The 64,641-nt window shown below is 37.6% G+C and overlaps 1 protein-coding gene across 1 annotated transcript; it reads left to right on the forward strand.

The window, feature by feature from the left end:
* Positions 1 to 17,498: 17,498 nt before the first annotated feature.
* Positions 17,499 to 43,542, forward strand: LOC140237977 (aspartate aminotransferase-like). The gene is made up of 12 exons (XM_072317907.1): positions 17,499 to 17,787; positions 25,305 to 25,442; positions 28,701 to 28,828; positions 30,332 to 30,395; positions 30,904 to 30,943; positions 34,265 to 34,355; positions 34,878 to 34,943; positions 35,706 to 35,819; positions 37,640 to 37,722; positions 39,713 to 39,866; positions 41,743 to 41,916; positions 42,793 to 43,542. The coding sequence occupies exons 1-12, from the start codon at positions 17,499 to 17,501 to the stop codon at positions 42,835 to 42,837; spliced, it is 1,386 nt and encodes a 461-aa protein (XP_072174008.1). The 3' UTR covers positions 42,838 to 43,542.
* Positions 43,543 to 64,641: the final 21,099 nt, after the last annotated feature.

Raw genomic sequence — 64,641 nt, forward strand, 5'->3', positions numbered from 1 at the left:
GAATTTTCTTAGTACAGTATGTTGTACAGTGTTCTTGGCCCAGATATGCTACATGAGGTCTAGATGAGCTGAATACTAAGTGGGTGTTGGGCAAAATTCCTAAAGGTCAAAGGTGACTAGATATTTAGCTAAAGCTGATATTTTTCCAGCTGTAACTTCAACAGAAATGTCTAGTCATAACAATTGATACAAAAAGGGGAAACTATATTCAGTTATTTCCATGAAATATTACTTGTGAAAGGTTAAAGGTTAGGTACTTCTGAAGAAATTTAAACGCATTAGATTTTTAGTCATTTCTTTAGCTTAAAATGCCCTGTGATGATGGACGAACATGACAGTGGAGATGGGTCAAAGTTCAAGGTCGAGGGTCGCTGTACTTCATGAACAATGTCATTCTTTTGTCATAATTTCAACTAAAAAGTCTCCAGCAGGAAAATTATTTGATAAAAAAGATAGAAATAAATTAATTACCAGTAGTTTGACTGTAAGTCGGAGATAAAAGTGTCAAAAGTCAATGCAAAAGGTCACCACAATAAAGTCCAAAAATTCCATGGCTAGGAGTTCCCATAGGTAAACAGTTTGTAGTCAAGATCAAAGATTAAGTCCAAGAATATTTGATGTTATGGATTAAAAAAAAGAGAAATTCAGTACCGTATTTCCTTTGTGCAGATAGGGTTAAAAGGTTGATCCTTGGTCAGTGGTCAAGATAAATTAATTTCATCGAAATGGAAGTTGTTTTGGCAAACATGATTTGCATGAGAAGTAGAGCCATCCCAGTTGACCCTGCAACAGTTCAAATGCTCTGGTTTGTTGTTATTGAAGTAATAAAAATAAAGACAATGTGTATACTTGCACATGTTTAACAAATCAACACAGGGACCTCTTTTGAAGCAACTATAGCCTGTTAGTGGGGTCCAAAACAAGATTTATACAAGATTTATTTTAACAGTTTGCTGTGTATACACACATATAGCTCTTATCCTAGCAAAACACACAGGCAAACACACACATTCAGATGCACAAGGGTGAGAGAGGTGTAAAGAAGATGGAATTTAGTAACAAACAATCTACTCAGTCATGGTTAACAGTTTCTTGAAGGTATGCTTTTTGAATAGTGCTCTGAAGCGAGGTTTGTTTGTACATGTACACTAAAATCTAGATACATAATATTGTGTGCTGTGTGCTGGCGTGAGTGTGTATGAACAGGGTACATGATTGTATAGTAGGAGATGGAGGGAAAATAATGTTAGCAATGTTATTGCAGTATTGCTTTTCCTTTTCTAGGCATGCTAAATGGGGCATTCTTTCAATTCCTTGGACTTTGATTTAATTGTACATCGATGTATACAATGTACATATCTTCAGATTTCTGCAAAAAATAAATGATGTCTAATTACATACAGCTGTAGTAAAAATATGCATTGAAAGGGTGAAAATTTATACTGACACATACTCCTATGATATCAAAAATCATGATGAGAATTTACATTTCAATTTCTAGTTGTAATTATGAATGATGATACATATAATTACTGATAATTAGAAAGACAACAGTGACATTGATGATTCCGATGATGATGCTTGTATTTGGCTTTTATCTCTGCGGTAAGCGGCCACCTTCCTTAATTCAAGTGCAGTCTCTTGATGAACTCAAAATATCAGTAGGGCGACTGATTATACATCTGCCATATATATGATATTATTTTCTCATAAATCTGTTGTACATCTTAAGTGTAAAACAACAATTTCACACACACACACACACACACACACAAACTATTCAATTTTTATATTCCAATAACAGTGTATACATTCCTTGAATTTTATTTCAGATAAATATATTACTTCAGAAAACAATTATTTTGAAACTTAAACAACCTCACTTGATCTTCTGTTTTTTGACAGATTTTACCCGTTTCTTATGTCTGAGCCATTCCAAAATAGATTTTAATCAAATGATCTTTGAATTCCTCTTAGAATGGTATGCCCTGTAGTCTGTACTATTTCATAAGTGCATGTTTCTTGGTATCTCGCAAAAAGTTACAAGCCCAATCCTCGTCTCCACCAATGCTATATCATCCCTTCAAAGTTTTAACTTCTCATCGCTCGCGGCTAGAGGTGGATTTTTTTTTAAAAGAAAGTGAAGAAGATGATGTCTTGTATTTCACCCGAGGATCGATGAAAAAATAATGTATCGTCCTATAGAGATCAATGTACGCGAGCGTGTCTTGCGCTATACGCAATAAGACGGGAGATGGCGCTATGTCAATTCTCGCTTTCTTTTCACTCAATCGACACCACCGAACTAGAAACCCATCGACACCAATCGGTTGGCGGCAGGCTCCGGCGGGCGATTTTTTTTTCCGTAACCCTAACGCGTCGAAATTGCCAATTGTGGCACTTGAGCAAAGACTATTAGAGTACTAGTTGGTTGCGATACTTGTGTTGCTTTCTTGTATACAGTACCATGGTCCTCTGCCAACCACAGAATCAGATTAGAATGTGAGAATGGCACGCCGCCTTGTGAACTGTCATAACAACGGCTTTGTGTGTGTGTGTGTGTGTGTGTGTGTGTGTGTGTGTGTGTGTGTTCTGTATATGTGCGTGTTTCCATTTCGCCATCGGCATCGCGTTCTGCTTTGCCGTCTGCTGGTATTCCTGTGGTTTTGTTCGCCGTCTGCTGACACTTTCCGTTTTGTCTCGCAAGACTTGCGTTGTTAATGATAATAATAAATATCATTTATAAAGCGCTTATTACAATGTTTCTAAGCGCTGAGCGTCTCGATGAAACATTAGAAAAGAGAAATTTAGTCATGGAGTACAAGATGCAAACTCGAAGTTTTCATCAATATCTTGCAAAAGTAAATTGGAAATCTAAGCTTGGAATGAATTATGATATAAGTATTATATAGGCCTATGTAGGCGTACAACTGCAGCAATTGCTATTGTTAACTTTGATCATGTTTATTAAGCCACGCAGAATCAGATTGAAGTGGGCATTATGTCTAATTGGGTAACATGAATACACTACTTGGTTAATTTGGGTTTATACTTCTCCAACCTCACGATGATTGTGCTTTAAAAAGAAATGATTCAGAAAGGCGTAGTATAGGCTCCTTTTTAGTTCAGGTTCATGTAGATCAAGATATGATTAAATTCTCATGCACTAACATCCAAGATGAAGATGGGGGGGGGGGGAAGAGAAGCTGGGGGAGAGTAATCATTGATTTCGATCGATAAAATCTCTATATTGATATATTAATTAAATCAGCTTTATAAAGGCATTTTGAAACAGCATTTATAAAGCAAACAGCAACTCATTTTCGTTTAAAATTCTAGTATCACGTACGGTTTGAATTGATCTATCAATATAAATATATAGGTCTATATTTTTGGATGTTCACTTTATCATTGCCAACCCTATAGTTCTCTTCATCAAGTGCCTCGTTACCTCTACCAAAACGACCATCAGTGAAGGAAACCCAAACCCAAAGAGAAATGTGGATTGAGTGAAAGCACATCAGTGACAGTTAAAGGAAAATCGCACAATATTGTAAAAGATGCAAAAGTTATGCATTTTTAACGTTTTGATGTTGGTACAACTGGATAAGGGGATACTTGAGTTCATGATATTATGTGTGGACAACAACATAAAGAAAATATAAAGAAAATCATAAAACATGTTTTCACTTTTCTTGCGTAATGAAAGAACATTTGACTATAAAAACCGCTTTCAGAAAGTAGGGGGAATGATTACTGCCTTTAACATAACTTATGTCAGTATCAGTTAAGTTGCTGGAATGTGTAATTTTCATGAAAAATGATTTCTTTGTAGAATTCTCTTCATGTTTTCTTTACATTGCTGTCCACACATGACGTCATGGACTCTAGTAGTCTCCTTATCCAGTGATTACAACACCAAAACTAGAAAAATGAATAATTTTTGCATCGGTTGTCGGATTTTCCTCAAACTTTTACTAATGTTGCTGCGTTCACTCAATCCATATTTCTCTTTTGGGTTTTGGTTTCCTTTAATATCAAGCAATCATCACGACCATCATTGCTTCAATTAGATTATAAAACTGAGGGATCGATCACAGAAAAGAGTTCTGTGGGATCGACCATAAACATCATTACTATCATTTCACAACTGGATATCATCTTATCATCATCATCATCACCATGATTGCTACTCGTATTACCATCGCATACATTATTTCCACAAGCAATTATATCCTCCACCATATTGCACTATCAATATTTTTTTTCATGTCACCAATCCATCAACAACTTCACGAAATCTCTTGCATATTTTCAGCTTCATCATTATCATCAGTCTAAAAAGCATTGCGACTATCAATATATCCTACTCGATCCCTCCCTTTAGTGCCCACATGGCCTACCACCCTTATTGTAAGTCGATTCAATGAAATGATGAAGATAATTCATGATTGAATATTAAAACACTGATTTGTTTGTTTGTTTGTTTGTAAGAACACTAACCGCATTCACACGTGTTAGCTGGTTACCGCGCGCGCTCCAAAACTCGAGTTCTTGTTATACTCGTAACTTTTTATGAAACTTCATGATCGATAATATTATAGAAACAATCAACTGGCATTAACTGGTATCAGATTCCCATGTGCAGGTGGGTTCATGAGTTTATGAGTAATAATACACATTTGTGGAAGCGACTTGAAATGATCGTTTTATAATGTGTTGTTATTTGGCACAAAATTAATTAATTTCATTTATTCTAATGGTGAAGGATAACCAAAAGAAAATTAATCTACACGATATTAGCCAAATTTAAGGTCTTTTCATTAAGCTGGAACATCAAGCATCTGTTCATAGAGTCACAGACGCTACTTACGCGTTTTTATGATATGCATTTATAGGAAACTGATATACGTTAAACGATGATAGCCATCATATTATGGTCACCTATATAGCTCCATACCAAGCCTGGACAAAAGTACGGAATCTATCAGCAATGTTGCAATGTGTGTGTGTGTGTGTGTGTGTGTGTGTGTGTTTTCTTTCCACCGAACACTCGAGGGCGGGCGCCTGAAAGTGCAATGATTGCACCTTCCATGCACTTTGTGTGTGTGAGTCTTTGTGTGTATGTGCGAGTGCGTGCAATGTGTGTTTGTGTGTTTATGTGTCAGAGCTACCAAGTCTCACGCATTCTGCGTGAGACTCAAGCATTTAGGGCCTGTCTCACGATCTCACGCAGGGCACCCATTTTTCTCACGCATCGGGTGAAGTCTGCAATTTGTGCCAAAAATAAGGAGTGCATAGCTCAAAGGATTCAAGTGATAGTTGCAATTGAAGGTATATTTCCCTTTTGTCTTTCAAAATTAGTAAAAAATAGTCACTTAAGTATGCACCAGATCTCATCATTAAGAGCTAAAAATTCAAAAAAGCTCCCTACCATGGGAGGGGTGACACCCTCCTCGTTTGCGCGCGCATGCGCGCGAGCGCCAAAACGCCGAGTCATGAAAATCTCACTCATAAAAGTTTTTTGAACTTGGCATCTCTGATGTGTTTGTGTGGGTGTGGTGTGCAGTATATCGTTTATCGTTACTGACTTGCAAAGTTTTGTGTATGCTAACGTAAAAAACGTATGATAATCAAGAGTTATTCTGAAAGAAATTGAAATCGAGGTCACAGCTGGTCGTTGTTCACGTCTGAAAAAGTAAACATTCTGGTCATAATCATTAAAGTGTCAGAAATTGTGCACTCTATTGTTAAAAAATGTTTGTTATTCAAACTTCAGCGTGTTTTATGAACACATATTTATATATTTCAAGATTGAGCCTGCTGTGACCTAGTTTAGTAACCATGTCATAAAGCATTACAAATTTTTCCCCTTAAACGTGATACAACAGTGCTAGCAACTATATATGAATAGGTGGTAGACGTAGATGTAAGGCTTAGGACATTTGCAGGAGTAGGGTAGGTTAGATTTTTATCATGATTGTACCTTGAGGTGCTCACAAGCGCTTTATTAGATCTTAAACTGAAATACTGATAAACCAACTGGCCACGACTTCAAAATGACGTCAAAATCACGTCCATTTCCCTTGTTCTTGAAGAAAAGGCGTCTTTCAGATGTATTCCTTGTTTTCTTTTCCAATATACGTTAAAAAGTCATGACGTTCTGACGTACATCTTGTTTTTAGAATTGTGATTTACACGTCATTAAGACGACTCTTATATGACCACCAATGACGTCTTTTGGACAACTTCCATTTGAGCAAAAATACGACATATTGACGTCAGTTTGAAACGTTTATATGACATCCAGTATCTTTGTTTATTTTCGTCTAAAAGATTTTTTTTGACGTCAGTCTAGTCTTTAAATTAGTAATTTACACGTCTTTATGACGTATTTGTATAACAACCCAGACGTCAGAAAGACGTCACAAATATGTCGTCTTTTAGACGTCATCCATTAGAGCAGAAATACGACTTTCTGGCATCAGTTTAAGACGTCTAAATGATGTCTGCTTTCTTTGCTTATTTACGTTAAACAAACGACAATTATTGCGCCTTTCTGAAGTCTAAATAATGACGTCATTTTTATATCTTCCATTTGAACAAAAAATCGTCTTATTGTTGACAGCTTCGACGTCTTTCTGACGACAGTAATGACGTGAAAATGTCGTCATTCTGACGACAGTATGTCGCATAGCAAACTGATATAACTCTATAAAACTCTATAATTAGTAGGCCTAACTATATGACGTTATAAAGATGTCGAAAAACTTACGTAAACATAACGTTAATATGTTGCTTATATATAATAACGTCATAAATACGTCGCAAAACAACGTAAATTTAACGTCATAATACGTCATTAATATGACGTGATAAATACGTTGCAAAACAAACTGATATAACTACAAAACTATAATTCGTAGGCCTAATTATATGACGTCATGAAGACGTCGCAAAACTGACGTGAACATAACGCTCACATGTCGTTAATATAACGTCATCAATAAGTCGCAAAACAACATAAATTTAACGTTATAATACGTCATTATTATGACGTGATAAATACGTTGCAAAACAAACTGATATAACTACAAAACTATAATTCGTAGGCCTAATTATATGACGTCATGAAGACGTCGCAAAATTGACGTGAACATAACGTTAATATGTTGCTAATGCAAAGTTATAGATACGTCGCAAAACAACGTAAATTTAAAGTTATGATATGTCATTAATATGACGTGATAAACACGTTGCAAAGCAAACTGATATAACTATAAAACTCTATAATTCGTAGGACTAATTATATGACGTCACGAAGACGTCGCAAACTGACGGTAACATAACGTTCACATGTCGCTAAAATAACGTCATATATACGTCCCAAAACAGTGTAGCCTAAATTTCACGTTATAATACGTCATTAATATGATGTGATAAATACGTTGCAAAGCAACGTAAATTTTACTTCACTTATGCGTCATAAATACGACGTGAATAATACGTCACAAAATTAGCTTGAATTTTACGTCTTCAGTTCGTCGCTAATATGACGTCATAAATACGTCTCAAAACTGAAGAAAATTTCACGTTAATACGTCGCTCATATGACGTCATAAATGCGTTCTAAATCAAAGTATATATTACGGTATTAAGACGTCATTTAGATAACGCTATGAATACGTTGCAAACGAACGTAGATTGCGTCATTAATACGTGTTTATGACGTAAAAATTACGTCGCAAAATTGACGTAAATTTTACGTCATCAATATGTCACCAATATTAGGTAATAAATATGTCGGAAAACTGACGTAACACATCAGGAGGTCCATAACATGACGTGATAAATTCGTTTCAAAGAGACGTTGAAATTACGTCATTTTCTGGTCATTTTAAGACTTGCGACAACTTTGACCATGTAGTTGCAACCAAATTGAGACGTCTTTTTCACCTCCGTCTGCTAGCTGGGATGTTCATAAAGTTTGTTCCATCCCTTTCTGCCAATTCAACCGCTCATATGACTATTAGTGCTATATGTTTTTCCTAACCAATTTCTGTGCATTTTCTGCACGCATCCTAATGCATCCAGGCTGTAGAAATCGACAACTTTTGCTGATCTAAGATACAACGTCAAACGTTGAAATAGATGAATTTACATGTCTGTGTTTGAAACCTAAAGTAAGGGGAAGTCCAAACTAAAGATAACTTCTTAAAAAAAAAAAAAAAAAAACCCTGGCAAGTAAGAAAATATTATTGGTTAAAGATTGAGGAAAACTTTCTTAAGAAAGGCATCATTCTAATTTTCAACAAATTATAATCGATCAAGAAAATCAGGCAAATTATGACGTTTCCAGCGACTTCCTATACAAAAGAATAGAAAAAAAGTACATGTATGCAAAATTTCATATTCTAACGTAAAGGCATCATTTCCTTTCGCATATGAAACAAAAACCCAGCATTGGTGCTTCTAAATAGTTCTTAAATGTGCGTTAGGGATAGAAACAACTAATGTAAATATTTGAACCTTTATCATCGATGTTATGTATTTTTAGATATACAAAATGTGTACAATAGTTATAATAAAAACGTTTCCAGATTAAACCGTCTACAGTCATGGTTTAGTGAGAAAAATAGTGATATCTCCTTATATTTCATGCTTTATTGAAAACGTTTTATATGGTGGGATGTTTTGTGATACAACGAAATGACCTACACATAATATGCATCAAAAGTGATATCTTGAACATTTTTTTAAATCACTGTTCTCAACGGTAAACAGGACCTTTAAAATACATGTTTGTATTCCATTTTAAATTCATCCTCTATAGTAATCACTCCAAATATTTTACAAATAACCTCTGTGACATCAGTTCTATTACTTCATCAAAACATCATGGAAAATATATTTCAAATAAATTTCTCAATGATTTCTTTACAAATTATCAAAATACTCTTCATAGATTAAATGACGAGCACATCAAAACACCACTTTTCTGCGGGGGAGGGGGGCAGAATGAATTTTTGAACATTGTGTAGGTGATTAATTCTTAGTGGAGTCAACATCTTGGTTTCGAACCAATGTTGGCTCAACCTTATACATGCACATAGTTGTGTCGTGCCACGCTGGACTTACCATTCATGTAAACGTCACATGGATCGATGTTGGCACAATGTTTCACTGAATACTGTCATTGCTTTTAACATCTTTAAACCGTAGATTTTTGATGTTATACAACATAATGCGATCCTATACACTAACCCTTCACAGACAGCTGTTAACGCCATCCTAACAGTTGACTAGCAAATTACTATATCATACAGCATCTTAGCTGTTGTAAAACAAAAGCAAAAGAACAATCGTATGGATGTAATTTATACGGTTTTGTCAAAAAACATAGACTTACATTTTTGTACGTTCACACACGTATACATATACACGCACACACACGCACATAAATAGCCTTCGAGATTTTTAATACCATCACTTATTTAGACGTAAAGATGTATTGATTTTATTGTTCAAAAGTTTTATAGTTATTATAAATCTGATACATGTTTACAAACTTGTGTATGTTAATGCACACCACACCCAACACAACGTTGATTTATACAGATTAATATTTCTTTAATGTTATATATTTCTGACAATGACATTGACATTGTATTGCTGTATTAGTGTATATCTCTTGCGTGTTTATCATGTGTATCCATGTTAAACGTGTGCTCTGTATATTGTATGTATCGATGTAACTTGTATGCATGCTAACAAAACAAATTTCCAGAAACGGACAATAAAATCGAATTGAATTGAATTGAAATGAAATTTCTTTTACCTCACGGCCTATGTACACATCATTATATCAAGCAGCACTATTATCCTACTCCTCCCCCCCCCCCCCACAAAAAAAAAAATAAAAAAAAAATCATTCGTGGCTTGTCAACGGAAATCACCTGACGCTCACTCCACTTTTGAGGCTGCCGCGTAAGGCAGCCCATAAATAATCTGAACACAAGTGATCGCTGTCAGTGAAAGTGACCAGTGATTTGTAACTTTGATTGAAAAAGGCACCCTCCCGTGTACCAGGGAGGTGAGAGTATTTTAGTCTCACCTCCCTGCTAATATACCAGCAAGGTGAGTCACCTCCCTGCTTATGTTGTACACGATATACCGAGTGCTGAGTTTTGTAAAATGATATACTTGCTAAACGGCTTGCTCATGTGAAACGTCTTCGAATAAAGCTCCAATTTACCATGTACGACTTGTGTCCTCACTTCTCATTTTCCCCTGGAACTTCGATTAATGGGAACGTGTTACTGTTGAGTGTATACTTGCAGTGCCAACAGAATAATACACCAAAAAACTTTAAAAAAAATTATATTCTTTATTAGAATTTCATCGATATCAGGCCCATGTTTACAATGAAATTAATTTGAACAAAAATAAGCAGCTGAATTCTTATCTCTTGTGCTTCTAAATCATATTTTTCTCACACACAGTATACAATATAGGCCTATAATCCTAATATATACAAATCATACCATGCATAGCGTGTTACTTGACATAGAATATTCTGCATGAATATCTCAGAAAAGGCTTTCAGATTACTTTGTAACTTCAAGAAAATCCATATCTGCCTTACGCACACACTTGTGCTACTGAATCACCTTCTTTTTTAAACACACACACACACACATACGCACACACACTACACACACACACACACACACGCACACACACACACACACACACACACACACACCTAGACACAAACCCGTTATGTTTGAAGGGCGTGCCACTCACATTCGAATCTGATTCTGTGTTAGCAGACGACCATGCCACTGTACATACTGTATAGCAGTACAGTATGCATAACGAAGTCCAAGCGCATGCGTACAAAACCAGCCAGTACACTGATAGTCTTTGCTCAAGTGACACAACAGGCAATTTCGACGCGTTAGGGTTACGGAAAAAAAAATCGCCTCCGGCGGCGCTGACGACCTATCCCCCTGCTGCAGCTACGATAGGCCTATCGAATAGACCCGTTTTTCGGCAAATTGACACTGAAATTCCTCATTACACAATGTCTCCTTGATTGTAGTCCATTTCAGCGTACTTATTCACGCGTTTTTCACATTCTTTTCTTCTTCTTTTTTTTTGTGCCATTCTCCGTCGTTTTTTTTTCCCCCTCTGCACATTCTGCACCTCCACGGTTGTCTTTCTATACGTATAACTTTATGTTTGTGCGCCCTCTATTCTTCTGATCAACACCCGTCAAAATCGCTGGGACGTTTGTTCCTTTGTCTCTCCTTCACTAGGAAGAGTTTGTTCGCAAAAACAGATAAGTCCATTTTTGAAGATTTTGAAGTACAGTCTCTGTCATAAAGTACAAAATAATACCTTTTAAATGATATTGGTCACTACATATAAAGGTATATTTTTTTTTAAGTCATGGTCAAAAGAAGCAAAAATTTTCTTATCATTCTCCTTATTTTTCTTGACCTTTAATCGCAAATATCTCCATATGGCAAATATGGACTTATCAGTTTTAGCGAACAAACTCTTCACTTTCAGATCTTGGAGTGCAAGACTAAAGTGATTCCATTGGATCCTGTTTACAAGTTGATTTTGATGATTATAGTGTAAACTCACACAAATGGATTGATAAAAAAGTTTCATTACAAAATCGCACATTAATCCAATACAGAAAAAAAAAGTTGCGTTAAACTGATGTGTCATCCAGATATTTTTTTAATGAAAACAACAATGACGTTGGTCTCAACAGTTGTGTAAAATAGATCAAGGAATTACACAATGGCCTCACAACCTATAGCTTCCACTTGTGTGCGCATGCACAATACCAACAGTAAACCATGTTACGGGCGGAAGACTTGAAAACAGAACAAAACAAAACAAGTGGTTGGTTTTGGAAAAAGGTGAGACTTTGAAACCAACAACAAAACTACATCCGGTGGATGAAACTTCTACCATTTCTTTCAGCAATTTCCTCTGGTAGAATCGATCTCTTAGCCAGGTACTCCCCTCCCCTTCTCCTCCTCAAACTTTTTGTCCTCCCTTCATCCTTCCCCTTAGTCTTTATCCTCCTTCTCCAGTTCTTCCTTTCTTATTCCCCTCCTCGTCCTTCTTACATCCTCCACTGTTCTCCTCCTCTCCCTCATTTTTCTCTTTCTTCTCCTCCTGTCCTTCCTCCTGCGCCTCGTCTTCTTCTCCTACTTCTATTGTTTTCCTACTCATGGTCTTCATCGTCACGTGTTTCTTCACGATCTTCAGTCTCTTCACCCTCCTGCTGTTTTCATCTGTCTGTGTCACACTTTCATCCTATGCAGATAGATAATAATGTATTACCGGACAGCATGGTAATTCCGGACACGCACAATGTCTGCGTATATACTATAGTGAACATTCAATATATACGCGGGACTTTAATGCGACACAAAAATGTTAAAGAAACGCCTGGAAATTCACATTTCAGCTCGGATTTTTTTTTAAGGCTATTTATCACAATCGCTTAAATTGTTTGAAATATTCATGCTAGACATTTTTACGTAAACTACAAAATTTGAGCCCCATTTGCCAATTTTCTCTTTGTCATCCGCTCGGTATGAATGTGTCAACGTTGAATCGTGGGTATGAATGTGATTCTGGTGCATGAATAAGATGTAAAAGGGGTCTAGGACAATTACCCCCTGGGCAATTACCCCGCACCCTTCCCCTGGCCCTAATCCTAATTTTAATCCTGAATCTAACCATAACCCAAACTCCTAACCCTAAACCTAACCCTAATCCTAATCTTTACTCTTACCTTACCACTAACCAGTATTTGGCCGGGGGGTAATTGCCCTCCGGGGGTAATTGCCCGGATACGTGTAAAAGGCGTCGATTACTCGACGACGAAAATCATGTCCAGTATAATGCGATTTGCACCGCGTTAAAAGATACCAGTCTTATATTGCTCGAAAGTTTATCCTCTTGAGTACGAAATTAAGAGCCACCAAAAAGAAGAAGAAGAAGAAGACGAAGAAGAAGAAGAAGAAGAAGAAGAAGAAGAAGAAGAAGAAGAAGAAGAAGAAGAAGAAAAAGAAAAAGAAAAGACGTCCGTTGATTCGATCCACTCACCTATTATCACCTTTTTATATCTCGTCTTTTTTCTAATGCTCAAATTTTGCAAAACAATTCATCATGACATGGTGCACTTTTGATAATGATCGGCGAACATTTTAGTTTTCGCCCGAGGTAAAGCAAAAGGAAAGTACTAGTATAATCGAGAAGCCAATCATATATTTCAAATGAATGCAATCAGATTTAACGTGCACATATTTGTTGGATAATTTTGCTGTTTATCTCGATACATTTTATTAAACAAACAATCAACTTAACATGGTATATAATGAGCAAACCAAGATAACTTGCAGTTTTAATTTGCACCAGCAAATCTGTGTAGGAATCATAGATTTAAATGACTATCAAGCTTCTAATATAGCCGCACATCACCTTTGCATTAACGCCGTTAGTTTATCCAGAGAAAGCCAACCAGATCCTACGAAACAAAAAAATGGTTCATCGTTTATATCAATTATGTGGGAGCAGCGGCGTCGATCAGTTTTCACGATTTTTTTTTTTTTTTTTTTTTTTTTGGGGGGGGGGAGCAAAAATTGGAGTTGGAATATCCTGTGCGAGGGAGCGGAGCGGCAGAGCGGGGGGCAGGGTACCCCCCTCCCACACCAGGGAGATTTTGCATTTTCAGACCTGAAATTCAGCCATCTGTTGCACACTTCTGGTGAAATTTTTGGATTTTCCTCCTTATCCAAAAAGTAAGAAAAAGAAATATTCACAGATACCTGGATGACTATAAAATTGCGGTATCTCAGCTCTTGCTCCGCGTGCGCGACATCATTGTGTAGTATATGCCTTTATGGTGAGGTATACATGGAAGTTGACAGAGGAGGGGTTGGACGGGGTAGCCCCCCCCCCCCCTCACATAACAGAGCTTTCGCATTTTTTGAATTGAAATAGAATGATCTGATGCACACTTTTGCAGAATATTCGGATATTATGGGAGACAAAATGACTTTTTTTGCTCACCTTGTCCTCTGGGTTGATGTCCCTGCATACGAGCGCGTTTGCATTTTAAGAATTCAATTGAAAATATCTCGTAAACACATTTTGATGGAATTTACAAAGTTGTCAATCCCCCGATACCTTTAGTATAAATATAGGAAAAGCAAGCAGGGAAAGGGTTCATTGAAAGGAGATATCCCCTCCCGCCCCTGGTCCCTGAAAGAACATAATTGTAGTTTGTTTGTCTTTTTAAAGTAAATGACAGACAATTGGTACACACTTCTGATGAAACAGTAGGAAATATGGTGAGTGCACTATGAAGTCTATGGGAAAATAACCGAACTGGGTAGGGAGTGATGGGACGGGGGACTCCATAGGTACGGTCTCCCCCTCCCACGCGAGAGAGATTTTGCATTTTCAGAGTATGTTGAAATTCAGCAATCTTGTGCACACTCTGAGTGAAATATTTTGACAGTTTTCTATCAAACACACACACACACACACACACACTCTCACACACACACACACACACACACACACACACACACACACACACACACTAAAACAAGAAAATCTTATCATCTCGGGAATTATGGGGGGGGGGGGGGGGCAAATGATGTTCGTTCCCCCCTCCCCCCCCCCCCCCCCCTATCATTGGGGTGGTAACTGGTAATAGTTCACTCGTGGTCAGCTGTTTACCGAACGGTACACACTACGAAAACAACTCGCTCGTCCCATACGATCCATGTACATTGTACTGTATTACTATTAGGCCCCATACTGTACTTAGCAATAAGGTCTATCATCTTGAACGACTTATATGTATCTTGTAATACTGGTGTGTTTCTTTTTTACTCGCTGAGAAATCTGTGTATTCCATATCTGTGCGGCAATCGTATGCCACACTCACCTGATACAGTATCACATCAGAAACGTTACTGCAGATCATAGCACTATTAAAACGTTAACTTCAGTTTATCCTCATAACGCTTTATGGCGTTGAATCTCAAGCTCGGACGGCAAACAGCTAGGCCCTATATTCCACATTATCCAGAGGTATGTTACTCTTTGCTTTTCCTGTTGTATGATGTTGGCCTTTGAAGAATGAGTATTCTCGCGGATCTCAAGAAAAGGGACTTATTTTGTATGAATTGAAATTGAACTCTGAAATAAGAGCAACAGATTTAGATGGTTTTTCTGAAAGAGTGCATATTTTACTCAATTAAGCAATGTGAGCTGATGAAGATGAAAGTAAATGTAACGTTACCAGTAAAACTAAAAGTGATATAACCATTATATATAATATGGAAGTAACCATTTGCCATAATTTATCAAACGTCTAGTGTGAAAGTACAGTACTGGTAATATTACAAAAGGCCTATAGAGACTCTTTAATTGCTATTAGGAAAGGGTTTAGCATATTTGATAACAAATAATATGTCATAATATCCAGTTATTTTTCCTCCAAGAACCTGTACTGGTAGATTATAGTCATACAAGTGACATTGCAATTTTTTTCCATCCAACTGTAGATCTAATTTTAGCTCTTTGCAATTTAAATGTTTATCAATATCAGTTTGTGTAAAGACTTCTACATTGCTTATTGTAGGCATTTGCAGCAATATGTTGGGCAAGCCTTGGACAAACATCCATGTTTCCAAGATTAGTCCTTCCTGTTATACGACATGAAATATTTAGTGTGAATATTTGTTGATAAATGTTCATCATGTTCTTTCATTGCAGGATGGAGATAGACCAGTACTAGTGTAGTATGGTACCGGTAGGTAAGCCACATCTCGCCACCATGCCCCATGGGCCATATCGCCATAGCAGGTATAAATTTGCTGCTTGCGCGCAAAGCAAGACAAAAGTGCGTGGTAAGATAGGCGCAATACGCAGAGAACATGCATTGGTTTGATTTGCCGTGAAGAAACAAGGTGGAAACAGGCATCAAATTGCTCAAATTTGTGATTTTCTGGAATTTTTGATTTGGCATTTAGCCAGTTTTCTTAAATGTTCACCTATTCCATGCCGTGGAAAGCGTCAATGCAATTAGAGTAGACGACAATATCTCTGTATAGGTGGAATCCAAAGCGAGTGTGCGAGATTTGGATCCGAACCTGTATTTTCAATGGTAGTGAGGTGAAAATCAGGTAAATTTTATTGTTTAGGGGTGGCGATATCTGGCGCACCAAAAATGAGCGAGAGAAAACTGACACCATGCGCGATTTGTGGCAATATCATAAAGGCGACCTCAAATTTTAATTTTGAGGACAGCATCGGAATCTGTAGAGTTTTTTTCCACAATATGAGTACATTTCTAGGCGATTTCCAGTCAGTTTTGATATTACAATCACTGGTTGAACGTTAGGGTGGCTACATGTGGTGTACCCTACCATACCTGGTACCTTAAATTGCTGTAGTGATTTCAGGAAAACAAAAATAACTCCACACACAGATCAGATGATCTCCTCAACCAATAGATAGGCCTAGGGTATAGGCCTGCTATAATTTTTCAGGTGGTCTTTTGGTGAAGGCACAAATAACCAATTTACTCAGTAGTAGAAGAAAACTTAATCAAACTTGAAAGCACTCGGTTAGCACAGACCTCAGCCAGCAACTCATTTCCACCCTTTACACACTTGCAATTTCCCAAAATAGAAGCATTTTGTTTAGGTCATTGTACGGCTCTTTGTTGCCCGAGCAGAGCACCGTGCTTAATTAGTGCGCATATTGTAAACCTCCGGTAGGCCTACACACAGCATGAACCCCAAGTTTGTTAACCTTATCTATGCCAAAAGATGAAAAATCCTTCACTTTTTCTGCAAGTTTCATTTTAATCCATGCCCAATTTTTTTAGTTAGTTTACATAACGGACAAACCAATGCTGTTGATCACTTAAAGGGATGGTACAGTATTGGCGGGGATGGGAATTGGGCTTTCAACTTTTTGCAAAATACCAAGAAAACACTTGTGATAAATCACAGAGCATACCATTTTAAGAGGAATTCAAAGTTTATTTGATGAAAATTGGGTTTGGAATAACTGAAACATCCAAAAACAAAGCGATAGTGCAAATAAAGTGTGGATCCCACACTTTACTAGAATCACTCTTTTTGAGATATCTCGGCCATTTCAAAACCAATTCTCATCAAATAAACGTTGAATTCCTCATAGAATTACATGCTCTTTCATATTTCATAAGAGGTTTCTCATTATCTCACCAAAAAATGTTAGAAACCTGAAATTAGGTCTCAACCAAAACTGTACGATCTCTTTAACCTCCTTCTTTGGCGAAGGTATTATAAGCAGGTCACATGAAATAAGTGTTCACATATTTTTTTTCAAATATGCATGTGTTTTTGTAGGTGCAAATAGGCGATATTTAGGAGGAAAAACCAAGAGGCATCAACACTATGGATGCAGTGAAATCACAACCAGGGCTGAAACCAGCCGACAGTGGGAAAACCAGCGTCACATCCCATGGTTGTCCGAGCCAGTCCGATACCAGCTTGGTCCGACCCCACCTGGCCAACTTCCGGACTGCCTCCAACCTCTTCTTCAACGAGGCCATCAACAAGATGAGGGCAGAGGGTCGCCAGGTCTACCACTTTGCCTTTGGCCAGTCGCCGTTCCCCGTCATGGAAGGCGCCAAGAAGGTGCTTCGAGAACACGCTGGAGAGAATGCCTATCTTCCAGTCCAAGGTAAAGCCAGTAAATTTACAGTGCACTCCCGTTATAACAAACACGGTTATTAAGAAATTCCGGTTACAACCAAGTAAAAATTCAGGCCTCAACATCATCTATTCTGTGTATCTTTTGTTCGATCATAACAAAATTTTGATATAATGAAAGAAAACTCCCGGTCCTGAGAACTTCGTTATAACGGGAGTTCACTGTACGTGTTCTCTGTCATGGCTACTCTTTAATTATGGTAATAGTAATGATGATATCTAGTGATCATAACAGCAGTCATCACCATCGTTGTATTACTACCTATGCCATTTATTCCACGGGGTTTATATTTTCGCAGATTCGCGAGTTAGGTGCCATACCATTCCCAAATTTAAGAACACGCGGAAATATTAACTCAGATCCCCACAGTATGTGAATGTGACATGAATATGTATATTTCTCTGTTCATTAGTGCAATCTGCAATCACAAATTTAACCACCTGCGAAATTGTTGGAAAATCCTGATTAATCACACAAAAAAATACTAAGTATATACTCACTAAATACTGTAAAAGTGGAAATTTTCTTGGAGTTGAAATTTTCGCGCATTTCGCGCAACCAAAAACTAGCGCGAAAATAAAAGCGCGCAAATATTTTTGCTTGCCCTATGTTCTCATACTTGCTGCCTTGATTCCGCGGAATTAAAAACACACAAAACTCTTCTTACCGGGCCGAGCGTGAAAAATTAGTCACGTGAAAATATCCACTTTTACAGTACTAGATGTTACAAAAAGCATTTCCCACTTTTGATCCTTCATAGTTCAAAAACTATTATATCAGAAAACACTGACGTTGATATGAGCAATAGCTGAATAGTGTACAATTTTGTTGGAGGTAATTCAAGAATGAAAGCATTTAAATCAGTTTCATTAAATTCAAGATTTCTTTTTAAGTTAGGTTTCAGACTTTGCTCTATTTTCAGCCCTCTCTACAAATTACTTTAATTTTGCACAGGGGTCATTTGATGTGTATGGGAGTGTGTGGTTATTACCCAGACAGTGGTCCTGAACAATGGCCAGGGTTTGAATGCTCTATTACATTTTCATGAGAAATTCCACCAGCACAGCTAGTCTTTATTCATCCTGAAATGTAGTGTATGCATGCAAGCACATGAAAACATGTTTACCCTTTATCATGAACTCAGACTAGCAGTGCCCAGGGGCAGGGCAATCCATCATGAATTATTATTAAACAAAGCATTCATGAGCCTTGGAGCAAGAGTCCAGAAGCCTAGTCAGCAGAGCTCTGAAAAGGTGGTATTTGTGGTATTCATATTTATTGTTCAGGGTTATTGTAAGCACGCACTCACATACACATCATTGGTTCTTCTGTAAAGTCCAATTTTTGTACAGAGGGTTCAAATTTGACCAAAATCTAGAACTTAACTTTAAAATTAATCATGGATTTAAACAAAACTGATTCAAGCTCTCGTATTCAAATCACCTCCAAAAAAATTGTACATTATTCAGCTATTACTCATATCAATGACAGTGTTATATGATGTATAGTTTTCGAATTATTAAAGGGACTGTGCAGTACTGGTTGAGGCGGGGATTCATGTTTTGAACATTCCTAAGTGAAATAGTGAGAAAACTCTTATGAAATATGAAAGAGCATGTCATTTTAAGAAGGATTCAACGTTTATTTGATGAAAATTGGTTTTCAAATGGCTGAAATATCCCAAAAAGTGATAATGATAAAAGGCAGCAGGCCAAGCCTTTTATGAGGATCTCTTTGTTTCACCTTGTTTTTGGATATCTCAGCCATTTCCAAACCAATTTTCATCAAATAAACTTTTGATACCCCTAGAATTGCATGCTCTTTGACATCTCATCGAGTGGTTTCTGAATATGAAAGCTAAATCCTCGCCTCGACCAGAACTGTACACACCCAAAAGTGAGAAATTATTTTTTATAACACCTAGTATATATACAGTAGTTGTTTTGTCATCATCATCATCATCATCATCACCATCATCCCTTGGTTTGCTGATGACAGACAGCCTCTTTGATTTAGACAAGAGTGCTCTTTTCCTGACCCTGCCATTATTGCTGCCCTAGATATGCCGGAAACCCATAGGTTGTACACATTGGCCAAGAGCCCTCTGCTACTTTTATGATATTACTCAATACTATAGATGTCATTCTGAATGCCATATGGAAGAGTAATATGCCTGAAATGTGTGGAAGTCAGCTACACTTTTAGTACGATTGAACACCATATGGAAATCTCTCCTCAAAAGGAGGCGATATAAGTGTTTGGCTTACAAAGAGGATTTTAGTAACAGGTGTATGCAGTCCCATGGGGCACACCCTTGTATTCACTTTTGTATCAAGTGATCTGCTTGAAGCATTAAAGCCAGTTCACAGTTAGCTCATGGGCACATTGGTACAAATGACCTTCCTTTTTTATCTCAATTGGTTAGGCACTTCACTCGTTTTCAAAGCAGCATGATGCATATCCCAAGCATGCCCACAATTTATGGAATTCACGTTCATACAAAGAATGAACTTGCACAGAGCAGGTGACAAGAATGGTCTGTCACTTTGACACTTTGGCAGGCATTCATTTCATAGTTTCGTGTTGAATGCATTTGTGCATGGCTCAGATCAAGGGATCCAAAATGTTACATTTGAACTACAAATTTGAAACTAACATACAGACTTCAGTAACATTATTTTTGTCATCTCCAAACATTGCAAAATATTTACTGTAAGTGCTAGAGTATGAAACATTCATCTGGCAATCAGCGAGCCATGTTTGGTGGTCAGAAAGTGTAATGTACATAACTCGGTGTCCTCTTGATGTTTTTATCTTGTTTTTAAATTCACTTTTGCAAATATACTTCAATGTGTGGTGAAACATGCCCCAAAAAGAAACAAAGCCAGTTAAAAAATTAAGATTTTTTAAACAAAAATAAGCACCATTTACAAGGGTTACATGAATAATCATTACATCAGGGATGCTTATCTCAGTGAATTCAAAGACAAACACGCCTGATTGTACAAATGACCTTTTTCTGCTCATGCGCAAAGTGGAACTGTAAACTAGCTTTTCAAAACTTGATAAGAATATTATGTCTACCAATCTACCATCCCATATTCTTTTTTTTTTTTTGGGGGGGGGGGTGTTTGCAAGTTTTACAATGTAGATGGAAATTTACTGGAATAAATTCTTTCACACCTTTGCCTGGCATTTAAGGCTTGTACACTTTTTTTCACATATCATTTGTGCATACTTCATTATACATTTTTGTGAGATCATGCACAAGCAATTCATTACTTATTGTTTTAGAACGATATATTGCAAATATTGTGATACACTAGATATAAGAAAGGCCGTATGTACAACTGTACTTACACCCTTTAAAGGTCCAGTTTACCTTTGGGAGCAGTGATTTCAAAAATTTTCAAGATATCATTTGATGCATATGTGTAGGTCTGTTGTATCATAAAACATCCTACCATATGAAATATTTGCAATAAAACCTAAAATATAAGGAGATATCAGGGTTTTTCTCAATAAACCGTAACTGTATACGGCTTAGTCTGGAAAATTTTTTATTATAACTATTGTTCACAGTTTGTGTACATAACAACACTTAACATCGATTATACGGATTCAAATTTTGACAGTGGTTGTTTCTATCCCTAACTCACATTTTAGAACTATTTTATAGCACTAATGCTCTCATCTGCAAATGGTAAATTATGCCTTTAAACAACAGGTGTGTAGACAATCATATGCTATGAATTTTTATGTACAAAATAATGTGCTGGTGACTAGATTACAGGCCATTATTTTGGCCAAGGTGGTTCAGGAGGAAGGATATACGGACCATTCTCTGAAAAAGTGTGCAATTACAGGAACTTTGTATATATGACAAAAATTCAACATCAAAGATTTCATTCCTTTTTTTTTATCGATTCAGAAACTTTAATCCCTTAGGAATACCAAGGAGGTTCAAGAGAATGGAGTCACAACTGTCTTATTTCCTTTGAACCCATGTTCGACGCCGCCGCTCAAAAATATTTGAAGTATGTGCCAAACAGGATCTGCCGCGCAGATACGAAGACAATTGACTCTTGTCTCATTGCATAATCACTAGCAACTTTCAAAGGAAGATATGTCTTTGTGATGGTAATTACTTTTCGCTGTCCCTTCTTATAAAAGGTAGGTGGTACAGACACGAGAATGCGCGAATAGAAATTGAGCAAAAATGCTGAAATAAAGATGAAAATTACTCGACTAGGCATACCCGGGCACTAATCTGTTATATCTATCAATAAAGGATTATACTTGAAGATTATTCCATATTAGTTTCATTTGTGGAAATTTAGCGGAAGAGTGATAAAACCAGCTTTCCGGGATGGTACAGTTTTAAACATTTTCACATGATACACCTCTGATTTACACTTTTTGCACAAATTTCTGGACGGGATTGACTTTTGTTTTACATGCTTTATCATTAAGTGAAATTTCATTTCATAATAAATAAGCAAAATATGGCCAACATTATGATAACGTTCAAAATGAATCTTCAGATTGCTCAGCAAGACGGCGGCGTCGAACATTGATCATCAAAGGCACAAGTGCACCTGTGGAATTCAATTGTACATCAATAGAAATCTGACAACTGTTTGAATAATTACAGCCAGTTGGAACTCCATGTATAAAACCTCCTTGGGAATACAAAACAATCAGTGGGTGTTTTTTGAAAGTTCATATTTTTTCTAGAAACATTTCCAAATGCAGAGTCCTTTTTTTACATGTTAAAGGGGCCCTGAAATCCAAATGCATGTTGATTTGTGTTAATTCATGATACCCTCAACATCACTTTTGCGGTGAAACAAATATCTAGAAACATTCCATATATTTTAATGATTTTTTCCCCCTATTTTTCTTCAGATTACTTGGGAACGCCCACAAAAAAATCCTTCCAAATCAATATTCTTGAGATGACCTCATCTGTCAATCATTGCTATTTTAACTGAAATGTTTGACAAAAGACATTGGAATGCACCTTCCCCTCGACTCAGCATAACTTGCATGTTCCCTCCCATGTCTTTTTGTTAGTCACATTAAAGGTCCAGTTTACCTTTGGGAGCAGTGATTTCAAAAATGTTCAAGATATCACATTTGATGCATATGTGGAGGTCTGTTGTATCAAAAAACATCCTACCATATAAAATTTTTGCAATAAAGCCTAAAATATGAGGAGATATCAGCATTTTTCTCAATAAACCATAACTGTATACGGTTTAGTCTGAAAGCATTCTTATTATAACTATTGTTCACATTTTGTGTATTTAACAATACTTAACATCGATTATACGGATTCAAATTTTTACAGTGGTTTTTTCTATCCCTAACTCTCATTTTAGAACTATTTTAAAGCACTAATGTTGGGTTTTTGTTTCATCTGCAAATGGTAAATTAATCCTTTAATATCACAGAAAGGGTCTCAAAAAGGGTAACGTACTGACTGCGATTTGGTGACATGATAAAGATAATCTCCTAGAGAAATATCAAAACATCATATTGTTATGTAATATTATATTTCATTCAGGCACACTTGAGGGGCAATGGAATGAAGTTCAGAAGATTTGATTTGAACGATGTGTTAACGAGTATAAAAGAACTTGTTACATGAGGAAGTCCTTTTCTGGCGACAAGGGGTATTTAGGGTTACATCAAACTTCTGAATGTATTTCTAATATTATCCCCGATGTCCCAGTAGCTTTATTGATATATATTTTACAGGTCAAACCTCTCTGATGAATTTAAATAAGAATGTTGATTTATAAGGGACAAAATATCAATTCAAACTGGACATGTGAACATGCTGGTGACCTGAAAATTGCAGTTTTGCACACTTTTTTGGAGAATGGCCCATACATTTTTTTTTAGCCACACAATGACAGAAGGTTGAGGCCAAAGGTCAGTGTTCAATGTGCTGTTTAGACAGTGTGCTAAGTCAACATTCAGACATGTCAGCTGCAGTTTTCCCCTAAGATCAGACTAATACCCCATTTACACTGACTTTTTCCCCTGCAGAACTCAGATTAGTGATTCTTTGGGTAGAATAGTCTACTTGTGAATATTATGACTGATGGTGTGTTTTTTTCACCTACTTGTACCTTTCATCACAAAACGAAATGGAGCCTGATGAAAACTGAAGCTTGAATGTGAATATGTGAATCCGTATGTAACTTCAAATTAATGGCAAGCTAGATTCATTCAGTGCCTCGCCACAGTTCAACACCCTTGAATGTGAACATTCCGGTGCTTCAGTTGAAGGGCTTTTCAAACTGTAGTCTTCCATTGAATTGCCATTGAATGATTGTGAGTTATCGTTCGGGTGAGGAGGTGAGGACTTTTGCTCAAAATTTCTTCACTGTTTCATTGATGGTTCAACAAGACTTTAAATATCAGAGAGACTTCAGACTGGAGACGTTCAACAGTTGCACCCATAGAAAAATGCTTAGTATATGAAAGAGGTATGAGGGGTGTGTCTGGTGTGTATTCCTGTGTGTTTGATTTGCACTGTTTGTGTGAGGTCTGTGTGCTTTAGGTCGGGGAATGGGAAGGAGAGAGATTAGACAAGAAAAAATAGGGTATGTGCACGGAGGGTATTTGTTGAGTGACAGATTTTTAAGCCAAATTATCCAGCAGGGAAAACTGCAATATCATTCTACGCTGAAGGTATGCAGTGCTCAACAACACTTTGGTGTGGAAGCTAGGTAGAACAGGCACTGTCCATGGAGCTTTGATCAACCGAATCAGTGCAATTTAGAGTGATTTTTTCCCCAAAGTATTCTGTATTGATTTCATTCAATACATGATTCTACATAAATCATAAACATTAACTTGAATATCTAATTAAAACAGGCATGTGAAAATTTCAATATCATCATTTAAAAATAAACTCACATTCCTCTTGATACAAATATTATTTCTAAAGAATGAAATCGGTAGTCAAACTATTCATCCACCATCCACCCCACCCCATTCATATATCATACAGGCTAAACTACCCAATCCAAATACACACCCACTCACACACACGCACACCCACCCACATACACACACACACACACACACATACCTACATACCTACACACCTACACACACACTACCACCACCACTACCACCAAACATATTCCTATGTGTGTGATATGAATCACACACACATCTGCTTGTATCATAAGACCATTCTTCTATATATCTCTTTCCTCTGCTCCAGGGGGGTTCTTGAAGTGACCTGTCTTCAGATCGTCTGCCCAGCCATCCAAACACCCTAGATCTCACTGTCATGATCATTTGAAAAACAAAGATAAAAACATATGTTTAGATATATATTACATGTATATATATATATACATGTATATATATATATATATATATATATATATATATATATATATATATACATATGATAATAAAATATATATGTATATGCTGTTTTTCCATCCTATTTGCCCCAGGTCTTGCAGAGCTGCGAGCCAACATTTGCAGCTTCCACGCCAGACTTGACGGGCTGACTCACCTGGACCAGGACCTGGTGGTAGTAGGACCTGGATCTAAGCAACTCATCTACCTGCTGATGAATGTCTTCAATGGAGGTAGCTGTTCAAAATATCCACTCTTTACCACCCATTACTCATTATTAGGCCTATTGTTGTTGTTGTTGTCCCCGCTGCACGAGTTCGAGCAGGGGACTATGAAACGGGCTCCGTACGTGTGTGTGTTCCGTGTGTCCGTCCGTGTGTGATCAAAATGTTCAATTTGCTACTTCTCTGTCATTTATGAGCCAATTTTGATTCTGTTTGCTTTATATGATAGCACTACATGGGAGTTTTGAAACTTATACACAGAATTTCAGTTGTGACCTTTGACCTTGACCTTTGACCTATATTGTACATTTTGCTTCAAAATGCTACTCCTTCGCCATTTCTAACCCGATTTCGATTCCGTTTGCTTTATGTGATGGCACTAGGTGAGGGCTTCAAAACTTCTACACAGAATTTTGACCTTTGACCTTGATTTTTGACCTATATTGTACATTGGCTACAAAATGCTACTCCTTTGCCATTTCTAACCTGATTTCGATTCCGTTTGCTTTAAGTGATGGCACTAGGTGAGGGCTTCAAAACTTCTACACAAAATTTTGACCTTTGACCTTTGACCTTGATTTTTGACCTGTATTGTACATTTTGCTACAAAATGCTACTCCTTCGCCATTTCTAACCCGATTTCAATTCCGTTTGATTTATGTGATGGCACTAGGTGAGGGATTCAAAACTTCTACACAGAATTTTGACGTTTGACTTCTTTGAACCTTGACCTTGATTTTTGACCTGTATTGTACATTTTGCTACAAAATGCTACTCCTTCGCCATTTCTAACCCGATTTCGATTCCGTTTGCTTTATGTGATGGCACTAGGTGAGGGCTTCAAAACTTCTACACAGAATTTTGACCTTTGACTTCTTTGACCTTTGACCTTGATTTTTGACCTGTATTGTACATTTTGCTACAAAATGCTACTCCTTCGCTATTTCTAACCCGATTTCGATTCCGTTTGCTTTATGTGATGGCACTAGGTGAGGGCTTCAAAACTTCTACACAAAATTTTGACCTTTGACCTTTGACCTTGATTTTTGACCTGTATTGTACATTTTGCTTCAAAATGCTACTCCTTCGCCATTTCTAACCCGATTTCGATTCCGTTTGCTTTATGTGATGGCACTAGGTGAGGGCTTCAAAACTTCTACACAGAATTTTGACCTTTGACTTCTTTGACCTTTGACCTTGATTTTTGATCTGTATTGTACATTTTGCTACAAAATGCTACTCCTTCGCCATTTCTAACCCGATTTCGATTCCGTTTGCTTTATGTGATGGCACTAGGTGAGGGCTTCAGAAATTCTACACAGAATTTTGACCTTTGACTTCTTTGACCTTTGACCTTGATTTTTGACCTGTATTGTACATTTTGCTACAAAATGCTACTCCTTCGCTATTTCTAACCCGATTTCGATTCCGTTTGCTTTATGTGATGGCACTAGGTGAGGGCTTCAAAACTTCTACACAAAATTTTGACCTTTGACCTTTGACCTTGATTTTTGACCTGTATTGTACATTTTGCTTCAAAATGCTACTCCTTCGCCATTTCTAACCCGATTTCGATTCCGTTTGCTTTATGTGATGGCACTAGGTGAGGGCTTCAAAACTTCTACACAGAATTTTGACCTTTGACTTCTTTGACCTTTGACCTTGATTTTTGACCTGTATTGTACATTTTGCTACAAAATGCTACTCCTTCGCTATTTCTAACCCGATTTCGATTCCGTTTGCTTTATGTGATGGCACTAGGTGAGGGCTTCAAAACTTCTACACAGAATTTTGACCTTTGACTTCTTTGAACTTTGACCTTGATTTTTGACCTGTATTGTACATTTGCTACAAAATGCTACTTCCGGTGGGGACATATATTACGCACCGCGTAATTTCTACTTTTCCTTGTTGTTGTTGTTATTGTTGATGTTGTTATAATTATTATTATTATAATTATTATTATTATTATTATCATTAGTATTATTAGTATTATCATTATCATTATTGTTATTATTATTATTATTATTATTATTATTTTTATTATTATTATTGTCTTCTGTGACAACTGATTTATTAGTGTAGAGGAAGATATGCACATAAGATGGATTTGAAATGCAAATTGCGCTGTAGAATCATCTTTATCTGGTTGCGTAACATCTTAAAAACTCTGAAAAGACAAAGGTCGCTACACTCTTGGCCAGAAATTCTGTGTCAAGCCATTAGTTGAGCTAGGAATATGCAGTACTGATGCTGTTGGTTTACTTGGTTGAAATAGTAACCAATATTGGCAGCCTGCTTTTGCATGTGAATGCTGTATTACATCTTGATGGTTAGTCATCATCTGTGTCTGAGCTTTTTGAATTGAACTCTTTATGTGCCACTTTTGCACGCCCGACTCAGTCAACAGCGTGCCAACTTTGCACATTCTGCTCAAACGCACGAAGCCGCCTAAACGGATCGATAAATTATTGCCAAATGCATCAGTACAATGAAAGCATTTCTCATGATTCCGTTCCTCACATTTAGCTTGCATTTTATGTGGTGATCGGCTAGCAGTCGGTGTTCCCACCTGAATTTGTGTGTCAATTCTAAGTTTCAGCCACTGTTTTGCGTGCAAAAGTATTGCTTTACAGTATTGTAGCAACTGGTCATTTGAAAGAAAAACAATCATAGATTTGACGTACAATTATCACTAAGGCAAAGCTTGGTATTTTCTCTGCAACTTTGCTCAATACATGTCCAGCTCAACAGAACTCTACGAAAGTTACATAGATTTGAAAAACAGAATGTTTTCTCAAAGTATGACTGCGTTGGTGTCTTAAAATAATGTGGCACACAGGGGGTTTCCACCATGGCACATTAAGAGTTAAGTTAGACTGATTATATAGTCATCAGATAGATGATAGAAGTTTCTAAGGAATTGTGAAGTGATAGAATCTGGATTCATATGTCTTGCAACTGTTATAAAACTTTAGTATTGACAGCTGACATACACATAGCGATTGCACTAACGGCTGACATACATGTAGTGATTGCACTACTGTATACGCTGTTATTTTCGCGAATTTCGCGAATCACGGCTGGACCGCGAATAACTGGAATTTAGCAACACGCGAAAACGTCGCTGTACACTATGCTAATAGTGCACTTACGATAGCCTCGGTGTCACATCGCGAAAACAACATCTCGCGAAAATAACAGCTTATACAGTAAGTGATGGCGAGTTCATGGCTTTAGTTTGTTTGTTTGTTTCTTGTCCCACAGATATTCTTCTACTGTCTCCCACCTGGACCACCTACAGGCCCCAGGCTGTGTTCTGCAACCAGCGTGTTTTCATCATCCACACCAATTTGGAACAGGAGTGGAAGCTCACCCCAGATCTCCTCGAACGGGTACCCCAAAATCTGCCCCTTTTCGTGGCGAATGAAAATTGATTCAATCGTGATTCAATCGGGCCACCCACGAATGCCCACATTACCAGGTCTTTAAAGGTGCATAGTCCCGGTAGTGTAGAGGGCGCTGTTAATGATACTGCCGATCACTGTTAGCATTGATACGAAGATTGCCCAAGTTGAGCTGTCATCAAGAGTAAAGCACGTAGGTGCTGCTAAGTAACGTTGCCTTTGTTGTCTTCTCTGCGCATCACACAGTCTGTAGTAATGCCAGGGTGCGTGCATATTTGCTTCTTATTATGACATCACAAAAGAAGTTTGCTGAAGCTGGCATCCCCCTCAGCCGAATCATGAGCTGAACTGTGATCGGATCGGACCACTGACTACAGTGGATCGGACTTCTTCAGACTTGGGGGAAGTGGGCCACAGCATAAGGGCCAAAGAGGAGTCGATAGCATAGGCCTCTATAGGCAACTTGCGCCATGCACCCGCGTACGGATTTGACTAAAACACCGGGACCATGCACCTTTAAACCATCACTTGGACATGTGAATTCTAATCAGTCTGTCACACCAGTGTATGCTGAGTGCAGACTGTTTGTCAAACAACGACAAAAAGCTGTGGGTGATTGCCATTGAATTCAAATAAGTCTGAGCTTGATTGTGAGTGAAATATTTGCTTGGAGATTCATTGAACCAAGGAGGTCTGAGAAATGGAGTAACAACAGTCTCATTCCCTTTGATCCCATGTTTCATGCCGCCACTCAGAAATATTTGTAGTTTGTGCTAAACTGGAGCTGCCTCACATATAAGAAGACAATTGATTCATGTGGCATTGCATCATGACTCGTCACTCTCAAAGGAAGATATGTTTTTATGATGGTAATTGCTTTTCACCGTCCCTTCTTAGAAAACAAGCGGCACATTAATTGTACAGGCACGGGGATGTGCGAATAAAAATTGTACAAAAATTGATGAAATGAAAATCAAAATTACTTGTTTTTACATGACTTTACACTAACATATAAATGAATAAAGAACTATACTCGAAAATTATACCATATAAGTTTCATTTGTCGGAAGCGAACGGAAAGATAATAAAATCGGCTTTGTAGTGAGAGTACAGTTTCAAATATTTTCATGACATACATCTCAGGTTTACTTTTTTGCACATAATCTTGAACGGGTTTTACTTTTGTTTCATATGCTTTATTATTAAGAGAACATTCATTCTGTTTGACAAATAAACAAGCAGAATATAGACGATATAATCCTAGAGTTTAAAATGAATCTTCAGATTGCACAAAAAGATGGCGGCATGGAACCCTGATCATCAAAGGCACAGGTGCACCTGTGGAATTCTTTTGTGCATCAATAGAAAAATGGCAGTGGGATTAAACATGGGATCAAATGAAATAAGACTGTTGTTACTCCATCTCTTAAATCTCTGTGGTTATACTCATCTCTCTCCTGTTATGTTTATTCGCCCTTCTATCCGTCACAGACCATCCTGCAGAACGATGTGAAGCCAAATCGATTGCTCGTTCTCTGCAACCCTGACAACCCAAGTAAGTTATATGCCCCTCCGATGTATACGCTGCAACAATATGAACCACAAATCATTCTGTCACCCCCACTGTAACAGTTGTTACAAATGTGAGCCCATGGGGGGAAGTGGAACAGCAATATTTTCGCCATCAATCCACCTTTCTCTTTTTATATACCTTCATCCTACAGGGTGCCAGACATTTCTTATTTCTTGGTTTGCCCTCTGTTCCTCTGTCTCATATGCCACCTGCACAATTATTTCCGAAAAGATTATTTAGGAGATTTTCATGTTACCAGGCCCTTATATGCTGTGTTGACACACTGATTACAGAGGACAGGTCCCACAGAATAACACCTCAATACCTTAAATACAGTTTTTATTTCCTTTCTTAAGATTACCCAAATTTATCATTTCAGTCAAAGAAGTTGTATAAAGTTTTCAAGTGGTAGATAGTGGTATTATGTTTAATATACAGACTGACACCATTCCATCACTAATTTCTGGCTTGTGTGTCTTTCATGTTTCAGCTGGAACTGCATACAACGAAGATGAACTTGTTGCTCTCAGGTATAGTAACTTTTATGCTTTTTGGTCATCAATCCTTGTCATGAATTTTAGTTCATCTTCTCAGACTTTTCCATGCAGCTGTGTCTGGAAGCATGCTGATACAGTACAATTTTTGACTTCAATAAAAACCTGGTAATAATAACTCGGAGGGGTAGGGGGACACAAAGCCATACAAATAGTTCTAGGGCAGGCCTAGAAGTGAGTAAATTTCAATGATCTTGGCAGCTCTAAGTAACAAAACCAAGTTGTATTGCTTTAGGTACTAACAGAGAATAATATAATATAATTCATTTGTGACAGTGGTGGCGTGAGACAGGGCCCTAGGGCCACAACTGCGAGAATTTCAAACAGTATTTTTTTTTTTCGGATCCAGGAGTAGTACAACCAGTCAGTACTGTGTTTTGGATACAGTCAGATTTAAAGAATACAAGTTGTTCATGGCAGTTCGGGTGGAGTACCCCAAATGGCCCTGGAAGAAAATCAATGCTTTCTGGAGCGTTCCACTACATACATTCAGATCAGATTTTGCTGGATCAGCCTCGCGAGGTAGAGAATGCCGCATTATTGAGAAGAAGCTTACAGTGTGGTCCCGATTTTCTCTTAACTTGCAAATAGTTAAAGGGATGGTACAGTATTGGTGGAGGCGAGGGTTGGGCTTGTAACTTTCTGCGAGATACCAAGAGACCCGTTATGAAATAGTACAGAGCATACCTTTCTAAGACAAATTCCAAGTTTTACTTGATGGAAATCGGTTTTGGAATGGCTGAGACATCCAAAAACAAAGTAAAATAAAGTGATCGTAATAAAAAGGTGGGTCCCACCTTCTATTATGATTACTGTGATTTGGATATCTCAGCCATTTAAAAACCAATTTTCATCAAATAAATGCTGAATTCCTCTTGGAATTACATGATCTTTCAAATCTCATAGGAGGTTTCTCATTATCTTGCCGCAAACTGCTAGAAACCTGAAGTTAAGTCTCAGCCAAAACTAGACGATCCCTTTAAAGTATGGTACATTTTAATTGTTGCAAGACCTCTAGAGAAGTAAATGGAATTTATTAATTGATATGCCATCAAAGAGCACCAAATCTTGAAGCTCATTAAACCTGTTGTGCACTCGAGGGAAAACCTATTGATTACAAGCTGATTTCGCTATAGCATGCATTTCTCACAGACACCTACCCGAGTATACTCGGGACTAGTCTTCAGTGAGATAAAATTTTCCCATATACTTGGAATAAGGACATCCTAAAATATACATGTATGTTATCTATTCTTTTTTTTTAAGGCTGCAAATTCTTGATTTGTCAAGTAGGAAAAGTTAAAGGGAAAAAAAATATCCGCTTTTACAGTAGGACAGGACAGGTAGAAGAATTTTTTTCTATCTGCTTTATGTAGCTTGATTTTATCAGCGGTAAAGGAAATTGTAAAGATAAAACTTATCACAGGAATGAGGTAAATTTGTTGTGTGTAAATCTATCGAAGTTATGCGCTAGCTTACCAAGGCTGGGGTTTGCTCAATATGCCATGATGCATCGTTCTTATGTAGAAAAAGAAACGGCCTATGATGGCCTTTCTTTTTTATTTGATTTTTTTTTCAACAATGGAACAATAACAGCCTATTACTTTGGACTTTGTATGTAAAGTCACTGACCACGCAGTCTGTCTTGGGGTATATTACACGCAATCATTTCAAAAAAGCATCCTAATTTGAGCCCATCACAGTAACAGATAATGTGTTCCATACTGGTGTGGATGCCTGGGTATTGCACTGTAAAATGTTGCTTCTGATTGCTAGTGTGTTTGCTTCATAGTTTGCTCTTGACTCATCATTCATATTTACATTAAAAAATAAAGCTATTACATTTCTGTATGATCCCTTAACCCTAGAAGGGTTAGGCAGGGCTCGACACTAACGATGGCCCGGTGGCCCAGGGCCACCAAAAATGAAAGTCGGGCCACCAAATTTCCAAAAAGGGCAAATTTGGTGGCCCGCCTCGGGCCACCAAAATTTTTTGAAAAGTATGTCAATAAATTCGTAACTTTTTGCGCCGGAAATTAGCAGTTAAATTTGTTTAAAGGATGGATGAAAAGGACTGAATGAGTGCCTGAGAGTGAGTGTTGCAAGTTTGTTGGAGTTTATTTATGAGTAGATATGTCCAACTTCTAATTCTTACTACATGTATCATAAAACTTAAATATTTGACTCATTAAAAAAAAGGACTTTTAATGTTTTTTATTGTTTTTTTTCGGGACACCAAAGTTTTCTCTCGGGCCACCAAAAATTTGAAATTTAGGATTTTGGTGGCCCCATCGGGCCACCAAGCAAAAAAGTTAGTGTCGAGCCATGGGTTAGGGAAGGGAGGGCGTTTTTATAATACCTTGCTGATTCCTGCCACTGTCTGCAACTACTGAACCTTTCCATAACTGTATCTTTCATGACTTGTTTGCCTGGTGCACATTTATATACATTGTACTATCTGTATGAATGTCAGACATTGGACAGGGGTATAGGATTATAATAACTTACCACCTACCATCAAGATGTGCATGAGAGAATTTGCATTCATGGATCTGTTTCCCCAGAGGCAACGCAATGCATATTTTCAAAATTAATTCCTTTTCCATTAGTTATTGTTTTTTGTGCTGTGATTGGATAATTTTGTCATGGCGCTAGTTTCAGTTCATTAAAAAAAACAACAACAACAACAACAATTTGATATGTAACATATGTTGTGAAAAAAAAAGACAAGATATAGGAAATAATTGAAATTGTACAAAATAACAAATGTTGCAAAATGTGTAGGTATGTTGTTTTACATTTATGAGGTAATGGATAAGAGAATAAAAACATCAAATTGAGATGCAGAATGTTCTTTAACCCTTTTGAACAATAGGTGCAATGCCAAATTCAATATCAAACCTCTATTTTTCAGCAAGCAACGTAATTTAGCATAATATTTTAATGTGGTGTGACAGTTCATCTTATCTAAATGCATGACATTTTTGGTTAATGCCTGATGATGTCAATTGAAAGGCAGAAGGTCACAACTCCAAAGTCTTTGTAAAGTACTGTGACCCTTCCTATTTCAGTGGATGAAAGACAAGTCAGCAGAATATTTTAGCAATTAAGTTAAATGCTGATTTTCTTCCCTTTTTTTCCCCGTTATTCTTGGCCTCCAAAACTACATTTCGTCGGTTGAGAATGATAAGGGCGTTAAGTTGCCACAAAAACCCATAGTGTTCAAGACCACTTAACGCCCTTCTCATTCTCAACAGACGATTTGGCTGTACTTTTTTTCTCTGTGTTTGCTTGCAGTGCGATGTTCCGCAAGCATAATGTCACTGTCATCAGCGACGAGATCTACGGTCGACTCAGCTTCGACGGGAGACATCACAGCCTCATCAAGGTAAAATGATGTCGTAGATATGACAACTGCTACAAACTCTGCAAGAACTAACAGTCTGATTTAGAATTCATTGTTTGCCCTGGATACATTTCTGATCCCCAAATTGTGACCTTGCGCAACTTAGATTTGTGTGCAGTTAAAATAATTTGAGTATTGTTGAGCAGATCTGTTGTTTAGTGTCTTTGACTTTTTGTGTTATGCAAGAAGAAAACTTTGCCTCCACCGACACCAGCTGCTTTCTGAAAGGGTACTAATTATGATGTGTTCAACCTTGAACCGTGACTTTCATTCACGCATGGTTGATTGTACATATTTGTGTGTGTAGGTGGGTTTTTCTGTCTTTATTTGTGCGAATTAATCTGAAAATCAAAGGTGTTTGGCTTTCTAACTCGATCTTATTTCTTAATTTGCGAAATGTTACAGATACAAATTCTTGACAAAAAAATTAGAGTTGATTGTTTTGTGAATTTTTTTTTTTTAATTTTTTTATTTTTATTTTTGCATACCTGTTCAAACTGACAGTACTACCCGGAGGGATCTATTCTTACCAGTGGCATCTCAAAGTGGGCAAGTGCTGGTGGATGGCGGGTAAGTGAATTTCTGCTGAATAGTTCAACTGTAGTTTACCCCCTTTTGTAGCCCCATGCTCGATTTCTGAGAAGCTACAATAAACCAGTGGACCTCTTGTTTTCAGCATGGAACACAGTGGGATCATGAGAAATCCAATGGGTGTTTGTGTGGTACCAATAGATATTTTATTTCTATGGGACTAATAGAAATGCTATTTCTATGGGACTAAAAGAAATCATCTAGGTGTTTCTATAGAAACACCTACATAGAAATGCTATGTGGGACTGTAGAAATATAATAGTCTGTAGTGAAGTGACAAAGAATTTACCTCTGAAAAAAAGAAAGAAATAAGACTAGAATGAATGCGTTGAGATACAAGCAGCAGCTCGATCTTAGTACATTCTTTGTCAATTGCTTGTCATTTGTTTGTCATTCTTTGTCATTAGAAAAAGATTGAAATAAGAGTTTGATTTGAATTCAATTGATATGTATGAAAAAAAAAAATCAGATTATTTCCAGTTGGTTCAAATCAATGAATACTTACCTGTACTGTAATTGATTGACAGGAGTTCATCTGAGCTGTGGTGTTCTATTGGCACCTGGCTGTAAATGTGGTAATGGTGATGTCACAATCACATCATCATCTTGAGTGGAATTTCTAATTTGCTTTGTATGGTGGTGACCAAGATCAGTAGAGCTCTGTACACTCATCAGAGATTTGTTATGTAACTTGTTCCCCCTCCCCTCTTGTTTCTGTTACTCTTGTCCCACCCCCCAAAGCTTGGTTACAGCATCTACCCACGCCGTCTGGAGGCCCTATTCAAAGCTGTGTGCAGTGGAGCCAGCAACACCTACTCCTGCGCCCCTGGGCCCGTCCAGCATGCATCCATCAGTGTGAGAAAAAAAAGATGTCCCTGTTTTTTTTTTGTCCCTAGGAGTGATATACATGACATAATATAGGAAAAATTTGAACCAGTATAATCGATGTTATGTATTGTTAAATATACAAATGTAAACTATAGGTATGATAGAAATGTTACCAGACTAAACCGTCTACAGTTATGGCAACCCTATTCTAACTGGGCTATTTGAGACCAAGTTTTTACTGGGGGGGGTCAATTTGACCCCCCCTTCAGATCTCGGCCGCCGATCGCGCGATCGCCGCAAAATTTTGCCTGTACATAGAGCCGGATGTCAACTACAAGATTATATGGTCATACAATAGAAAAAGTTTGATTTTATATTTTTTAATAAATTAATTATGCAAATTAATGCATGAAATCATATTTTCACCTATAACTCCATTAAAAAGATTGAAGGATTGCTAAATTTTTGTGTCAGAGTTCCTCAAGACATATCAAACAATTTTCTTATAAAAAAATAGCGCAATCAAAGTCAGTTTCTTTTGTTTTGTATTATTTTGTTAATTTCTTATGTATTTTATTGTTTTTTCGACCTTTTGTTTTTTATTGTTTTTTTGCCAAAATTTGTTGCAGGCACTTTTCCAAGCTGATCTACAATAGAATTGATTAATTTCAAGGGTTAAAAGTTGAAATAATCCAATTCATATCAATTAAACAAAAAAACACAATTTGCATTGGATTTGCACACAAAATCATGAATTTGAGCTGTTTTTGGGTTGACATGCATATGCAAAACATTGCATAACTTCAGAACGGTGTACCCGGACGTCGCAAATTTGGTCTCAAAATATGCGGGAGACTTCAATGAAAAAAGTCACAAAACGCCGCGGCAAAATCTTTGCGCGTTGCGGAATGGTGGCGCGAAATGTCGAGGGGGGGGTCAATTTTACCCCCCCCCCCAGTTAGAATAGGGTTAATGAGAAAGATACTGATATCTCCTTATATATTAGGCTTCATTGCGAAAATTTGATATGGTATGATGTTTTGTGACACAACTGACCTACACATATGCATCAAAACTGATATCTTGAACATTTTTAAAATCAATTCTCCCAGAGGTAAACAGGACCTTTAAGTAGTTTAATGTGACATCAATTCCTGAATTAGATCAGTCTGTCATCATGATGATCTTTTAATCGATATAGGGTGTTGCATTCTTCTGTTTTCTGCAGTAAACCAAAAACAATGGTACTTTATGATAATAATAATAATAATAATAATAATAATAATAATAGTAATAATAATAATAACAATAATAATAATAACAATAATAATAACAATAGTAATAGTAATAATAATAATAATAATAATAATAATAATAATAATAATAATAATAATAATAATAATAATAACAATAATAATAATAATAATAATAATAATAATAATAACAATAATAGTAATAATAATAATAGCAATAATAATAATAATAACAATAATAATGATAATAGTAATAATAACAACAATAATAATAATAATAATAATAATAATAATAATAATAATGATAATGATAATAACAATACTGGCTATTTGTAGAACATACAGGTTTGCCTTTCAGTGCTCATTGCACTTTTAAAAAAAAAACAGAAAAAAACATTGTTAGGCGCATTTTATGAAAGAATTTTCCCCCCAGTTTTTACCTATTGTTTTCATCGCACTAAATGATTTAGTCATTATATCTATGTGGAAGGAATGAAATCTCTTGTCTGGAGTACATTTGATTTCTTATTCTTTTCTGGCAGAGAGTAGTGCTTTGCTATTTAACAAATGTATTCTTTTCTCTCTCATCTGCAGCTCTTCAAGTTTGAGGATGAGGAGGAGCAGTACGTGCACATTGCAAGGAAAATCCTGCATGCCGTGGCCTCGTACTGCCACAGGTGAGCTGAGTTTCCCAACAATTAAGCCTTGCAAGAGTTTCCCAGCATTCCCTGTAGAGTTGATACTCCAGTCTTTTCATCCTTGCATTGCCTCTAATGACAGATTCCCTGAATTTCATTCCCATATTGTTTGACATGTGCATGCATCTCTGTAATTGAAGTTACCTCTGCCAAGAAGGTTATGTTTTGACCAGCATTTCTTTGTTTGTCTGTTAGTGATAGTACGTTTAATATTACTTCTGCAACTTTTTCATACAAGGAAAATAAAAAGAAAGTTCAATAATCATAAAGAGAAAAATACATAATGTAAATATGCATAATACGTGAATGAAGTAGAAAGTGATAAATTCTAAGACTATATTTTCAGATGTTTAGATATGTACTTATGTTGATTTTTTTTTCCTGAGTAAATAATATAAAAGAACAAATCACTGATTTGTTATAACTTTTACTTTTTGGTGTTGATTGGGATAATGATCTGATTCCAGGATTTCCTAAAATGATTCGTGAACAGTTCTATGGCATTAGTGACCTATGACCTTGTTGAAGGTTTGCACTCGCACAGCAAAACGCACTTTATTACAAGCAGGAAGCGATATTACATAGAGAAGTTTTTTGAAGCATCATTTTATGCATGTGAGATTTGAGTGAAAGTGAAACATTCTCCATGTGTGATTGTGGGGGAGCAAATGTAATTACCTCTTTCATTGATTAATTATGTTCTAAGATTAAAGTCTGCCATATGTAAATCAATGTTTGAGTCCTTCTCTCATATCACAAATAGCAACAAACTTTACATATCCATGTATCTCTAGATCTTTGTATCACTGCTTTATTCAATAGTTTGTCATATACATTAAGTTGCTTGTACATTCTAGGACCATGAAACTATCTGCGGTACGATGATTATTTGTTAACAAATCTCTCAGAATTGAGAATGAAAAGCTGAGTTATCCATTTGTTTGTTTGTGTGTGTTTGATTGATTGTTTCTTTCCTTCCTTCTTTCTTTCTTTCCTAACTTCCTTTTTTCCTTTCTCTCCTTTCTTTCATTTCTTTCCTTCCTTCCCTCCTTCCTTCCTTCCTTCCCTCTTTCCTTCCTTCCCTCCTTCCTCCCTTTCTTCCTTCCTTCCCTCCTTTCTTTTTTTCTTCCTTCCCTCCTTCCTTCTTTCTTTCTTCCTTCCTTCCCTCCTTCCTTCCCTTCTGTCCTTTCTTCTTTCTTTCTTTCATTCCTTCCTTCCCTCCTTACCTTCCTTTTTTCCTTCCTTCCTTCCCTCCTTCTTTCCCTCCTTACCTTCCTTCTTTCCTTCCTTCCCTCCTTCCTTCCCTCCTTTCCCTCCTTCTTTCCTTCCTTCCCTCCTTCCTTCCTTCCTTCCCTCTTTACTTCCTTCCTTCTTTTCTTCCTTCCTTTGTTCCTTCCTTCCTTCTTTCCTTTCTTCCCTTCTCTTCATTCCTTCCTTTCTTCCTTCCTTCCTTCCCTTCCTTCCTTCCCTCCTTCCTTCCCTCCTTCCTTCCCTTCCTTTTCTTCCTTCCCTCCTTCCTTAACTCCTTCTTTGCTTCCTTCCTTCCTTCCCTCCTTCCTTCCCTCCTTCCTTCCCTTCCTTTCCTTCCTTCCCTCCTTCCTTAACTCCTTCTTTGCTTCCTTCCTTCCTTTCTTCCTTTCTTTCTTTCTTTCTTCCTTCCCTCCTTCCTTTCTTCCTTCCTTCCTTCCTTCCCTTCCCTCCTCCCCTTCATTGATTCCTTCCTTCCATCCTTCCTTACTTTCTTTCTTCCTTCCCCATCCTTTCTTTCTTTCTTTCTTCCTTCCCTCCTTCCTTCCTTTCCTCCTTCCTTCCCTCCCTCCTTCCTTCCCTCCTTCCTTCCTTCCTTCCCTCCTTCCTTTCTTTCTTTCTTTCTTCCTTCCTTCCCTCCTTCCTTCCGTCCGTCCTTCCTTTCTTTCTTTCTTTCTTTCTTTCTTCCCTCCTTTCCTCCTTCCTTTCTTTCTTTCCGCAGAGAGTTGACAGCTGTAGGTGTGAAGGCAGTGAAACCCACTGGTGGGTTCTACATCTTCCCAGACTTTGAGATCCTCCGTCCAGCCCTGGCCAAACGGGGGATCACCACTGGAGACGCCATGTGCAAGGCCATTCTAGCCGAGAAATCTGTCGCTGTAAGTAATCCCAAATGTATTTGGCAAAGTGCAGTTCAATACCATGTTCAAGTTTATTTTTACAGATAGAGTGAAATCTGGTCAAAAAATTTGAAGCAGTTTCATTGAAGTCAAAGAAGGTTATACGTGTATCATTTTTCATGCTTCCATGCCATGTATTTTGTTAATCGTATTAGTAACACAGAAATATGCAAGTTATGCTCAGTCTAGTGGAAGGTACATTCCAATGGCTTCCAATCACATCAGTACTTTAGCAGTGAGTGACTGATTATGTCATGAGCAGAATCTTGGCTTGAATGAGGTTTTTTTTTTTTGTTTGTGGGCATATTCAAGTAATCTGAAGAAAAATAGTAGAAAAGTTGTTATTATGGCATGTATTTCGATGTTCATTTGGCCACATGCATGATGTTGAAAGTATTAGAAATCACCACAAGTCAACATGCATTTGCATGCACAGGTCCTTTAAAGAAGCCTATTGTGCTATTCTATATGGAAGCAAGAACAGAAGTTGATAAAACATTTACGGTGTGTTTGTAAACCCTCCCATTTTTGACAAAATATACTCCCTTTGTTGTCACGTGGATCGCAGTGAAGTTGTGTGGACCCTCAAATGAAGTTGTTGAGGTTTTGTGAATTGTGCTCTGTGCGTTAAATTCAAAATTGGAGAGCTCAAGTCCTGCCACTCACTCATATCCACAATTTTCGTCTCAAGAAATGCTGATAAATAGGTATGCAAGTATGCATGCTCTCAGATTTAGCTTTAAAAAGGCATTGTTTACCATTTGCAGATGTAACAAAAACCTAGCTCTAGTGCTTCAAAATAGTTCTATAATGGGAGTTAGGGATAGAAACAACCAATGTAAAACTTTTAATCAGTGTAATCAATGTTGAGTATTGTAAAATGATATAACAAATGTGAACAATAGTTCTAATAAGATTGTTTCTTTAATTCTAGAATAAACAGTCTATACATCAGTTATGGTTTATTGAGAAAAATGGTGATATCTCCTTATATTTGGGGCTTTATTGCAGAATTTTTATATGGTAGGATGTTATGTGATACAGCTGACCTACACATACGGGGTATGCATCAGATGTGATAGCTCGAATATCTTTTAAATCACTGCTGACGATGGTAAACAGTATAATTGCCTCCCAGAAAGTGGCTACATACTGGTAGCTGGCATGCTTCCAAGTGGGTTGAATGACTGCACTGAAGGTGTTGGTATGATACCATTGACTGAAGTAGCAGTTAGTATCTTGTAGTGAAAAGGCAGTATGTATTTTATAAATAAAACAAAACAACAACAAAAAAGGTAATTGTTCATTCACAGGAACTCTCTTAGTTCAGGTGTTTCTCAAATTCATGTTTTATCCACATTGAAGTTTTCTGTGACAGTTGACCTTGGGGTGTTTTGAAGGCACACAATCATTCTAAATCTAATTTGATGGCTTTACTGCCCATTATGCCTCCTGGCATGTAGGGCAGCAACAAAAGCTCTCCACTCCCATCTGTCTTGGGCCATTCTCTGGAGAGATCCCCAGGTCTGGTGGAGGTTAGCCATTTTATTTTCCACTGTCCGACGCCAGGTGTTCCTGGCCTCCCCGTCTTCACCTTCCTTCTGGGGTCCAGTGAAGAGCTGTCCTCGTTATGCCATCAGCTTCCCTTCCTCAAGATGTGCCCAATCTACCTCCATCTCCTTCTTATTAGTATATCTTCTATACTCTCCTGATGGCATCTCTCATACAGCTCCTCATTTGATATTGTGTTGAGCCAGAATATACAGAGTATGCATCTTAAGTTTTTGGTATGAAAAATTTGATGACACAAGACATTGTTCTCTCACTGTCCTCTCTTGCCATCGTCCACTTCCAGCTGATGGCCGGAGGACCGGACTTCCTGCGGCCGGGGACGGAGTTCACTGTCCGCCTCTGCTACGTGAACTTTGACGGGACAGACGCCATGGAGGCGGTCAAGCTCCAGGGCGATGAACCAATCACGGACGAGTTTCTGGGACTCTACTGCAGGCCTGTTGTAGAAGGCATTCAGGTGAGTTTACGTTTCAATCAACGTTTGCCTATTTTCATTTCTGATGCCCAATAGAAAAATGCAATAATGATAATCATATAATAGTGCGTGAGAATGTGAATTCACAGTACTGGTAATTCAGAACCAGAATAGAAGACAGAAACTGTCAAGTAAACTAAAGTTTACAGAAAAACAAAAACAAACAAACAACAAAAACAACAAAACAAACAGCTATTAGGGATGGGAAGGGTATCAACTTGATATATATGTACTAGTACCCTTTCTCAGTTAAGGCTGAATGTTCGCAGTTGGAGATAACCAGCCACTTCAATGTAAACAAACAGGTTTAAAAGATATGGACAAAAGACCATGCATGGAAATGTGGTTTTGATTGTCACAACCAGGGTAATGATTTGTTGTAAAGGGATTTGAGCTTTGCACGATGATGAAAGTACCATACAAAACAACTATTGTTATCATCATCTTTATTATCATCATGGAGACAATTCAGTGTTATTTCCTGCAGTAGTACTTGTGTGTTAAGATGGACTAGGTATGTGTATTTGTGCATATTTATCCCATTGAAGATAATTTGACTTTGGTATAACATGCATTTCTCACAGACACCTGCCAAGTATACGGTAAAAGTGGACATTTTTGCGTGAGTTTTTGTTGCGTGCAGTCAGGTGCAATGAGTTTTGCATGTTTTTAATTCTGTGAGAACATAGAGATAGAATTTTACTACATACACTTTGTATTACAAGCAAAATTATTTGGGTGCATTTATTTTTGTGCAGCTTTCATGTCACGCACAAAGTGTACAAAAATGTCCACTTGTACAGTACTCAGGACTAGTCTCAGATGGGTTAAAGGTTTCTTCTTCTCTGGTCCATGCAGGCTCTTGTGTCTTGGGTGGAGGACCAGCTTCAGCCCAGTAACTAGCTTCAGCCCAGTGACTAGCTTCAGCCCAATGACTAGCTTCAGCCCAATGACTAGCTTCAGCCCAAATGACAACCTTCAGCCCAATGACTAGCTACAGCCCAGTAACTAGCTTCGGTCCAATGACTACCTTCAGCCCAGTGACTAGCTTCAGCCCAATAACTAGCTTCAGCCCAGTGACTAGCTTCAGCCCAGTGACATGCAATCTGGACTAGATTCCTCCCTTGTAGTGACCTCATTGATGACTAAAATCTAATCATCCGATTCATAGAGGAGATCATTTACCTTTGGGGACTAATATCTACTTTAAGACACCAGATGACTTATGCTTATCAGAGAAGAGCTCCAGTAGAAGCTGATTTCTCTTTCTACTTTTCCAGCAGAAAGGGTATCATTTTGAATATTAAAATGGTCTATACAGATACTAGTTGGTGATTAGTCTCTGGGCTGTGATGTCACATTATTAAAACAATATAATTAGAGACTACAACCCCAAGCACCTTCTGATCTGGAGATTCTCCCGCCTGAAACCCCTAGCAAACGAGAGACTCCAACTTGATGTACACAAAGCGCACATCATGAGCGCGATGTTCCTTGCGGCTGGGATCCAGCTCTCAGGTTCTAGATGCTCTCTTGTGCTATCTAAGGCTTATTTTTCAACATACGATGACACTAAATAAGAAATCATTTCAAGGGGGAGACACAGAACCAGGGCGGGAGAAATTAAATCTCAAGCTAGAATGGGAGATTTTGCAAAAATGAGCTTTCGGCAGGAGATCTCCCATCAAAAGCAGGAGAATTGGAGTCTCTATAATTCCAGAATTTGAGTGATTGCAGATGGGGTTAGAATGAAGTTATGTGTATTTATGTTAGCCATATAATATATATATATATAATATAACAAAAACTATATACAGTTGAACCTCTATTATCCGGCCTCCCTTTATCCGGATCTCTCTATTATCCGGACGCAATCTCGCCGTGATTTTTTTATCTTTTTTTAATAATTACGGGAGGAAACACACATGAATTACATATACTTGATACATTTCTTAATAATTATTTAGGTAAATCATCCCAAGAATTTATAAAAGAAAATGATTTCCGCTTGCAAACACGAAACTCTATTTTTGGTCTGTTACTGAGTGTAACAATGAAAAGGTCGCAGTATACACATTACTACATGTGGTACTACAATGGGCTACATCAGTACATGTGTATGTGTATGTACCATAGAGCTCTATTATACGGTATGTACATGTATAAAGCATTGAGTCTCCCGTATCCGGCCAAATCCCTTATCCGGATGAGCCCCGGTCCCGACTTGTCCGGATACGAGAGGTTCAACTGTAATGTATTGTTGTGATATTACTCTTGATGGTTCCTTGGGTGCTATGTTTCAACCCCGAGACAAAATTTTACTCCCATGTTGATATAGTGTTATATTACACCTCCTGTAAAGGTTATATCTGTGTAAATGAGCCACATTTGGCAATGATAAATGAACCTAAATAGTGACTCCATCTTGCCTTTACAGTCATAAAAACGATGAAGCCTACCAGGCTTTGAGAAATCAAAGTGAATTGCTGTACTTTTTCAAAATTTGCATGTATGTGTGATCCTGATGAAATCAGCCCTTCTGTACGGATATACTATAGTATTAGAGGGAAATGTCATTTCCAAATTTACCATTATGTAGCAAATACATTCTTGTATATTTTGAGTTTGGGCCAAATGTTCTTGTGCATAGAAAAACTTTTAGATGTGGTGCTTTTTTTCAGAATTGTGTCTTCCGTGAAGATGAAGAGTAAAAACATCACATAGAGTATTATAAAATGTCTTCTTGAGCACAACTTTAGAAAGAATTATGTAATCTTGTATAAAAGAAGGGAGAAGGATTTGGGCATTTATACATGATATATATTTTTTTTAAATTATTGTAAAAAGTAAATAAATAAATAAAATAAGGTGACGTTATATGGTCTAGTTCAGTTGCCTTCAACAAATCAAACCAAGAAAGTATCATATAACTGACCGCTACAGGTTTTCTTTGATTAGATATCCATACATGAATCTTATGCTCTCCTATAGCTATCATTGAGTCCTTGGCATATTGCCCTATCATTTCATGTCTCTTGTTATATGTCAAAAATGCCAAAACTTATAGAATAATGTGCAATGAATGATTAGCAGTCAGTCAGTTGTAATAAACTGATTCATTAGATTGTTTTGCCAGTACCTGCACAAGCCATTGCCTGATATTACAACTGTAGTATAATTGTGTCCAGAATTACATTGTATGTACACATGCAGTACCTCTCATCAGTAAACTTTGTGGAAGTCGACATTGAAGTCAACAACTCGCCAATAGCAGTGGTAATGATGGTTTACACAGTTGACCAGGAGAGCATTTGTGGTCGAAGTGATTCGATTACGTGTTCAGAGTAGGCCTTTAAGAAACACAGTACAAATGTATTTATACTAATACTGGTAGGCCCATGAATACTTGTACTTACTGACTCAGGGCGGAATTTGCCTCTCTCCTTATTTCAGCGAGTGTCTGTCATAAAGAAAACCATATGAAGTGTACAAATGAGCAAAGACCAAAGAGTTTATGAGATCAGCAGTGAATTTGATTCCATCAAGCCATCGTACATCTGTTCACCAGCAAAAGGGATTTCAGGGTACTTTAAAGGACAAGTTCACCCTCAAAGACATGTGGGTTGAGTGAATGCAGCAATAATAGTAGAACACGTCAGTGACAGTTTGAGGAAAATCTGACAGTCCGTTCAAAAGTTATGAATTTTTGAAGTTTCTGCTCAGTCACAGCTGGATGAGAAGACTACTATAGCTTGTAATGTCACATGTGTACAATGATATAAAGAAAGAATAAAGAAAATTCAACATATTTCCATTTTTCTCACATAACAAAAGAACACTGGACTTCTCTCTTTCAGAAGGCAGGGGGAGTAATATTACCCTTAACATATGTCAGTAACAAGTCGAAGAAATGTGCTCTTTATTCAAAAAGTAAAGTTTGGTGAAATGCTCTTTTATTTTCCTTATATTGTTGTACGTGTGTGACATCCCACATTGTAGTACTCTTCTCATCCAGCAGTGACTGTGCAGATACTTTAAAAATTCATAACTTTTGAACGGATTGTCCGATTTTCCCCAATCTTCCATTGATGTGTTCTACTAATATTGTTGCCTTCACTCAATCCACATGTCTATGAAGGTGGACTTGTCCTTTAACTCTACAAAAACGTGTAACAATGTTCACTTGACTGGTGTGCAAGATGGTGTTTGTGTAAGTCAGTGCATGTACTTTGGACCTGTGATTGTTACTGATTGCTACTCACTTACTTGAGGTTAACTGTTTATTGGTACAGTGTACTCCTGTTACAGCAAACTAGGTTATAACAAAATTCTCATTACAAGGAAGGGAAAATTCAGGTCCCAAAACATCATGTATATATCTTTGTATACTTTACTGTTCTGTTATAACAAAATGTTTATATTCTGTATACGCCGTTATTTTCGCGTACAGATATTTTCGCGAATGACGAGGTCATAGACATTTTCGCGAGATGTTGTTTTCGCGAATCGACGCCGACGCTTACGTTTATGCTGTATTAACAAAGCGCATGGAGACGATTTCGCATGTTGTTAAATTCGCGATCCAACTGGAATTTGCGAAATTCGCGAAAATAACAGCTTATACAGTCATGAAAAAAAAAAGAATTGCCGGCCTTGACTACTTCATTATAGCAGAAGTCCACTGTATGTGTATTGAATGTGAAAGTTGTTTTAGTATTGTGAAGAACAATTAAAGGTTCGGTAAATTCTTATCTCTACTCAAGATGGTTGCCAGCAAGTTTTGATAAAGCCATCATTCAATGACGGTGCTCATGTAGAGTACAAGATATAGAAGTATGTTTTTGAGAAATTGTCATAATATCATTATTTTCAATGTATAACATTTATATAATATTGACTGGCCTCGAGGGAGATACCAGAAAATATTGCCCAAACTGAAAGGATATTGCCCGAGTCGAAGACGAGGGCAATATTCTTTCAGTGCGGGCAATATTTTATCTGGTATCTCCCTCAAGGCCAGTCAATATCATAATTATTACCTATCCCCTAGGTAAATTAAGAAAATATGTGAATACGGCTACACGCTATGATATAGATCAAGCCACATTTGACTACCTGTAGATCATCAACATGTCGAATGATTGACCTCTGACAGCTGCAGGTAAATTCTGGTCATGTGGGCATTATATTATTACAGTGCACTCCCGTTATAACGAACACGGTTGTAACAAAATTCCGGTTACAACGAAAAAAATAAAAATTAAGGCTGCATTATTATCGGCTGTATGTATTTTTATTGTTTATTTGTTCGGTTATAACGAAATTTCGACATAACGAAAGAAAACTGCCGGTCCCAAGGACTTCGTGATAATGGGAGTCCACTGTACGTGATTCGGTATTGATTTTCTAATACCCACAGATATATTATATATTTACCTATACTAATATACTGTTGAAACGTTTGTTCATATGTTTGAGGAACATTTGTGTAATTGTGTAAACATACTTTGAATATTCTACCCGTGTCCATCAGTTATTTCAATTGTAAAAGTTCGAAATTCTATTTGCAATAATACCAAAAATGCATAGATTATTTTTAATCAGTGGTTTTACAGTACTGTGTTGTGTTTAGTAAAAGCATTTCACAGCATTAACAAAATTTAAAGACCTTTCTAGCCTTTTATGCTGCAGTGATTCCCAGACTTTCATTTGCATCTCAGGCTGCATGATGTTGTCAGTACAGCAAAGTGTACTGAAATTAATTACTTGTGATTCTTTTTTTTTTTTCAGTTGCCTTGATTCACCACCATACTTACATTCATTGAGTAAATGTCGTGAGACAGTCGTGAGACAGGTTGGTACGTGTATGGTGTATATGAAGATAGTGTGTGACAATCTATGGGGCTCTGACACTCACATGAATGAATGTGCACACAAGCAGTTGTAGTTAATGAACTTTATTAAACTGTACATTATTTCTATGAAAAGTTCAAAAAAAAAAAAAAAAATGAACAAACCTGGTTGTGTGATTGACTGTCCTGAACCACAAAGTGATGCCAAAGTCATAAGCACAGCTCTCTAATTACTCTGCCAGTATTGCGTTACGTGTATTACTGAGTTACAACTACAGGGGGCTCCCGTTTAAATTACAGCAAACATTACATTATATAACAAAGTGAATTTCAGGTCCCCAAGTATATTCACTAATGTCTATGGTGCAAAATTTCCTTTTGGTTGTTATGAAATTTTGATGTAATGAAAGAAAACTGCCCCTCCGGAGGACTTTATTATAATGGGAGTCACCTGTATATGATGTTGTGAAACATCCATCTCCTGGCATCTTCCCTGCATGACAAACTTACACAAACACCATCACAATAACAAGAGGTAAATCACATCTTTAAGGTCATATTCCATCAGGACATCATGAGGCCTGAGGGGTCATTCTACCCCCCCCCCCAAAAAAAAAAAAAAAATTATATATATATATATATATATATATATATATATATATATAAATAGAATAAAACAAAAAACTTTTAGATTAAACTCATACAATGTAAATAATCATGCCAATGACCTCATAAACACTTCTAAGACGGAAGTATAGCATCCTTTACCACTTGTTTCAATACATGACTATTGTCCAGACAATCTGAAGTCCATGACTAAAAATTGCCTCTGAAATTCATGTACAATACTAAGCTCATTTTATATGTCAAGGTAGTGATTGACATTTCTTGAAGAGTTTTATTGCAAAGTGAGCTAAGCGCCATTTTGAATTATTTCCAAAGTAAGTCCTTCATCAGATTGAGCAAAATTAAACCTTTCCGGTTATACCTCACTGGTGACATAACAAGGAATATTCTAGAAGTTAAAGTTCAAAAAATATCCTGTATTTTCTTATTATTTTCTTTGGTTTTTTTTTTTTAAAGCAGCTTTAATCACAAGTATCTCAACTTAACAAGAATGGAGCTAGCTCGTTTTGTCATAAAACTTCATTTACGCACTGGAAAGAAATTGGAGTTGTTGGAGCTAGAAAAACCCAATGTTTATAAGAAAATGAAAGAAGTGAATAACATTTTGGAAAGAAAAGAAATCATATCAATTACTCTGCGCATGGATTTTCCCGTTATTGTGGCTGCAGGAAGCAAAGGAGGGTTTCTTGGAATCCCCTTGGGGCCATCTCAGTGGTGGTCTGTGATCAACATTCTCCCATGCTTCGAAATTTGTGAGTGAGGTATTCCGATATCCTGATTTCATATTGTCCAACTAGGTCTAGGGTCTAGGCATGGTGTATTTTTCCATCAAAGAGTAGTAAAAAACTAGAAATGTCGCTACGGCGACTGATGCCTCCGCCATAATGCATGATTCTCCCAATAGGTGTATAGTACAATGTCTTGACAATGTGTGATGACAGTTTCACATAACTGGCAAAATATCGAAATAAACAGGTTTGTCAGAAATATCTTGAATGTTCACTTTCCACGAACTGGGTTTGCTATAATTGTCTATTAAAGAGTGCAGGTACACATATTTGGGGAATTGAAAATTTTTACTTGACTTCTGACCGACCTTATTATAAGTTTATGCATTGAGTATAATTTTCAAGGTATGAAGAAAGAGTGTAATTACAGTACAAAATATTTTTTTTCATTTAAACCTGACCTTTGACCCTTAACCTTTGACCTTCGACCTTCTGGCTGGAAATTTCCAAGAGAATCTCCATCAAGTAATACATGTACATATATTAAACACTTTTAAAACTAATAATGCAATCATTGCATATACTAGTATGCATGTATGAGGGAAATACAGTAGTAACATTTTGAGGAGTTGACCTTGACCTTTGAACCCCTGACTATTGACCCATGACCCCTAAATTCCCTAGATAATCCCTGCCAGTCAGTACATGCATATGTTCCATGCTCCATGAAGATACATTGAACCATTTACGAGAAAAGTGATATTGCAACATTTTCACCTAACCTTTGACCTTTTGACCTTTGACCTTATGACATGAAACTCTCTCTGGAGAATCCTTACGCAGTAGTACATGTCTACACTAAGTTTCAAGAAAATAACTGCGGGCATTGCATAGATATGGGGGAAATAGCAACATTTTTAGCATTTGACCTTGACCTTTTGACCTTTGACCTCTTGTCAATGTCACTAGAATCTACTTAACTAATTGTCCTATCATACATCATCCTTGAACCAAGTTTGGTGAAAGCTGCTTCATCCAGTTTTGAGTTATCACATAAACAGATAAATTTTAGGATTTGACCTTGATCTTTGACCTTTGACCTCTGTCCGATTTCACTGAAAAACTAATCAAGTAATTGTCCCATCATACATCATCCTCCAACACAGTTTGGTGAAATTTGCTCCATACAGTCTTGAGTTATCGCGTAAACGTATACAATTTCATGATTTGACCTTGACCTTTGACCTTTGACCTTTAGCCGATTTCACCCAAAATCTTATCAAATCGTTGCCCCATCATACTTTATACTTGGACCAAGTTTGGTAAAATTCCAGTAAATATTACTCAAGTTATCGCGTAAACGAAAGCGGACGGACGTACGGACGTACGGACGTACGGACGTACAGACGTACGGACGTACGGACGTACGGACGTACGGACGTACGTACGGACGGACGGACAACCCGAAAACATAATGCCTCCGGCACCACTTCGTGGCGGAGGCATAAAAAAGAAAAAAATACTGAGGAATATGAAAAAATGGAAGGAGATTATGCGCTTATAGTTTGCTATCCTAGCTCTAATGCGGAGCGAACTGCATAACGCCGCCTCCATTTACTTTGGCTTCTGAAGTTAACTCTACTCGTAGACTCTACTTCACAAGTAGACGTTACCTGAGAGTAAACTACGCCCTCTCCGTTTTTAAGGCTATTGAATGCAGGGTTTCATCGCAAAATAAGTTAACTGAATTCTTGCAAATTAGAGATACAATTTGCAATTCTACCTGCTAAAAAACAAAGGATTCAGGAAATTAATGGGATATTTTAATCATAACTTTAAGAATAATCCTTATGCAGCAAAGTAAGTATATTGCACAGGTTTTATTTTGCTCATGCTATCTGATTATGGACTTACTTTAAAATGTCTAAAAATGGCGCTTAAACCGTTTTGCAATCAAACTCTTCAAATTTTCTGTCCCTCAAGCCACGTGACATTTACTCTTTGTTTTGTTTTGTTCAGCTTTGTTCTTGCTGAGAGTCGAACATGAAAAGGGGATACCAATTTGTCACTTTTACAAACCATTGGTTGTTATCTCTACCCCCTCTCTCTCTCTCTCTCTCTCTCCATCTCTCTCTCTCTCTTTCCTTCCTTTTCTTCTCTCTCCCCATCTCTCCTGTTATACGTGGGAAAACGAAAAAGGTTGTGGGTTGAGAACTTTTCGGCTTGCCGTTTCATCAGAAAATATAATGACCTGTCCCTTCACCTGATCAAATGAGGCGTATCTATTCCCCATTGAGGTCTATGATTTATTTCAGTTGGGGTCCGTGAAAGTGGAGGGATTACATTATGTTCAAATGCTGCTGTAATGAGTCGGAAATCCTGATAAGCGCCGGAAAATACGGTGAATATAATAACGTAAAAAGACGAAACTTATAAACAGAAATGAGGGGAGAGCAACACAGCGGGTTATTTGGTGGGAGAGTGACGCATAGTACACATAAAATGTTCTACGGTTGAGGAGACAGATACTGGTTGCGCGTGACATATATTACACAGATGATGACTGGCGGGGGAGAGAACATACCGAATGTTCCACCCGAAGGGTTTGAAATGCTATTGAGGGAGGTTTTAAGTCCCTCGACTTCATCTCGGGACTTATAGCCTCCCGAAATAGCATTTCAAACCCTGAGGGTGGAACGTTTGGTATGTTCCCGACAACAAAAGTCATCATCTGTGATATTATGTGGGTTATTCAAATACATGTATACGTCAAATACGTCAACGTCAACCACCAGCACAACGCACTCGATCGCTCGCGCAGAGCCAAATTCATAAATGTGTGTGCGCGGGTCCTTCTGTCATTTGTTACATGAAAATGTTTTCCCATGGGAGAACATTACAAAAATGTTCTCCCATGGGCGAACATAACCAATGTTCCTCCATCACGGGACTTTGTTTAGCCAATCACCTACCGGTATTTGACTAACCCACCTAATATAATGGATTGTAAACGAAAGCGACTGTAGTGAACGGACATGGATATAAACAGTTAATACATTGTGTACAATGCAATATAGCTAACTGTATATGACTGTGTCCGGGGTTGCCATGATTCGCATATTTGCATAATATAGATACAATAACTAAAAAAAAACACAAACAAACAAAAAAAAAACGTTAAAACTTTTAGTGAATATGCCCATACTGTCTTACGTATAGACCCTATATACTCGTTCATAGTCCAATTCTTTTTATGACTAATATCAAACTTTAGAATGTGTATAAACATAATCCTCTTGTGTTGCAGAATTTTAATATGAAATCACTTATGCAGTCTCGACATATAAGCTTTGAGAGTGTGATATATCGCGTTCTACTGATTTAACGGGAAAGAGCATAGATCTCTGTGTGGAAAGTTACGATGAATATTATTTTTGTAACAAATAAGAATGAAAATTCTTTTTGGTCAACAATAATTTGATAATAATTATAGTGCTTCTTCTTATTCTTCTTCTTCGTCGTCGTCATCTCAGTCGTCGTCTTCTGCTTCTTATTCTTCTTCATCGTCATCGTCGTCGTCGTCTACTTCTTCTTCTTCTTCTTCACCATGTTCACCTCATCATCATCCTCCGCCTCCTCCTCTTCGTCTTCCCTCTCCTCCTCGTTCTTCCTGCTGGAAGAACACAGTGTCCCACAGTGTGTTCGCAATGTTTTGACATAATCGGCTATGTGAAAACGCCCGAATTTAACAGTGTGAAGATGATTTTCACAGAGTGTTCACATAGTCAAGTACATTGTAATGTTCTATTTCACACTGTGAATTGATGATTCACAATGTGTTCACAATGTTAAAACGCTCGAATCTAACAATAAATGTGAAAAGACTTCATACTGTGCGCACAATGCTTTCACAGTGTGTTTCACATTGTGTTACACACTGTGGGACACTGTGTTCTTTCTAGCAGGGTTCCCCTTCTCCCGTTTCTTTCTTCACCGTTTCCGTCAAAGTTTCCCTCTGTAAATGGCGTCGCTGTAATGGGTCGTAATGTCTTGCCCATTCCGTAATCATGCATTGTGTGTATGTGATAATAATGTGTGCGTTATTGTGTTTATGTTTCCATGTGTATATAAAAATGACTTGTGCATAATAATGGTTTCTCTGTTTTGACATACTTATTATATATGTCTTGTTGATTCGTTGAATACATACACAAGATCTGGAAATCCCCGTATAGACCAGGGGTTGGTATAAGGTCTCTCACCCACCTGCCTGCGGCCCATGGATACCCAATATGACAAAGACTGGCGACAGGAATATCGACATCTTAACAATGTTTGCAGATCCCTCGCTGTGAAAGACGTTGCAACCGAGAACAATAAAATCATATTTCCATTTCATTCGGTAACTGCTTCATTTCCTGCAACACAAAACAGGGTTCCGTTTAAATGCCTTTGAGTTTATTATTTACCTTTCTATGCTTATCCACTTCCTTGAAAAACAAAAATAAACACAGAAACCATTCAGGTGTAGACGCGACACCATGTCGTGTTGAAATCCGGGGGTTTGGTGCAAGGAGTAAGTATATCAGTGCTTTAAACAACATAGAAAAAATACCAACGAACAAATCCAGACTGATTTAATGTTTACCCGTGCAAATATTTTGCGGTATATAGTGTATATCAGATAAACCCACACAAATCGCCTACCTCATACTGAGGATAACAACGCTGTATGAAGCAAACGCAGAAAAATAGAAACTGTATATCATAGCTCGACAACAACCTGCAACTTTCAAAATATCGATTTATAGACACCATTATACACCAATTATACTATTCCCTTACGGGACGATGCCCAAAACATGGACCAACATTGTCATTTCGATAGCCTTTTCGATGTCTCAATCTTTGTCCATTCCATATCACACTAGAGCCCCCCTTTCTTTTCTTTTCTTTTTACAGAAACACTCTTAACAGTTAAACGCAAACACACAAGAAAGAGCCACAAGCTTTCTTTGATATCCCATACGTGAGTAAACCAAACAGGTTTGCTTTGATTAAACCTGACATCATTTTGACAATGAGTTTGTTGCATAAACTCTGCCATAGATAGTTTTATTTGCAAGCTATGGTTATACTGTTTTCACTGAACTAAATGAGGCAGTACTGAGGCGGATCATGACCAAAATGCGTCCCGTCTTTGCTGATGGATTCTAATCACAATCCATGCATTTAGAGTGAAAACAACAGTATTATCAACGGAGGAGCGTTAAAGTAATGCAGGATTTTTCTCTCTTCTTTTTTTTTTCCGTGAAGCAGACCTCGTGATCAAACTCTCAGGAGACTTTCCACTCGACGTAAGCTAACGATTATGGGCGGGTAATCCTTCTAGTCACTCGTTCAGTCTTTGACAAAAATGCTAATTATTGCACTTTAAGTCAACACACTTTTCTTCTCGTACATGTAAACATACCTTAATGCTCTGCGTGGGGCTCAAGAGTGGAAACAGAACGAGACCAACAATAAAGGGTACGTCTCAAGGCAACTGGCCTTGTTATATGAAGTCTACTGCATATAATCATTATAATCATGACAGTAATCAAGAAAAGAACATGTCAGTCTGCTCAATAAGACTGACAGGTATACTTTCAGCATTTCGACCAAAGATATAAAGTATAACAGGGCCCTGTTTAAATTCATCAAAAGATAAAATCGATTTTAAATTTCCTTGACACACAGGCTGCCATATAGACTTATCATAGAAATCAACTTTATAATCAATTTTAACTCTTCATAAAACAGGGCCCACGTCTGGTATTTTCTTGCGTATTAAATACAGCATTAAAAGGCAAGAAAATAAACCAAAATGGTCTCTTGAAGAATCAGACCTGTTGAGATAGAGTCAAACATAGTAACTGTACTGTCATTTGTAACTAGTCTCCGTACATAGCATACACTATGGAAGCCGAAAGCTGGTGCAATATACTAGTAGTCATTAAGGTCATTTAAAAATTCATCGACTACGTGCTAACTCTTTGCAGCCTTTCAAAATATAATTGGCATCTAATTATGTGACACGTCCCATTGTGAATGACAAAGATGTCTCTATTATCCTGCATGGTATCTCTAAAATGGCTATGTTTTGTCGGGGAATTTTCTTTACCAGTGCTGAAAGAATACACGCTTTCAGTCTAGCAATCGATAAAACTTTCCCAACAACAAAAGAGATATTTAACTTCGCATAGCACCATTGTGTATTCATCCACAGAGCAAATATTCTCAGCTTGACAGAGAGAGAGAGAGAGGTAGATAGAGAAAGAAGGAGCGAGAGAAACATACCATATAGAGAGAAAGAATGGTGTGTGTGAGAGAGGGAGAGAGAGAGGGAGAAGGAGAAAAACAAGAGGGGAAATATTGTCGAGACCTACTTTTCTCGTCATTCTTTGTCCCCGCCAATCACAGAACAATGGAGGCATTTTACTGCGCGTTTCACTTGTTGAGTTAGGTACACAGTGGCGCTCTGAGAGACAGACACGTTTGTCTACCCTTCGAAGGACACTCTGGACCTACCGTGGAGAGTATATATATATATATATATATATATATATATATATATATATATATATATATATATATCCGTCTATCTGTCTATATCTATATCTATCTATCTATCTATTTATATAAAATTACATCATCATTAAAAATACATATGCAGATAACATTAACAATGTGTAGGTCCATACTGTGTTCACATTACGTTACAATAAAGCGCACATTATCATCGTTCTATGTCTCCCGCACAAAACTTATAGAAGCATATATACAGTACATAATTATAATGATACTTGTAATCCGCGTGTTGGTACCAGTATAGAAAAGATGAAGAAGTAGAGTGGTAATGCATTTTGACAGTCCAACAGTGCTATTTATTCAGACCAAATTTTCGACAAATACTAGTACATTCGTCTTCCTCAGGGTCGACAATAACAATTCTTTCGGAATTGTCATTGTCGACCCTGAGGAAGACGAATGGATTCGTCGAAAATTTGGTCTGAATAAATAGCACTGTTGGACTGTCAAAATGCATTACCACTCTATATACTTCTTCATCTTTTCTGTACATATATATATTTAAATATATATATATATATATATATATATATATATATATATATATAAAATGTACTTCTATAAGTTTCTATAAATCTCTTTCTCTCTCTCTCTCTCTCTCTCTCTCTCAAGGATATATATATATATATATATATATATATATATATATATATATATATATATATATATATATATATCCGTTTGGTATATATCCGTCGGGAATATGTAGTTTGTTGAGGATTGAAAAGTGCTCAATGCTGTCTGCTCAGTCTGCCTGAGGATCGCGACAGCGTGAAACCGCCGGTAGCAGACAAGGCACCAAAACACAGGTACGCCTATATATATATATATATATATATATATATATATATATATATATATATATATATATATAGTATATTATGTGCGCTTGTGCAATGCACATCCGCGTTTTACCAGAGTTTTGACAAGGCTCCAAGGCTGAGCACTGTTATTAAAAAGAAATAACTGTAGGAAACAAAAAAAGACGATCAGCTGCTGATACCAGGGCGCCCCACACTGGAGATCAGTGGCGCCCCCGCTGATAGTCTTGTTGCAGTCGTTTCTTTATGAAATGCTAAGCCACGAAGCCTTGTCCAGAGACACGTGCACATTGTACTAAACAAAGACAGCAACACACCTTTATCACACCTATTGCTTCCTTCGTGTTGAAAAAGACAAGTCTTAGAATTAATGACAGAAATAAACAATAAGAAGAAACGCGGAAAGGAACAATCTTTTTCTGATGACCTCAGTTCTTCTAAATAATGAGAACAGTGTATTGGCCACGTCATGATTATTGTATGGGTGTAGAAGCCCTGCAAAACAAAATAAGCGGAGCTGCAAAATCCCCTCATTCTGTATGTATTGCAAAGTTTTTGTTCTCTCACAGTCCTGCCATTATTATGTGTGGTTTTATTTGGTTCTTTACAGACGTGAATACCCAATTCACCTCAACCAAAACCCACTCACTGAGCATTACCTGAATCACAGCAACTATAAATCGCTGTGTTTGTGTGCACATGTGTTTGTGTGTGTGTCCGTCTGTTTGCTTGTCTGTGGTTCTTTTCGGACAGTGGTACTGTCTTCATAATGTGATATCAATCTATATACTGTCTTTTTGTGAATATCTCACAATGATATTGTCACTAATTAAGAGTCACTGTTACACACTTCACAACTAATTCTTTTGGAAAAGGAAAATGCCATCTCTTATTTCCCCGTCCCTGTATTGAGCTAGCTCTTGTTCTTGTCGTTCATTTATTTGGACAAAATGAGGTACATTTTTCCTGCATGATGTTCCAATTCTTGTGTGAAAGATCTTACTAGTATTACCTCTAAACCCCTTTTTTACCTCTCAGCCTTTTGCCATTTAAGGGAAGATATGGCAGTTGCTCGAAATGGTTGCAAACATCCTCACCTGGGCCCCCTTTTAGCAAAAGATATAATCGACTATAAATTTCCTTACTAAAACAGGCTGCCATAAACTTACCGTAAAAATCACCTTTATAATCAATCATAAATCTTCATAAATCAGGGTCCTGGTTCATCCACAGATTATCTAATAAATTTCACCCCCCCCCCCATCTCGATTACAAAATTTTACACTTGCGAACAGTATAGGGCTAAGATATTTTGTCTTCAAAGCGTTATTTTCTTATCATTTCTTTATACTCTCCATAATCATGACTCATTCACTATACTTTATGAAATAATGTGTGAAGAAACAGATGAATTAACGTTATAAATTGGTAAACAGATCGATAAATACATAACTATAAAATTACGAAACAATAAAGCGGGGTTTTGACAAAGGAACAAAAACACAAACACACATCGATAAAAGCATTGTGAAGCATTGGATGACATATATTATTGCGGTCATACCTCTCAAAATTTGGTGCCAGTATCAAATCGAACATACATAAATTTATCAGAAACTATTTTGCATAGCATTCACTACAATCAAATCGATGTTCACAACATAATTCAACCAGGAAGCAAGCAAATGAAACTTAGATTCAGAAGTACTACAACAAGGCTCTCTTGCATTCGCGTTTGTATGTAAACCATGAAAGAGTTAACCGTGATTCCACAACCCGCCATTACAAGAAGCCTTCGAGAATTGCATGTTGCCTATCTTTATATAAAGTTCGTTTTCTTCAGTTGGCACATCACGCCTTGAAGTAAGGAAAGTGTGACAGAATCCGATTACATCACAGCAAGCATTTGCCCTATAGTCATTAGCAAAAAATTGAACTGCAGCTCTCAGACGTAAAGAGAAAGAGCAACCTACAACTGTACTGGAAATTGACTTCAAAAAGGAATCATAGAGTTCAAGATTGTTATATAGTTTAAGATTCGTTTTCACAGACTCTGCAAGCACATTGATTTGGATGGCCCTAAACGGAAGAAAAAACTACAGAAACGCTCCCAAAATACTCGTACAGGTGTTGGCAATATCACTCAGCTATCTGTATCCAACCATGACGGAACCCCTTCTACACAATGCATTACTGTATGATAAGATTTTTACTTCATTACTAGTTCTTTTCTATTCTATCATTCTGACAGAAGTGGGCTGTCACCCTCATTTTCTAAATAAGGATATAGAACGCTTGGGTCTTCGAAATCTTGAAACAAAAAGTGTTATGATCATTCTTCAAGAGGTGCATAAAGAAAACAGAATGGCCCGAACTGGCACAAAATAAACGGGCTCGCTATTAGCGAGCTCTGCATTCGTTGCATTACATGAGAGTTATATGTAGGCTCGTGCAATGGTACTGTCATACATCAATGTATCAAAACATTCCAATTAATGATCGTAATGTCGCATTGTCTGTTCTATATTATAACACTTCCAAGCAAATGGCACGGGAAGATTAATCTGATACTCTTGCACTATAAACGAAACCTTTTTAAGTCACTGCGTCGATCGCAATTATACAGATCGTGAGCTCCCCGGAAGTAAGAAAGCCGGTCAAGTAGCTCGAATAGGAAATATGATATCATTACATTTTACGAATGGTTCTCTGTAGATTACGTGTGGCTTCCAGTCTCTTTGCATTTGTTGTCCCATGCATCGGATATGTTCAAATTTCGTTTGCCATGTTGTTCAATATAAAGAGATTTCTCTGCTTGCCTTTTTCATAAAAAAATGTTTTTCAAAAGTGAAACAATTTTTTAGTAAGATTCATTTGATTATATCCTGATCGAGTCAATCTCGTTGATGCCATCCTACGATCACTGAATACATTTTATAGCTACTCATTAGAAGAATGAATCAACAATATTTCAGCATAACTGTTGGGTATATTCATTGAATTCTCAAAGAAGCGAACAGTGTTCAGGAAAATCTTGCATCTATAAGCATGCCACATCACGGTGCAACAAAATGAAGGCATGCTACAGCTACACTGTATGTAACTTCCAAGATAGGGATGCGGTAAGAACAGTTCGGTTTCACTTTTCGAAGAAATTTGCGGAACCACTCTGATCAAATTGTGTCTCAATGAAACAGTCAACATTACACAAAAATTTTGATATTACACCTGACGAGAAAAGCGCACTTTCACGCAGTTGGTGACAAAAATAACAAAATACTCTTTGCCTATAAGTCTATAATCGTCCATGCAAATCCGTATGACCATAACTTGCCTTCACATACATGTATTTATAACATTCTCGTGTTTGCACAATAAGTGGACTAGATTCAAACTACCTTTGATGATTCAAGTCGTTGTGTCATGATCAAGGTCACAGAACCCGTACATGGCTCTATCAGAAGGATGGTAAATATCGGAAAGGCCCGACGAGGCACGACAATCGAACATTGCCGAACAGGAAAAGACGCGCATACACAGGATCATAGGAATGACGTCATCGCGGCTAAAGAATGCATGAACGCTGTGAGAATCTGGAAGTCTTGTGAAGGGAAATATTCATTTAAAGCAGTAATTTATCTACATTAACAGTATAGGGAAAATGCAACTCGGCGAAAATTTGAGTAAAATCAGTCAAATGTATTGTAGTACATTAGTACAAGCACAAGTATTTTTTTTACGCAAATCGTCATCAATATTTCGTTTCTTCCTCAGCAAAGAAATTCTCATTAATAATGTATATTCGCGGATATCAAATTAAAGAAAATGACTGTATCACTGCCACGTAGCCAAGACCACTCTTTTCAACCCCTTCCCCATGCCCCCAGTACATGAAACCGAACCGATACCCAAAAAGTTGTCAGAACTACATTGTGTGCGTTTTTACCGCCCCCACGTCTCGTTTAGCTCAGTTTTCACTGCTTTGTTTCCATTTACAACAGTCACTGCTGAGTACTCCTTTAATCATCAAAACCTCTCATAAACTCAACCGCTGTGACGTCAGAAAAGTGAGAGTCGATCAGTGTTGTATCACGGAACAGCCAAACTTTGACTTTGTGTGCGCCCGCTTTGAAGCCGTATATCAATTAAACACGTCCGTGCTTCCGACGTGACTTGATGCCCTTTTTCTCAATCCAAATGAAAATCCAACTGCCATAATTAAACGAGGTCACGTTTTTGGAAAATAAAGGGCCCCTTTCACCCAGAGAAATATGGGAAACTCAGTAGTATGCATATACTCATCAAAAAATAAAAAGCAAAAGGACCAACTCAAATCAAAATTACAGCAATTCAAGTTTGTATCAGTTTCGGTTTCAGAATCGAAACAAACAAACAAACGAACAAAGAAAAGGTCCGAGTTTCGTTTTGCAATACCCATGATGACCCTTTGATTCTCTTTTCAAACAATAATGAGCAAAAGCTGACGATAGAACGCTTTACAAATTCCTGATTCTGCGACAAAGTGTAGTCCTTATGTCTCACAGAGGATATTTAAAAAGACTGGAAACATAAACAAACAAATATTACCAGAGATTAGTTTGCTATCTGAAAACCCTGCGTTACGGTTGTTTCCCGCAGAGAAAACGTAATATTTGAACAGTCTCAAACTGAGCTTTGTATCATACCTATGCCTACTTAGACACGATAAATTCTTGTACATAATAATCATATTTAGCAAAACTTAAAACAACGTCTAGACTAAGCAACAAATCACAAGTGACCCTGCTCAGCAGGGCGTTATAACCATATAATAAAAAGGCAAATAGCAAGGATCAATGATATCTCAGTTACAAGGTTAGAGTTCATTTTACAGGATGGACGCAGTGTCGTCTGCCCCACTTGACCTTCGCTTTGCGAGCGGTCAAACGCAGCGACGCGATCTGACCCTGGCATAGTTTTGCCGGCTTGCGCCGCTCTTTCTTGTTCACACTGCAAAAGCTGCATCTCACAACTACACAAGCGAGAAGAATACAAATAGATAGAGTGTAATATATCCTCTATATTGCCATGATAACTCCATAATCCTGGCGAAATGAATAAAGCAAATTGTCCTGGTTCTGTCCGTTACGACAAAAAGAATTACAATAGTACATGTAATTTTTCTTCGTTCTCAATTAACGTTCACGGGTGTTCTACCCCTCAGGACACTGAGCCCGGGTTGCTTTGAAGCCATATTGTCATACTTTGGCTTGGGTCTCGAACCTCTGGGCCAGTTCTGCCAGACTGGTCCTTTTCCGCACTTCCTTCATCTTTCCCGATCTCGACACGCTCAGGTGTCGCTTCACCTTTCTCGTCGACTGCTCCTGCTTGGAATCGGCTTCGCCGACTTCGCTGAACGATGCCGATCTCGTGATCGTGTTGTTGTTGTTGGGCCCGACAGAATTGGACGTCTCGTGGTCGTCGTTTGCGTCAGTGTGTGTTGTCGCTGTCGGGTGCTCCACTGTGACGAGTGCGATCTTCTTAGACTTCGATTTGTCGCCCCTCAGAAGACCAAAGAACCCCCTTCTTGATTTGGATGGGTTTTGCGGATTGCCGACGTCATGACTCGGACGATCACCGCGGGTAGAGGGCGGGGCGGGTGCCTTAGCGCGCGAAGACGCTTTGCTTGATTTATCTCTTGCCATTTTGGACGCCGTTTTTCTTCCTTTCTCTCTCGACACAGGTTCCGTTTCAATCGCTGTCTCCACAAGATATATACTGGAGTGTTCAGAAGGCAACGAAATGCGTATTATTGCTTGTCATAAATCTGTTAGTACAAAATGTATAGGAAGATGTCAAATTTCACAAATTGATGGCAACTCTCGAAAGAACAAAATCCAGGAACACTTGTAAAGACGATATCATAAGTATGCTTCTGTAAACATTGCTTCAAATCGTCAACATATTAATGTTACTCCAGTTGTTGCAATCGCTCAACTCAACACATACATGGGTAGCTATACCTCAAGATTCGCGAAGATGATCAAGTTGTGTTTTAAAGATGTTCTCCAGCTGAGGTAAAATTTGTCCGTCGAACCGCCTGGTAACAGGAAAGTGAATATATTGCTGAAACTTCGTCGAAATACATGTATGTGTTCGACCAATCTTCCCCATCAAATGGTCACCAACCGTCCGTGTGACTTTACATGGTAAGAATCACGAACCAAACACATTGTCTTCTCCAGCAGTGTAACCATACACCACAGACTCTAGCCAGACACGTATTGCACACTTCCAATCGATAATTCCCTAGGAACTCCTATGGCAGGTGCGGGAAGAAACAGGGGCGAAAAACAACTTCAACGTGTTGGGAGTAATCCTTCCGCTGCTTTTACACCAAACGAGACAAGAATGGAAGATACCAGTCCGATTCGCAGCTACAATAGAGAGAAGATGCATCCAAGATGTAGGTAACAGTGATTGGATCTTGTCCTGTACTGTTTATCTCCTCTGATGCCGAGCGCGTTTCTTGTCGAAAGCGCCACTCTGCGCGACGGGTCCGTGGGAAAACGGGTCGACCTGGAATCCTACCGGGTGCGAAGTGTCACCGTTCAATGCTTGCGTCTTTTGTTCACCCATCTCCGAGCAAGTTTGCACTATTCAATGCCACCACCGGCCACGCCCGAGTGGTCCTCTTAAGGCCATGCTAACGAGTCCGAGACCGAAGAAAATGTGGTATCGTGACTACCGATGCAGCGTAAATACATTGGGCTCTCCCAACCACTCGCGGCGGATCGATAGATAAAGGGAGAGAAAAACAAGTCTACCCACACAGGTAGCGTATCAATTAGGTGTCGGCCACTATTACAACCAGCCTGGAATCCTTTTTCATCATTTCAAGCTTTGCTACACTTCACTTGCGCTCGAGATTGCTCCTCCGGGCAGGAATATCGACAGCATGCTTTGACAGCACGTGCATCAATGTCGTACACATCTCGAGATACTTGCGAAAATCATTCATTAGTCTCATTGAGTAATTCCATTGACAGAAACTACAATCAATACAGACGGAATGAAAAACATCCATCAAAATGATGATACTCTATATAGCGATAAGTGTTAGGCGACTCGGCGTTACGGAATTGACACGGTCGTGCGTAATCGCAAGCCAAAAATAGACCACAACGAGACTGCATGCAGCCGACAGAATCGGTTTCGTTACCTCAGAAAGTGACGGGCTTCTCTCGATGAGAGTTTGCAGTGATCATTAACAATCATGACAACCCGATGTTTAGCTAACGATAATGAGAGCACGACGGAACAGCGCGTTCACCGATAGATAAATAGAAGAAAAAAAATTATTCCTTGTTTTGTTTTCGGTATAGACCCTCAGTCATGAGTGGATGCATGCCACTCGGAGCGAATGAGAAAGTAAATAATAAAAGACCTTATGAATTGGTTGACTCACTCTCAGGTTAAATGTGTGTGATGTAGCTGTACAGTATCTTAGGTAAGAAGCACATAAGCATTAAAAACAAAAATACTTACCTCTAGTCCTGTGAGAAGGGAATCCATTCATCATTGTATACCCACCAACGCGAACAAGCATTTACATGTAATCATACTACCCCCCCCCCCAAAAAAAAAAAACAGATACTTATCAAACTTTTGTTGTCCACAGGAATTATGGTGCCAGTCAAAAACATCAAAGGTTAAAATGTTTCAGTACAAACAATATAAAAGGTGACGGGTCAAAGGTAAAAATGCCTCAAGTACAATGTCGCAGATTGACATATTATCACAGACAAAACATAATTGACTGAATGATGCTAGAGGGATAGATGTCAAAGGTGAAATGCCAAAGTTGGAAAAAAAACAAATCAGAGGTAAAAGTGTCAGGATAAAAACATTATAAGCAAGATGTAAAAAGACATTTGGAAAATTGAGCAGAAAATTCGTTCAGATTTATTGGTTTGTATGAAATATTAGTTTAGATTTATTGGTTTGTATAAGATATTAGTTTAGATTCATTAGTTTGTATATTTACCTGTCACTGTCAAGGATCCCGCA

This window comes from Diadema setosum, chromosome 14, assembly GCF_964275005.1.
Source record: "Diadema setosum chromosome 14, eeDiaSeto1, whole genome shotgun sequence".
NCBI classification, from domain to species: Eukaryota; Metazoa; Echinodermata; class Echinoidea; order Diadematoida; family Diadematidae; genus Diadema; species Diadema setosum.

What these genes read in the sequence shown, in the direction of transcription:
- LOC140237977 (XM_072317907.1), top strand. Translation starts at nt 17,499, where the DNA reads ATGGATGCAGTGAAATCACAACCAGGGCTGAAACCAGCCGACAGTGGG. An exon ending in CTGCAACCCTGACAACCCAA is followed by an intron (nt 30,396 to 30,903) that starts GTAAGTTATATG and finishes TTCATGTTTCAG; the next exon opens with CTGGAACTGCATACAACGAA. An exon ending in GATGAACTTGTTGCTCTCAG is followed by an intron (nt 30,944 to 34,264) that starts GTATAGTAACTT and finishes GTTTGCTTGCAG; the next exon opens with TGCGATGTTCCGCAAGCATA.